We start from the raw sequence: 72,089 nt of genomic DNA, 5'->3' as shown, positions 1-72,089 counted from the left end.
ACAAATAATGAACACAGTGACTTTTTGGAAAGAAATAAAGCAGCAGATATAGCAGCAAAGAGATTCATAATGGTGTACGCGTATTTTTAGATAGATTGTGGTTTGGGGGAGTGAGGCACTATGAAACAGAGCAATGGTCCCTCAAACGCTCATTTATACAGTAACACTGTCTCTGAGATATTAAAGTTTTCCCTGTATTCACTGTCGTGCTGCTCCACTTTTGCTGTGGGTAATGAGAGTGGTGATTTTAATTCATTTCTGTCCATGATCTTGATCTAATTAAAGACTTCATCCCTGCCACCTCATTTTCATAAGCTGCTCCCTTCAATTACATCTGACAAGTGAGCAAAGACACACATTAACCTCCTGCATGAAGAGGTACTGTGCTTCCCTTATCTCTCTGCGATCTTAAAATAACAGAGAGGACAATTCAAAGGTAATTCCATGTCCTTGAATACACCGTTTTGGAAAACACATCTGTGGATGACAGAGTACAGTATTACCCATATACAATATGTTCCTGTTTTCCATTACAGATGACAAGATAGGGCCATGCAACGCCATGTTTTGCAAGGGGTTTTGGTCATATGTCTGACTGTGGCCAAAGTCAGCTGTCACTCATCCTTGTTTGTTAGTGATTTCAGAGGGGGGGAATGGACCTGATCTACAAAATTGATTGACTTTGCTGCTATTAAAAGTGACATAACATCATAGGTAGCACTGCAGGCTTGAGACAGTGACAGTCGTGTCAGTGATTACAAAATGAAAGTACAATGTGACGTGTTTATGGAGTTTGGTTGGAAATTTTCACTACAGAAGGGATAGTTTGGTATTTTGGGAAGTATGCTTATTTGCTTACTTTCTAAATTAGCTGAGAAGATTCATATCAAGGAGCCAAAGCCAGGAAATCACTGCACTATATCCTGAATTTAACTCCCCATGAAACTGCAACAAATTTCCGTTTGTGTGGGGATTAAACAAAAATGATGAGCTTCATTGGGTCATTTCTAAATTTTAGACAGAGTCAGGCTGTCTTTTTCCCCTACCTCCAGACTTTATGCTAAGCTATGCTAATTGCATCGTGGCTCCAGCTCTACACTAAACACACAGACATGAGAGTGGTATTGATTTTTACACAAGAAAGCAAATAGACAGATTTTCCCAAAGTGGAACTGTTTAATCAGTTTGTTATTATTTCACTTAAATCTCTACCCTTTGAAATACAAAAATTGAAAAGACGTATTTTCTGTTAGAGTAGTCTATAATAATTGACTGTGGTGCTGGTTATCAGCAGCACAAAGCAGAACAAAAGGGCTGCTGACTGCTGGCCGATGTTTTCTGGAGCTAATGAATGAGTTCTACTCAGTAACTGAAAAATCCTGGCCTTTCTTTTTTATGTATTTAAGTGTATCTTCCTACTCTAATTATTATGTTTTAGGAACATTAACTCAACAGCTGTGCCACTCTCTTTTAATATTGCATGTAATGTGGTGGTATAAGAATAAACTAAACTGGTCAATAACAAGAATATAAATGCAAAGTAAAATGTCCACAAGCTAAAAGGAGGATAGAGATATTCTACCAAAGTAAAATATCAGTTTGTTTTGGCAGCGTTTTCTTCACCTCCACCCTGAGAAGTTAGATAGCACTAGGGTCAGATGTCATGAGCTGCTTCCCTCTCCCAGACCTCCAGTGGGCTTGAGACGTCCAACTCCCTGCTCAAACAGATACACAAAGAAACAGTAGCCCACATCCCCCGCGCCCCACACACATTATTTATGAATGGGAGTGGTGCCTTTCCCTACCCTTTGGTAGTTTTGGAATGTGAAAGATAGATCGATTTAAGATGGGAACACAGATGGCTTTTAAGGCACAAAGCAGTACATAGCCACTCAGAGGAAAAGTGAGCTCTTGGGCAATTAGTGTCATTATGGCTGCTCATGTGCTTGGTGGGCTGGATAAACAGTGACTGTGGTGGCAAATGGTGAGGCATGGGGGTTGCATGGGTAATGATGATCAGAGCAGTTTTACAGCAGAGTAAAAACACACACACACTTAACAATTTTAAACAGCTGATGGACAGAATACAAACAGTTTCTCTTAATAAGACCAATAAGAAGGAGGGAACTAAGTGCATGAGGTGTTATAGGGATGCAAATTATGCAAATTTATCAAATAATCATTTATTTAAAATGTCAGAAAATGTCTGACTAACAGTCCAAATTGTTGTCTTCTAATTTTCAGTTGATCAACTAATCAAATAATTGACTAATCATCTCAGCAAAAGTGTTAAAAGATACTATTAGGGGGGAAATCACTACTACTAAAAATACTTGTATTAATCATTATGCAATCATTTTTTACCACTTTTTTAAACACTTTTACCAATATGAGATTAGCGAATGTTAAAAATAAAGTTCTAAAGTGATGCCCACACACAAACACACATGCACATAGCCTATTTATTCCCTGACAGCCACAGTGACACACATGTGACAACAAGGTCAGGTGCGGTTGTAAACAGAAGCGAGACAATAGTCTTGCTGAGAAATCCAACTCATAGACCTCTGGGGAAACCCACACTCTGAGTTTGTTGTCATTGTTCTGAACCTAGTTAATACTCTGTTATGCTACATGCTTACACTTGCTTGTGTGTGTGTGTGTGTGTGTGTGTGTGTGTGTGTGTGTGTGTGTGTGTGTGTGCATGTGCCTGTGTGGGACTGTGACATCTACCATTCTCTTCTCATTGCCTAAGCCACTAGTTACAGAGAAAACAAATGTCAGTTGAAGGGCGTTGTCTGTTTGGTGTCCGCACTGAGAGTTAGTCTTTCCTTCCGCTACTTGGAGCAAATCTAATTTGATTATGAGCACCAGTGAGGACAGGCATTGAGGGAGAGAGTTTATTGGATAACATGGGACCAAGGATGACAATAGAGAGATGAGAGGGAGAGAAATGGAGAGAAATAGAAATTGAGTGATTTTGTGAGAGAGAGGGGTAGAGAGACACTCAGATAGAATGAAAGAGAGCCTCTTCCCATGGGGGATGAGACTCTGGATCAGTGCCCGGTATGCCACTGCACTGTCATCTGTGAGCTGCCTTTGTACACGTATGGAGGCCAGCATATCCCATGATCCTCGGCTATTATCCTGACCCAACTCCTAGCATGTGGCCTCCTGCTCTCTCCTGCCTATTTCTTCTCTCCCCACTCCCCTTGACCTCCCTGCCCCTGCATCTTTCCCTTATCCTATTCTATCCTTCCTCTCTCCTCTACCCCATAACCCCCTATTTCTCCTCACCCTAATTTCACTCTTCCTTTCTCTATCCCTGTCTTCTTTCTCCATCCCTGTCTTCTTTCTCCTAGCCAAAGCACAGCTAGAGGCTGGGCCTCTGCCACCTCCATGAAAACAGATGACAGTGTTTTGTTTTTTTTTCTGCCCCACTGCCGCAGACCCCCCTCCAGGAGAGGTCTGTCTGCCTAGGAGGAGAGGGGGAAATGAGAAGGATTGATTAATTTAAAACGCATGCTCTCCTCTTTTTTCTCCACTGAGCCCCCCTTCATGAGGACATGCCTGCTCAATAAGAGATTGAGAGGAAGATCATGGGAGCTCATTCATCAAGCCATGTATTCCATTATAAATAATGTGTGAAATGTGCAAACAAGCCCGGGTACTTAGGGTTGTGGCCTTTGACCAGGGCCACTATTATATGTTCTGTGAAGAGTTTTTTGATGGTGGAAGGATGACGAGATCAATATGCCAAAGCCTGGCAAAACAGAGAATAACTCTTTTGTTGTTCTTTTAATGAAAACACTGTGCAATATTCTGTTTTAATTAAAAAGCAGAGGGAAGGTTTTAAATAAAAACAGTAAGGCATGTGAAATTCACTGAGAGATTATTTCCTTTTTCCATCTTAAATTAGTATTCAGTGTTGCTCCTCAAAATAACTGAGGTGACATTCACAACACCCTGGACATCGAGTACTCAGTCTGATAACAGATCTTACCAAAGATTGGGAAGAGATGCACCCTGATGCCTTGTGACCATGTGCATTAGCACTTCGAGACCACATGTCATTCTCAAGTCAGATGCTAGGCTGGGGTGAACAAGCAGTCCTTTTATCACTAACTCAGTTATTCAATTATTTCAACCTCTTCATGCATTGAAGACTGTTCAGCTTGCTTACACCACTTAGCTGTGGCAGCATCCTTTGCAGGCAACAGAGAGGTGGGACTTGCTGCCGATACTTCAGATACCATCAAGTTCAAAGTAGTTCATGAGCATAAAGTTTGGTGGCGTTTAGGTTATTTCCTTCCTCATATTTCCCTATGACAGGAAATCATTATAGAATGTTGTTGCTGCTGCAAATTGTTCTTTCTTCTCACTTACCACAATAAAGTTTTGACTTTTCTATTCACCGTGAAGAGAAACTTATTAATTGAAGGACACAAACAGCATTTATTTTATTATTTTGCCACGTGGGGGCAGTGGCACAATCTATTAACAGTACACAACACTAACATATTATCACATATAAAGTTGTTGAAATAAAAAAGGTTGTCTATTTGTCTGTTTGGGCAGGTAGCATACAATGGATTTATCTGAGCTTTTTAACTAAAAACTGGTTGATGAGGGTCAGACTGAAAGAAAACAGCCAGAAAACCAAAACAATAAGCTGAAAGACACTAACAGCTCAATAAACAGAGGGGAACTTCAGAGTTGGGTATAACTTTCTGCTATTTCATCAGTATAAACACCTTTTGCATTCCACCTAGTCATTGTTCATAATTGTTTAGTGTAGTTTTAAGCTTTAATTACAGAATTCCATAAATTTGTTACAAATGTAAGTTTAGTTTTATATTCACGTTTACCCTGTTTGAGAGTATTCTAAACTTGCAATGTTGCCGGCTCCAGATACATGTGTGGTATTTTGCCTACAGAAACCTGTCAAAATGGCTGTCTCCATTTGTGTCCCATACCTCAAGTGTGTTTGTCAGCGCATTGTGCCTACGAACAGGCTACAGTATTATAAAAATGATGTGTCTATTTTGGTCGCCTTATCAATAGACGATCTGTCTGCGTCTCAGCCCCCTGCTTCGTCTGTGAGAAGTCTTCATGACGGAGTGCAAGGACAATGGATGACTTGATTGGAGGACATATCACTTTGGATCACATGTATGGAAGAATGCAGGAACATGACCCAGCCAGAACCAATGTGGTTTGGCCCTTGTGGGTTGTGAACTGTTTGGTAACAAGCCTGGATGTAATGCTGACTTGCTACAGAGACCAAAGATTCATCAAGGTCCACCATGAGACTTTTACGGGTCATTGCAGGGGAACAGACTGAATGTTTCAGTTGTTGTCCGTAGTGCATGCAACATCTGAAACAAAAAGCCATTGACCAACATTTCTTGTTCATCTGTCGTTTCTCTTTGTGGCAGAGCCCCTTTCATGCCTTAGTAGTTCATATGTTGCGCTTGTATGTTCTCCTTCCTTATATAAAGTGTGCATTATATACAGTACCTGTTAAGGATATTTTACTCTCTTCCATCGAATTTATGCCAGACTAGGTTCCAGCCTCCTGTGACAGGGTAAACAAGATCTTAACTGCACACACTCCTTCCTTATCTCTTGGTCAGTGTTTATCAAGGAATTCTCAGTACTCATGCTGAGACGGGGGTTAACTCTTCTAAGAAATAATCCACTTAAGATTGTTGACTCTACAGCATCGTGGTAGCTCAGCAGGTGCTCGTGAGTCTGAATCTGACTCATGACTTTTGCAGCATACCTCCCTCTCCTCTGCTTTCCCTCTTTCTTCATTGTAGACAATCTAATGAAGCATGGCTGCCGTAAAAATAATCATTAAGGAAAGATTATCTCCCTCTCACCTCTCTCTCAATTTCCCTCCGTCTCTCATTGAGTTTGGAATGCACCAGTGCAATCACCCCCACTGAGAATAACACTCATGTTGGGTAATTTTGTCTTACATAAGGGAGAGTATTGCACACAACAAGACATGTAAAAACAACATCAGGCAAGGCCAGAGGGAGAGAATGCAATCCTCAGCTATTTGTAATGGAGAACAGGGGAGGGGCAGAGGGGTGGAAGATGGATGTGATTTCACATTAATTGTGTGGGTTCACAGGAGTGTGCATTCGCATGTATGTGTGTATGTGTGCGTCCACATGGGGTGGGAGGTGTTAGTGGAATTTCTGAGAGCTATGCTGATTTTACAGGCACAGCAGGGATTGTGTGCATGTTTGTGTATGTGCACATGTAAGTCAGCATGGATGCATGTGTGAGTGTGTGTAATGGGGGACATGTGATTTTGTGGCTACACGTGTGTGTGTTTAAATAAGTTGGTATTTGTGTGTGTGTGTGTTTGTGTGTGTGTGTGTGTGTGTGTGTGTGTGTGTGTGTGTGTGTGTGTGTGTGTGTGTGTGTGTGTGTGTGCGCGTGTGTGTGTGCGTGCATGTGTGTGTTGTGGGCCTCCACACTTGGCTGGGGGTAGCGAGTGGAATATTCAGAGTGTGATGTTAAATTTGCAGTAGAGCCAGAATCAGGGTGGCGAATCTTCCACAAGTCAGTTGCTGTACAATACAGAAAGGTAAATTAGCTTTATAAGCATTTGTTTTCTATTGCCTTTTTAGGCTCCATTAATGGGCATTTTTGTAACCCTGAATCAAAATGGCATGACATGTGAATGTGGTGACAGACCAACAGAGAATTATCATCCAACTCTGCAGCTTAAGTACAACACACAGTGGTGGCATCTGAGGGCCGTCAAAACACACGCAATCATTCTTGGTGAGCCCACAGATCGTCATCCTAATGCACGTCATCATGGTTGACACGTGTCAACTTGTCAAGATAGCTGTCCTATTTCGTATTCATCCCACCTCTCTCATCATTCCAGTTTTCAGCAGCAAGCAGCTGTTTTCAGCAAACAATCTCTGATAAACCAACTGCATGCTATCTGACCAGTACTAAGACAGCATACAGACAAAAACAGACTAACTGATGAACATCTGCACCCAGATACTTTTCTCAGTAGTTAGTCAAGACAAAAGCAGAACTAGATAGTAAATATTGGATTGGACTGTTTATTTGTCAGGTAGTCAGAAACACAACTTCAAATTCATACTCATTTGTCTGCTGTACATGTCGGGAGGCAACCTTTTTGCTAAAATGTTAGCTTTGTTGATACAGTGATAATACACTGCTGGGTGTTGTCCTGCAGTGTTACTGCCCCCAGCTTGCCAAAAATCTATTAATATCTCTAAAGGTCTCCATTAACCTCTGTTTACAGAAAAACCTTTTAAAATATGTGAAATAGGCTGCATAAATTAAAATTGTGTGCTTGTATACTTTACAAATGCTGAATTCTGAGATCCAACCGCCCACACACACACACACAATGTAATAATATGCAGTAGGCCTACTTATATTTGTGACATAGACAATTAGTGCCAAACAGGTGAACAATGTTATAACAACTCAACCATGGCCAAAAGATTTGCCAAATGGGAGGAACAATTTCAGGTGGACCTGGTTTCTTCTTTTTAGGGCTGTCCCCCTGATATTATTTATTCATTTATTTATTTAAATAATTAAATCAATACTATAAACGTTTAACGACCAGACGACTTTTGGTTTTAACTAATTACTACTAGTTGACTAGGAAAATGTTTATTCGTTGACATTTTGCTTTGCTTTGTTTCCTGCTTTTCTCGTTTCCTCTTGTTGTTTCCCTGTTTGCTAGTCTTGCTTCCTTCTTCTGTTAATATATGGCTACTCCATGGGTATTTTTATGGAAGCTGAAAATGCACACTGCATCAATTCTACTAGCTTGCGAGCAACTAAACTAAAGCTAAGATATGTTAGTGACATTTTGCATTGCATGTCAGAACCAGACAGGATTTCAGCAGCATTCAGAGGTCAGGTCAACTGATTTTGTAGACCTACTAGTTTTTCTTTCCGTTTAGAGAAGATTTCAACATCCCCACTTTCACTTAGAGAGCTGCAATATGCATGCAAAGCCAGCTAGGTATCATGCTGGTCATCAGCTGATTCAAAGATAAAAAAAAAAAGATTCTACTAAGAAAAACAGAACAGTTGACTTCAGAGTAAGTGTTTTCATAAACTAAAACTGTTCATCTGTTTTCTGTTATTATGTAAAGAGATTGTTTGCTGTGATATACGGTTGCTAAGCTTGGTTAGATAAGGGATTTTCATTGTTTATGAGCACATAGCCTTTGAGTCACATTAGCTTTTTCTTAGAGGCATGCTTGCTCCAGAAGCCCAGTTCAAGCCACCTGTCTGCCAGTCCTATACCCCTGCTGGGACAGTGCTAATGGCATAGAGATGAGGAGGCAAAATATAAAACACCGAACTCTGTTGGAATTCAAACTTCAAATTTTCACATATGCACCCACTTTAAAAAGGGAGGCTTCAGGTTGAAAATTAATAAGGTGGCCTTTTAAATGCCAAGTGACTGGGATTTGTCATATGTGGGTTGTAACTCAATTAAGTATAGCTTTGCGTAATATATTAACATAAAGTGATTGCCTATTTACAAAAACACTAGCTCCAATGTTTCTATGGTTAATTCTGGCACTTAAGGGTAGATTAGACAAACACAAAAATCAGTATACCCAGACTGACCCAAATAGTTTTTGACCTAGTAAACACTAAGGGTTGACACACTTTTGTACTTTGACACCTCTGTCACTGGCCTCGGAGATATTCTGTTTTTCTACCAACCATAAAAGGGCTATTGTGGACTCTAAACAGTGCTGCTTAACTGAGCCACAGGAAACATAGAGTCATTCTTGGAATTGCAATTCATAAACTAAGCCTGCCTGGTATTTTAGAAAACTGAAATCAACCCATTAAGGTTTGGCCTGTTTTAGGTAACAATTAGTGTTCTTCTACATCTACAGTTGGGTTTAACTTCGTGGCTCTGTTGCAGTGACCAGCTTTAGTTTCTTGATTTAAAAAATGCAGCCTTGTTGTTTTGAATCACCTTCAGCCATCTGAGCACAGTGTAATATTTTCTGGCCTGGCATAACCTGTCAGCACTTCCTTTAAGTCTAACTGGCTTTCTCAAGAGATGATTGCGACAAAGTTTCAGTCCTGCTCCCTAAGAAATTATGAAAGCCAATTACAATTGATCATGTATTCACTTTGGTGCTCCCCTCTCATGCTCATCTATCACTCAATTGCCCTTTCTCACCAAGCGTTTCTTCTCTCTCCAAACCAGAGGTGGATCAAAATGCCCGGCCCAGCATGCATAATCCACAACACTGACCTGAATTCCCCTCTTTTTTCCTTTGCTTCCTCTGCTTCACTGTTCCTCTGTCACTGGCGCCCCACCCCTTAATTTCCTCTCTCACTCTGTCTGTCCTCCCTCCAGCTGTCCTTCTCCTCAAAGTGAACCCAACGCATTAGGTGGTTTTGTTACTTTTTTCATGCTGTTTTGTGTGTAATCATCATATTCCCAGCTCTTCACCTGTTTATCAGGATCTCACTTTGTGAAAACACTTGTATGCAGGGTGTGTGTTTCCAAGGTTACCGCAGAGGCACTAAATAACTGTGACAGCTGTGACTGGGGACTCTAGTCAAGCAAAACGATATCGCCATAGATACAGAGTACTAGTAAACAACAGCAGTTATTCCCCATGCTCTGTAAACAAACACATTGGCATTATTAACTCAAATGCGCTAAAAACATAAGTCTGATTCCTTAAACAGGTGAAAGCTTGTGTCATGTATGTTAGCAGTGACAGTGGTTCTGGGGTATTACATAGCCTAAATAAATTGCACTATGAAAAGGTTTCTGGAACGCCAGCTAGTGGCTGCCAATGCCAGCTCTTCAGGAAAAGACCCAAAACATCTTTGCACTAACACAAACCTGTCATTATATTACATCCACTTTACTGAGAGGTTAGAGTCTGTAGAGAGTGCCTAGATTGTAATCTCCACAGTAGTGTGTCTGTGGCCATCTGTGCCGCAGTGCTAGTGTGTATGTCTAGTGGTCTGTGTGACGTCTGTTCTGTGCCCATGCGGCTGGTGCTGCATTCATCTTTCAGTCACCCAAAAGCAGATGTCACCAGGACGATGGGGAGCGGCAGATTGCCGTGGCGACCGACCGGTGGCAGGTTGAAGGTGTCTCCACCCCGCAGTGCCCAGCAGATGGAAGCTGAGGTCATTATCTGCTGCTCTGTTCATCTCCTTACCCCCCACACCCCCATGCCCTCTCGCTCTCTCTCTCTCTCTTACTGCGTCACTGTGCTGCAAAGACGTATCAGATCAGTTACTGTGTGATTGGCATTAAAAGTAAACACTGCTTTACATCATGTAAACAACTTAAACAGTTTGTTTTGCTCTCAATTAAAACTCATTATCGCGATTTCTCTGTGGGTGTGATAAATGTTTCCTTGTTTGCAGAGGCCCAGCATCACAACCCAGATACCAGTGATGGAAAGTATTCACAGAGGCACAGCAGTAGGCCTAAGTGTTCTATGCCCGGAACTGTAGAGCCACTCCATTTCCTCATAAACAGCAAAAGTAAAGAAAAAACAGCAATAAGTGGCCATTCAGAACAAATAAACCAAGTCAACAACTGCAGGCAGAAAGTAGGGCAGCCTGGAAAGAAGCACTCTGCCACAGCAGGCAACAATTCCTGGTTTATTATGCTGCCAGCATCCTTCTATAATAAGCTGTGCGGGCAGTATGGAGGACATGGGTAAATCCATGTTTACATGCTTCGTGTCATGTCCTTTCTGTGTGCCGTGCTTCAGACAGCTGTCAGTAACAGAGGGTTTCCCTGACCACTGCAGCATGGAATGGCTATCTAGCAAGCTAGGAGTGTCAGCAATTATCCCTCAAACTGCTGCAGGCTACGGTATATTGAGCAAATTTCACTTCCTGCATGCCTACTGCTACTGCTGCTCAGCAGCTCTCTACTGTTGGTTTTATCCCCTCTTACGAATATGAGACACATGCTCCAGATGTGTAATGTGGTGCATTATTGAGGCCATGGAGTATTTTGTTTGTGTTAGTGCAATGATGTTTGCAGCTCTGGCGCATGTCCAAATGTGCTGAGTTATTCTTGTTTGTTTGCTCTTTTGGTTAAAGCACCATTGTAACTATTTAACTACATATGGGCAGCTTCTCCTGTGAGTGAGTGAGTGTTTTACAGTCATGCACACATGTGGCACACAGACGTTCTGAACACTTACTGGGGCGTTGCTTTCTGGCCATAAGCTTTGTTTTATAGAGCTACTGAAATGATCAAAGGTTAAGCTCATTTAAGATGGATTTTCTTCTAGTTTATTTTCCATTTATTTTTGTGTGCAACAGTTCACCACCTGTTTGTTAAGTGCGGTCATTCATATACCTTTGGATAAGTTAAAGCTTATATACTAATATTTTTAATTCAATATATCATTATCATCATGGAAACTCATACATCGTACATTTGTTTGATGCACTCTTCTTAATTTGCAAATTCAAAATGCCAATGCTGTCTAACTTAGTCACTTTAGCTAAATATATATGTATTTACATTCATTTCAACTGCATGATTGATAATATTTTCAGATCAAAACACTTTTATATTGAGTGTAATAATAAAAATACAGACCTAAAATTGTAATTTGTTTCTTTAATCTTGCAAAAATGGAATGCCTTACCACTTCAGACAAAGATGTGAACACTGCATGAGATTTGAATGTATTCACTTCTCACACACATATATTATACGATCATATACCTACATCCTCACTGCCATTTTCCACCTCTCGGTGCATACACAGTCAGGTACAATACATACACACAATGACACATGCATATATTCATGTGCACAGTCCATTTTGTTCTCTCAAATGTAAATCAATGTTAAATTAACTTAAACACCAAACAGTAGGGTCTGCAAATTGGCTTAGACGTGAATTGCAACATCTGTTGCATTTATTTTTCTTATGTAGCACCATTTACCAGTATTGTCCTAATAAGTTAATTAACTGGTAAATAAAATATTTTAGACTAAGTCTATAGTTTATTTATTGTATAACCCAATATCACTTACAGTGTCCCAAACCGCTTTACAGTGTTTACACACTCCATAAGACTGCCCACATAGTGACTGCCCGTATCCACCATAAATAATTCTATTAGGGTGGAGACTGTTTTGTGTCCAGACGGAAGCTCAATCATTAACATAATTCCAGACTGTGAGGCACACTTCAGTCTGCAGTGAGGCTGCGTGTGTGTCCTCCCCCCCAGCAGTGCATCTCAGGGAACCGTTTTTGGCCCCTGTAGCATTTTAGTGAGTAATCGTGGGGCTTTGGAGCTCTCAGTCCTCCATTTACATGTCAAAACCTCCCCAGGCTCTGGATGTAAGGGACCCAATTTGGAATGACAAAGCTCGGCCAGAGACAGCTGATCCACAAAGGAGGCCTGGTTAAGTTCTTCCTCCCAGTCACCAGCTGCTCCACTGACCCATAGTACCTCTATTCAGCAAATATGCACAGGAGAGAGAGGGGAATGCTACCAGGCGCACTTGCATGTAGCTATAGAGTAGCAGAGAGTGGTGCTTTACTCTCATAAATCACCTGATATTTGCTAAAAAATATTGCACCATCATTTGGTCCTACTGCTTAAACACTGTAGTTATGATTCAACCCCAAAAATAAAAACAACACAGGGAACATACCTGTCCCCCGTGTAGATAAAATATTCCTTTTCCTTGTATTGACAGCCTGGTTTTAAATATTTCACACCATAAACTCTACTCAGCTTTTGAGGATGCTTGCTGAATTTCCTTTTTCCTCAAATACCAAAGTGCTCTTACTACAAAAACAGGTCACAGAAAACAAATCATTCCACGGTTGTGTCTTTGGGGTGTTGGTGACATTACTGCTTACTGATGAATTCCAGCACATGCCGACTTTTTGTTTCAACTGCTTTATTTCTTTCTTCCACTTATTTTTTTTTTTTTAAAGAAACACAGCATAGAACATCAGATGAACTGAACTGTCATTGATTTTTAACCCAGCCCTGTGTGTGCAGCATCTGTCACATGGAACGCCACTCTATTTGTGTCTGCCTCTGACACAAAGTGGCTTAGGGATTTGTCACCTCCCTCCCTGCATTGTGCACTGGAATGACAGGATACTGGCTGGAACTTGTAGGTCACACCCAGCGTGTTTTTCTTGGATTTATGCTTGACACCCAAATGGAAACACGTTGCTCTTACTCCCGTACTCCCACTTTCCACCTCATGCACCTGACCTCAAAGAGAAAAAACACAGGCCTGAGTTTGTAAGACAGTAATGACAGGAGGAGATAACTGCATGATCAGGCCCAGATGGTAAGGTATGGTCAGCTCCTGTTGATGCAAGGAAGAGATTACATAAGTAGATTTAAACCAGCGAAAAGGGGGACGTGTTTCATTAGCGTCACTGGTGCCAAATCTATATTTGGAGCATGAGCCCACAGAAACAGACGTGCAGGGATGAAAATAGCCTTTAATAGCCCAGTTTGGGAGCTTTATTCCATTCCACTCTCCTGCCACAAGGATAGTGACAGACGGAGTACACTCCGCAGAGAGCAGCTCTATTCACCCAATCACAGTACTCCCTCGGGCAGGGAAGGAAGGAGGAGAGTGTGGGAAAAAGGAGAGGGGTGGAGGAATGGGGAATGGAGATACAGAAGGACAAGATGTGGCGACAAGAATGAACTCGGAGCTGTGTGTTGTTTAAGAACCCGTTTAGGAATGATACTACAAAAGAGCTGAGCAGCTTTACTACAATTTTACAGTCAACAGTTTCACCTTTTTGTTATATATTATATATAATATTGCCTATAACCTTATTCAAAATATTTTTTTAATTCAACAGAAATTTCCATTTATCCCATGTTTATAGCTAAAAATGCAATTCTACAGTGTGTAATTGCTATATATATCTATATATATACATATATAGATATATATTTATTAGCTTGTAAAATAAAATTACTGGCTACATGTATTCTTCTCATCCCCACACGCAAGTGCAACAGCAAGTCAATAGAGCCTAGAAGTAGCCTCAGACAGAAGGATAGACATTCACAGTCAATGCTGCTGCAGATGCGAGGGGGGCTGGGAGTGAGTGTGCAGTAGAAACCCTATCTCCTCATATTGGGTGCCCATTGCCCCCAGAGAGAAAGCAAGGAACAAGAGGCCCAGCTGTCCTTAACAATGGACCTGCCCCTCACCAGCCAGGACTCAAAAGGCCTCATTCAGTCCCCTGGCTCTCTTAAGGCTGCTTCTAGGGAGACTAGCCAGGACATGCTTAGGTTCATGGCAGACATGTCTGTCTCTGTTTGTGTGTTTATGTATGTCTGCATGCATACATGTTCAAGCACGTATGTGCATTTAATTAGTCACCTGAAATAAACTAACCCTTAAAAAATGTAGTAGTGTGCATTTTGTATTTGCATCTACTTTGTTGTGTAGCGTTGTATTTTATATTCACACAGTCACAGAGCCATCACAAGGTCCATATGTATGTATTCTTAAGCATTTTATGTATTATTTTTATGTTTAATCCCTTTTATTTGCCATTTGCAGGCTACTTTGTTATTATTTGGCGTGGCCGTGTTGCAGCTGGCTGGCTAACCTTAGCTTGCTAGCTCGCTCGACCTTAGATTTCAATATTACTTCAAAAGCTTACGTGATCCATAATACTAACTTATGTATTATGACAAACAGTTGTGATTTTAGCCAACAATAGATGTAACCATACAAAGCAGACGATTGCTTTCTACTAGCTAAGAATGAGACAGGGCAGGGGCATCCAGCTATGTAGCCTAAACTGGGGTTGGCCGACTGGCTGTGGCGTGGCTTCACGGTGTGGGTCTGGCATTGGTTGCTTTGTGGTGCTGGCTGAAGTGGTGATTTTGTAAATGGCAAGCTACTTAGTTTTATGGAGTCAGTGGTCCAAATAAAATATAGGAACATTGCAGGTAGGCAGATATTCGGAAAAAGTCATGCTAGCTGTTTACCCGTTTCCAGTCTTTTTGCTAAGCTAATTTTCTCATAGCTTTTACTTAATACTATAAGTTGTAATTCAAAACCCTCGGCTGTAATACTCAGTGGATTGACATAAGAGTGTTGTCAATCTTCTCATCTAATGCTCAGCAAGAAAACAATTACGCTTATTATTTCCTGAAATGCTGAACTATTAATTTACAGCAAAGACTCTTTCAATACTTGTACGCCTACTGTAGAAATGTAGAAACACTGGTGAGACAAAATACCCTTTCTTTCACACTATCAAACAGTGTGTGACGCTATTAGGCAAAACTATCTACATCTGTGACCTCTGCATTTATCCTCACCTTGACCATTTTAATTATGCTGGAAATACTGAAGCTTTTATGGGGTTTTCTGATCAAAATCATGTTTAGATACCTCGTTATCCTTTTTTTATCATGTGGATTAAGGACACAGCAGATAAATCTGCACTGTCAGAGCCTAGCAGTTGGTCTGACCCATCCAATCCCAGAAATCTTAGGTCCGATCAAGGCCATATGTTATGATATTTCTTTTGCTATTGTCACAACTCTGTTAGGTAGGCACAGAATCATTGTGATCCTTAAGCCCAATTTAATGTTGCACAGAAGTACCTAAAAGTCAATATTTATGAGAATTACCTGACACTGTTTATATTGTTAAGCTGTGTAAACCCTACCCATATGGTACTCCAAGCATGTTGTGAAAAATGCTATTATTTACTTGAATACTTGATTATCGGCATCTGCTCTCCATATTTATTAGTCTTTCTCTCAGGATCACCCCCTTAGGCTGTCATTTTATATTGAGTACCTGTTGTTGATTGCTGATGTGCATGATGTGTCTGTGATAAGTGTGTGCATGAGCACACAGAGTTTGAGTAAATACATTCGGGAGATAGAAGTGTGGGCGAGACAAAGAGAGGACGTTGTTGTGTGTGATGGTGTTTTGTGTAGGTGACGATCCCCCGGGTATTCCCCGGGAGCGAGGTCTTTATTCCATGCAGCACAAACACAGCCAGCACTACACAGGGGAAAGCACCAGTCAGTCAGTTCTAGGGCTTAGAGCGAAGGCTTCCCCTCCCCCCATCACAACGATGATCCTCACACACACACATACATGGACATGGGCATGCATGCAAGCTGCACATATGCTCAAAGGCATATAGGAGAATGTTTCCACATACACACATGCACGGGGTTGGCCTCTTTCTCCTTCACACACTCAATTGTCCTCAGTGCCCTCCCTCTGTTTATTCATGGCGACCCCAGTGCTGATACCATCTCATTCTATCTCAATTACATCAGCCAACTCCCTATCCTCCTCAGCAAGAACTGTTTTTCTTCTTCCCTCACGCTTGCACTTGTACCCTCTGTCAGTTTCTTTTCTGTCTCCTTCAACCAGTATTTGGGGTTATATAATAATAGGCTCTATATTCATATAAATACAAAATAAAACACTATGATTGGCACCTGTGTCAATAGACTTCAGGCATTGGTTTGATGGTTTAAAACCCAAACAAAAAAACAATGTGGATGAAAGTAAAATAAGACAGGGCTGCAAAAACATGCTCCATGGGAAATGACTTGGGGGTTGCATTCAATTGCATCACCAGTCTTGGTTACTCCAAATAATACGGCGTACTGGTCACACATTATAAACTAAAAAATTTGCAACGCGTAGCATGATGTAATTTGACAAACATCAGACAAGATGCAACAATGCCTGTGAAATATGATTTATCACTTGCGCTCTTTTGTTCATGGTTATGTACTCCTGTAATTACATTTCCCCTTTTCTCAGCTTCAGAAATAATTTCTATTGCCTAAAAAATCCTAAATATTCCTTACCTCCTGGGGTATGTCATCCTCTGCAGCAGGAGGCCCATAAAGTGAAAGATTAGGGTCTCAGTATGTCATAAATCATTTTTACAGATTAGATTTTTAAGTCCCCATAGCAGTTGGGTTTGCCCTCACATTGTCTTTTTCAGTCACGTTTTTTAGTCACAGGTGTCTTGCTGTTGCACACAATATTGTCACATCACCCAAACTGTTCTATTGCTAACCCTTCTCTGTAGTATTTCATCACAGTTCCACTGTGAAGCATCAGACAAATAGTGTGATGATCCAGATTGTTCGCATGCTTGCTGCCTTTTATCACAATTCCCTTACTACCTTCCTTGCTCTCTGGTCAAGTGGTCCCATTGTATTTCACGCAGAGCACTATACTTAATCAACTGCCTTTTGAAAGTAACCTCTGAATGATCATCTTGAATGTATTATAAAATTAACTGTGATAACGATTAAAGCTGCTGAGGGCTGTGCTGTGAAGTGTATTATCCCTTTGTGCTGCTTTTCATGCACAAATGATTAGTTTGTTACTCACTGAGAAGGGTATATTGACAAATTGAACCTGATTGCACATTATAAATAGTTGCAGTTATTGTTTACAATGACACTGGTCACATTTTGTTTATTTGCTCCTTGGTCTGGTCGTTTGTTTTTTTACTCTTTCCTGAATGCGTTGGGTAATCCGCGCCTATCCGTTACAAAATATGAACACACACACGCAGGAAAATTGAAAGTCTGCCATTGAACTTCTGCAATGTAGTGGCCGTCCACTTCCTGTGATAGACAATAACAGGAAGTGGTTAACAAGGTCCCCAGCAGGCATCCCCAGTTGTGGAAATGCATGCAATTCCTTTCACAACAACATGGCTGTTTCAAAGTGAATGCGAGAGAGCACAAAGGCACAACTGCAGGACACTCCTACAAAATTTATATTGTTCACAAAAAAAGCAGGATACAAACTGTGAACAGCAGGAAAAGGTGTGGTTTCACTTTGGCTAAGCCATTCATGTGACCAACTGATGTACACACATAATAAGGCACTCGTCTTTTTTAGTTACTGTTAAATATGTGATGATAAAAGCCTATTTTAATATATCTTTGTAAATCTTCATTCATTCTTAGGATTTTATTGATATAGCTGGACAACTGGATTCATTTTGTTGTAGGATAGGGTTTAGGCCTGCAAGTATTTGTTAAATAATAGAGTTTAAATTCATTTTTTAACAGTATTTCTAACTTCACCACCCAAAAATTTTAAGGGTGTGCAACCAAATACTTGTAAATATATAAAAATATTTTCATACTATTGATTTGGATCATATTTACTTTGTGTCTGTGTTGTGCTGATATTCTTTACTTGATAGTGGCATCTAAAAAGATTAAAAAATATAATAAAAAAGGTTTTAAAATGTATAACATCTTTAACGTAGAACTGATAAACATTTTAGAAATGTATTATATAATATAGAGTTTTAAATAATATTACTTATTTCATATAGTGTCATTTCCTGCAGTTGCGCCACCTGACTTATTGGTTGCGACACTGGACTTTTGAAACTAATTAAACAGGCTTCTACTTGGGCACATGTCTTCGCTTTAAGCTTTGCTGGCAAGTCCATACATATACATTTTAAATAAAATAAAATGTTATGATAAAATAACATTTTCCTAGTTTTACATTACACACACAGGCACAATACAGTGCCTAAACATAACCATAAAATATGTTAATCATTGTTTAGTTATGAGCACATATTGCATAGCAAGAATATGATGAGGAAAACAAAGTAAATATACTGTTAATCAACATTTTGCAGATATGTTTCGTATAAGCGTTTTTACGACTTGGCAGACACATTCATTAAAAAGGTTTCCTAATTATGTTGATTAAAAAAAGTGATTCAGGCGGCATTTCATCTTTCCCTGAAAGTGTTGCAAATCAGTATTATATAAACATACTTTCTAGGATACAGAGTTGCCCTGGGGAGAAAAAATCCATTGTAGAGGAGGCAGATCATTGGCAATAGCCTCAATGATGCAATGTGGCCAAAGGACATGTTGTGTTAGAGTGGGAGCATGACTATTTTTTTCTTGATTGCTTTTTCTTTCCTACTGCTAGTTGTTTTACTCATTTCATCTCTATGTACAATCCACAGGTGAATGGGGGTGCTTAGGCATTTCCTTTCCAAAGACTGTCAAGAGGCAATCTAAGAAAAGGAGGAACTCTTCAACTGCAGCTGAAGTAGATAAGAAAACTAAAACCTTATCTGTTGCCTTACATGTGTAGTATTTGTTTTGTATGTCTTGAAAATAAATTTTCTATGACAATATCAGCTGTCATCTATGACATTTATAATTTAAACTGTGACAGATTTAATAAAGAATCATTCTCAACCACACGTGTAAGTGAACATTTAAGCTCATTAAGCTTATTTAAGCCATCTGAATCTTAAAGATGATCTTAAATGATACCCGAGCAAGTATATTATCTACCATCCTTAATAAGCATTCATGTGTGCATACCAGCAAAGTGATGATACTTCTTTCTCTCTCTCAGTCTGTAATTAATGTTCTTCAGGGGATGTGTAAATATAGTTGCTCAGTCTTTTAGCCAATTACGCAGAACAAAGACGGTGGATGTCAGCAGAATCCTCAGCGCTCTGGGAGCTCCCAGCACAACCAGGACTGACCTTCAGGCTTTCACTTCTTTGCCGCTCCTTATCAGCACACTTTGTTATTGTCGTCCAGGCTCACTGCAGTCTTCCAAGGACAGTCTGTGGTGTGAATCGTACCAGAAACAAACTTAATTTTAAGTTTTTCCAGCATAACTTTTCCAGTTTTCCTTGCCAAACAAAGTCTATGTTGTTGACATATCACATCAACCTATTTGTATGTCTTTCTGCTTCTCATGATTATGATTAATGATAGTTTGATCTTAGTATGATCTTGTTTTTTAAATATGGCAAGAACATATATGCCTTTTGCAAACTGTTATCACTCTGTTTCATTCAGTATGACTATACCGTTGCTTTTGTCACACAATATCTCATTTGAAGAAACAAAACTCAAGTGAGTTTAATCTCAGAAGACAAGAAGAAATTTCATTATATGCATAAAAAACTTGGTCTGCTGTTGAAATATAGTTGTATTTTACACCGGCCACACTGTCTAACAGGACTGTACAAGCTAGCCACCCATTACCTAAAAATGTTTTTACTCTTCCGACTGACTTCGCTGAGTGTTTGACAACGTTATATGGTTTGTTGATCTGATTGGTTGAAGTTCGTCTGTGATAGACGGTGATAGACCGACAATTCATCCAATCACCTGCCAAGTATTTGTGCCTGCCCTTTTCCAAACAGTCTCCAATGACGACTTCCTAGATAGACACTAGATACTGACAACAGTGTCAGGTTAAAGAATGCTGGGATTGTGCGCTGACTATGAAATAACAGTACCTGCTGATCCCTGTGCTACTGTCACTAGTGATTTGTGTTTCCTTTCCAAACATAAAATTAGTAGCAGTTAACTGCTTTACAAAGTCATTTCTCAAGAAGCCTAGGTGTGTGTATATACACTAAGCTCTCACAGTAACCCTATCACTGCAGCCACTAAGGTCAAGTGGCTGTGCAAGAGGAGCAAGCTACCAGCATATATCTCTGCTCAGTGCAACTCCACTGGCTCCATTGTATAGAGAGTGCCTCTTCTGCTGCTGTCAGCTCACTAGTGTGCAAAGGTAGCATCCACCACTCCACTGTCCATCTGTATCTTCAGTATTTTAAATATACATATCTTTGAGCTTACAAGAATGCAGATGCAGTGTTCATTCTATTCCTATGGTACCAATTACTTGTGTTAATTTTCGCAGCTATTTTAGTGATTATCCCTGAGAGCCAATAAGTGAGCTTCAACTACAACGGAAGCAGGAGGCAGACTAATCACTAAGTCTGTCGGACTCCATGGTAGGTGACCCACAGCATTTGTAGATAAAAAACGACTCATTCTAAGGTAACAAAGACGCAACGATTCCTACATATCGGTGATTATACACTAATGAAAACATGCCAATGAATATTATATTATATTTCTACCAATAGATTCCCCTAAATGTTACACACTGGACACTTTTTAGTTGTCCATGATAAGCCTTATTAACATTTAATCATAGGGCTGAATAGCAGCAATTTATTTCTCAACATGTGAAAATTCAAGCAGATATTTGTAATCGTTATTTTGACTTGTGAAAAAGGAATTATTGATATATATAATTAAATTAAAGATATCTGTAAATTAGTTTTGACTTGACAAAGTGTAATTTCTACATGTGTAAAAATTTTGATATATAATTTCCACAAGTGAAAACTAAATCTGAAATGTAACCCTCCTGACATATCAAAAACTATTTCCTTCTCTAATTAGCATATTATTTTTGGAAATGGAACCCACATTAGCATATTAATTTACGCTATGTCACCTTAATTTCCACATTCATTTTGGACATATATAGCTGAAGATATCTACCATGACATTTTTAAGGAGTGGAAATCCCATTTTTTAAATCAAAATTCAATTCTGACTGAACTAAATTATTAAAGGAATATCTCAGATATTATCGTTTTCACTGGATACAATTGTGTTTCTGAAATGAAATTCTGAATATTGGAAATTACATTCCTAATAGTTACTATACAATTCCATGTTGACATATCAATAGTTTATTTTTGGCCAGTAAACACTAAATTTTAGAAACTATTATTCCAATTATGATATCTGATCTAGAACAATTGTAGATATCCGCAATGAACATTACCACTGTTAAGAACTAAATTATCGATATCAACAATAGATATTACCACTAGTGAGAATTTATTCGTTGATGTATCAACGAATAATATAATAATTAGATAATAAAGCTGATGAGTTGTAATTAAGTTACAGATATCTACAGTGAACATTTCCACTATAAGAAATGAATTGTTGATATCAAGAATTAACATTTTGACTAGTGACAAATTAATTGTAGATATTTCTAATAAAAACTAGTCAAAATACATTATAGATATGTTGGCTTGGAATTCTTACTAGTCCCAAAGCAATTGTCGATATTGGCAATTTCTACTACCACTACTGATTAAATGTTAAAAGGGCTTGCCATTGAGTTAAGGTCTTCTGGTTCAAAAAAATGGTTCATAAAATGTTCACGGTGTAATTAATTTAATTTACATAATAAGGAATACCCTACCAGTCTAGCATCTGGACTTTTGTCACATGAATCCAGACCCATAATTATTAGATTTTCTCTCATACTCAACTATACAGTTACAGTGTGTAGCTATTTTTCAATTGAATAAGTAGTGTTGTTTTTTATTCTCCAACAACAGCATACCTTCTTTGTTGCATATGTGACAGTGAGGGCAAATGTTTTATTAAGAATATATTACAGATTATATCACACAAATCAGGACATGTGATGATCATGGATCAGTTCCAACAAGGGCAGGGCCTCCATAAGAAAAGGACATTGTATTGAAAAGGGAAAGGAAACGTGGACCCTCTTTACCCTTGTCACTACTTCACTCAACATTGATCCATTTCCAATTTACCTTCACTAAAGACGATCTTACCACAATGACAAAGAGTCAATGAGCACTGGAATGGCTTCAATCCACAGGACAAATAAAAAAGTGCTGTGACCTGTGATGAAAAATCAGACAAGGCAGCCGGAGGTGTGGCTCATTGCCTACAGGATGTCTGAAAATAGGTCACACGTGTGGGAGGACTGATCCTTGTGTCTGAGTTACAAAAAACAAAAGGATTCATGCTTTCCACAGTATACACAGGGAGCGTGACTTCGTCACTGCTGATGGGATAGCTTTGGGGGCAGGGAGCATTGGTGGCCTTGTTTAATTAGATTTAGTCGTGGTTGTATCCAACCTGAGGGGGGATGAATTTGCTGTGCAAACAAAGTGGACATTCATCAGTGTTGCCAATCACACCGGACGTGATTAAGTTACACACCCTGTGGCCACAGCGCTGGGGCTAGCATTACACTGGTCGCCAAGGCAAACATAAGCACGCTGCACTCACAGGCTCAAAGGTCAGAAGGTGTTGGACTCTGTTTTTACATGAATACCCAAAGAGGTCACCTTAACATCTAAGTATTACACCCAGGGTACATTATCATTTAAGTGTCATGACCACGTATATGTTAAAAGATTAAACCAGTAGGCCGATCATCTCCGTAAAAATAAAACGTTCCACAGTCCAGGAGCTGTGAAAAGTGCAGTAGTGCTGAGTCTTTAAACAACCCACGTCTTCTGCTCTAATAGCAGTTACAGAGGATACATCACATGGATTGATTTACACTGAAAGGAAACTGTCGTCATTAATTTATATTACTCAAGGAGCTTTTATTTGCAATGATTCTTTCCATAAACAACTTAAAACGTATTGCTTAACCTACAAAATATATTGACTATTCATCAAGATACTGCATTTATTTATTTATTTTTGTAAAAGTATTTTGGGGGGATTTTTATTGCCTTTATGACAGAGACAGCTGAAGATAGACAGGAAAGGGGGACAGAGAGAGGGGATGACATGCAGCAAAGGGCCGCAAGTTGGATTCGAACCCTAGGTCGCTGTAGCAAGGACTTACTGACCTAACCGGGCGCCCAAGATACTGCATCTTTAATACAATGTATCTTTAACATTTTTTTTTTTTCCCCACTTTGGATGTGATGATGTAAGCATTCGCTGAATTCCAGATGAGCAGAGTTGCATCAGTTGAGATTAATTGCTTTCAGCATGAACTGTTTGGATCCTTCGAGTGAAATCATATTTGCATCATTTGAATGGGAGGGCTGGCACTGTCTGACACTCACACCAGCCTGCAATACTCTGAGCACACCTAGTTTGACTCAAACGTTGACATTAACTGACATATAACAGCTCGATCCGTCAGATTACTGAAATTCAAAGATAATCAGGCATTTAAAACTGAAGTTGAATTGATAAAATGTGACTTGACAGGATTTTTATAATGCTACGTCTTCAAGCATTTTAAGGAGCCAACCTACCAAACCAAATACTCTTCTCCTCTTCTCTTCCAGTTGCATCAAGAGTAAACAGGAAGTGTGTGGCGTGTTAAGAGGGGGGAGGGGAAGCACAAGCAAGGAGAGCAAAAATGAGGGAGAGAGAGGAAACACAGAAAGAAAGAAAAAAGAAAGAAAGAAAGAAAGAAAGAAAGAAAAAGCAGACATGTGCAGGCTGTTGTTTATGTATCATTTTTGGTAGTTTACAGTACAAGAAAAACAACAAGATTGAGGTGGAAAGGTGGGTCACTATGCCCTCCCTATGCCCTTTCATAGGCAGCCTTTGACATTCCTGTGTATTTTAAAAATAGTGCTCGAAGAGGAAGAGAGAAACATGATGTGCAACATTTTGTCGCTGATCTGTCTGACACTTGACACTGATACAGCGGCCTCACTTTGAACAGTGTACCTAACACATCAGCCACCTTCTGATCAATAGTAGAGATAATTGAAAAGATGCATTAGCTCTGTATATTTCTACTATCAGTCTCAGTTACAGTGTCACAGACCTGCCTGGTATCTGCATGCAACTTGTTGGCTGGCGCTTAATAGATCAACAGCACACATTATGCAACAAACCTAAAGAACACAGACTGCCAACCTCTCATCACTTGGCACAGACACACCATGTAAATTTCATGACCACAGCATGTTAGCGCTGCCAATTCTTCTCTTTGAGTCGGATTCATTGGGACACCCACAAAAGCCTACAGCATTCATCTTTTATAATGCTGTTTTTGTCTCTATTTGACGGTCTCAATGAAAGATTTAGGGAGATGCTTAATCCTATGGGTCTAGTCAGGTAGACGGATGCTGCTACTGCCGCTGTTGTGGTGATGAGACCCGCAGTGGAGGGATGGAGGGAGGCAGGGTGCAGACTGACAAGCAGACAGACAACCATGGCTGCTAATATAGCAGAGAGGGAGGTGCTGATGGCCTGTTGCCAAGGTGACATGGGCCAGTCGGGTTCTGTCTCATTTGCAGATGCAAACGAGACCTCGGAGCTCCTACCAACGCTTGCTAAGCCTCCTCTGGAGACACAAAGTGAACCCCCTCCTCCCCAGAGAACAGCTCCTGCATACACCTGAGCTGAGAAGAGAGAGGATGCGCAAGTATTTATTTGCTTTTCACGTTTGCTTGTGATGTGCCTCCTTTGTGCCCCATCTGTCTTGGCTCCTTTGGGAGAGAAGGATTGCTTATAGTTTCTAAGTGTCCAACAACCCCCACATTGACATCTTTCCTCCTTTCCTATTCCATTGATTCCCTGTGTTGAATTGGCCTTTTCAGAGAGGGGGGCTGATAGCAGCGTGCGCTGTTGAATAACAGCCCTCAGCCGACGCAGCACTCCACCCCAGCGACAACAAAAAGGCAGACTCCTTTGTTTGGCTGGAGGTAAACAGCTGGGAACAGATGATGCTGGCCGGGCTGATTTACGTGGCCACAGCTACCGTGGTGACAAGGTTTTGTTGTGATAAGGACAAACAGATGAGGGGGAGAGGGAGGGAGAGGAGAAAGGCAGAGGGAGAGGCAGAGAAAGAAAGAGCAAGAGAGCATCAGAAGTCAAGTCAGATGAAAGGAAAAAAAGACAAACACAAATTTGGAAAGCAGTTTGGGCATTTGTTTGGGTTTGGGTGGGTTTGAAATCCCCTCCAGAGAGCACTCCCTGAACACACCTGAAAAAAAAAAAGTGCCTAACAATAGAAGTATAGTGTGATGTCACATAGGTTTGAGAATAGACATCCAAACCACTGCAAATTACAAGAAAAACACACCAAAGAAAAGATAAGGGCAGAGAAAACACACAAGCCCCATCCTTGTGTTGTGTTTTTCTCCTTTCAACGAACACAAATATATTTTGTCTTGAATTATAATACCCAACAACTGGTAGACAAAACAGAATTATTGCATGCTGTGTTGTGATAATTTGGAGGTACAGAATACAAAACAACAGTAATGAAACTGCCATTAACAAGTGTGGCTGATGCACACTTATGAGAAACGCCACATATGCCGCGCAGACCAAATCCTGAATGGTTAAATGGTCATGAATAATTAGGGCATTCTCTCACTGAGCAGATGTCTCTTTCTGCTGAACGCTGCTTCCTCGCAAGAATGAACGGCTGGGCAAGATAAGCCTGGTGGAGAAACAGAGTGGGGGTCTCATTGGATAGAAGAGGAGAAAGGAAGAAGATTGGATGCTGTGGCCTGTAATACAATATACCATGTGTGCACAATCACACACACACAAGCATATACAATGCAAAGTCTCAAACGCTGATCAGTGCCTCAAGCCTCCTGACCCTCCCCCCAAAACACATGAGCACACCACACTAACATTATTTACGAGCAGTCCCACTTGAAGCCCCTGAAGTCTGGAGAGACTGTGGTGGCAAGACCCCACTTGGCTACATAGTCATTGTGTCAACCCATAAATTACTCACAATACCCCTCAAATATTGATGGAGCAATTGCCATCTCACCAAAACAGAGGGGACACTTTTTCTTCAATTTATTGTTGAGCTCCGGACCCCGTTATATAAAAGATTGCACCTTTTTCTGTAACAATTGTGGTCAAGTGAAACGATATCCCAGATTACTTACTGGGTTCATTTTTTTGGGTTACATCATATTGTTAAAGATGTGTGGTTGAGGGGAGTGGTTTTATCCATATTACAGAGAGTGGATACGCTCCTCAGTAAAGAAAATAGTCCATTTGTCATGTTGTCTTAAAAACTGGGGTTAAGAAAAGAGGAGGTTGGTTTAGTCAAATGTTGTTTCCAAGGTCAACAGTCAACTTCAAAACTACATTTTTTGCTCTTTCTTATTTGTGCTTTTTTAACCAGTCACATTTTGCTGTGTTCTCTTAACAATAATCTTATGGCTGTCTAGTTTAAAAATAATTCCACTCTGCATTGGATTCAGTTATTGCTAGATTGACACAACCCACTGATACCCATGAACTTATACGTTAATCAGAGCTAGCCGTAACCAGAGTATGATCAACCTTCAGGTCACATCCATTCAGCTCTTTAGACAACAGCTGGGAAATATGCGTATTTGATTTCTTGTCCCAGAGTTAAGCGGAACGATCGATACCACTCTCATGTCTCATGTGCGACAAATATATAACTAGAAAATATATAGCTAGATCCAGTAAACAGTTAGCTTAGCTTAGCACAAAGACTAGAAGCATGGGGAAACCAGGTAAACCACAAAAAGCCTTCCAGCACCTCTGAAGCTCATCGATTTACACGTTATGATCTTCTTTACTATGTGTATATATGTAAACACAACCAGTTATGGTTTTACAAGCAGTTACTTCCTGGAATAGTTCTCTCCAGGTACAAGACCTCACCGGTGTCTTCTTGTCACAGTGACGTCAGGAAGTCACTGACCAACTAGTTCCAGCATGCATCTCCCCTTAAAATCACAACTTGTCAGCTTTTGTATGGATTAAACTCATGTGTTAATTGGTTAGCTTTAGATGTGCTGGAAGGCAGATTTTTTTTTCACCTTTGGACGGAGCCAGCTAGTTGTTTCCAGTCTATGCTAAACTAAGCTAATTGTCTCCTGGCTGTATATTTATATTTAGCTTATTTCCGCAAGAAAGCAAATAAGCCCATTTCCCATAAACACCTTTAATGGTGTTAGGGTGTTCAGCACCAACGCTGTCTATACTACATCAGAAATATTCTTATGTGTCTTCATGGGGTCAGATCACCCTATGAAGGATGGATTCTAATCACCAAGGATTCATATATCTCTCCAGCTTTGACTATACTGTGCAGTGAATAACAAATGCCATTAATAACTGTCCACACCATTCTTTTAATTAGTCTCTCCTAGTTTAACTGAACAGCAGCTCTAAAATCTGGACTCAATGGCCAGCTGCATTTTAGCAGTCATGGACCGGTGGTTTTATCATGTATAAATGCATTAACAGTATCTAAAGGTCATATCATGCCAGGCAGAATGAAATGTATTTAGTGGTCCGGCACACTGATTCAACTTGACTGTTATGAGTCTGTGGACTGTTAACTGTCAACCGCCAAAAACATGAATGTGACATCCAGCAATGGTGGTTCACATGTAGGTGTCTCGCCAGAGCTTCACTCATACACATTCACACAGAGTTATGTATTCAACCTCACACCTGTAAAAGGTCAGCTAAAGAAAACAAGTATGGCATCAATATATAGATTTGTCTCTTTGGAACAAATCGAGGCAAGGGGACTCTAACTCTGGGATTTGAAGCAGGGGAAACAATAATTGGTTGTTATTAGGCGGATTGAATTACAGAGATATACCCGATCAATGGCTAGCAAACAATTTAGCACTTGAAGCTTATTGATTTCCACAGCTTCCCATACATGCTGTAGGGACTTTGAAAGGCCTTGATGGCTCTAGGTATTTCTTTATTATGACAGGGAACAAAGAAGTCAGAAGGAGACACTGAAAAAGACTCCTCTGCTATGCTGTAAAGATTTTTTTCCTGTATTGAAGTTGTACCAGGGAAGGTGTTCTAAACTGTAAGTCGTCTACTGCCTCATTCTGCAAAACCTCTTATAGAAACTGAATCATCTGCCTGTTCTGGAGATGAAACTGTCTGACAGTGAAACAGCCTAATGTGCTAGACACTCCGGTTTGTCATAGTAGAGTTGTCGTGCCAAGATAAAGGTAAAGTGTTTTGCAGTTACAGACTTCATTTTGTTTTCCGTCAAATGCTCACTCCCTGTCATCCTCAAAGTGAGGATATAGAAACTGTCACTTTATCAGTCACATAAAGCTTGATGTCTAAAGAAGAGAATGACTTATGGGTGGCCTGTAAATCTAGATAACTGATTCTGAGTTGCCTTTGCCGTCTTATGAATTTGTTCATGACTCACATGCATCACAAGTCAAACAGTCATGTGCTCACGCCTTGATAACTGGTGGCAGGAGGGTTGTGTTTGTCTGCCTGGCTGAAGCAGAATATACTGTAAGTCCATCAACATCCATCAAATGCACAAAGGCATTTATGTTTGTGTGAGGAAGTGTGTGTCCTGATCACCACAACATCAGGAAATCCCCACAGGAGGCAGCTTGTGGCACCTCATCCCATTTCAGTGATAATGCCATCATTGTCCTTTTAGCAAGGGATGGAAATAAGCTATGCTCTTATGGTTGAATTGCTGCCATAGTCAAATAAGGGTGTCTTTGTCCACCATGGATCTCCAAACCTATTGTTGATTTTCCACATCTTATCATGTATATGTAATAATTGTGGCCTGGCAGCATGTTTATGACACATCAAGAGAGAACAGCAGCATTGCAGCAGTTGTTTTTCACAGCTCTAAACTGCAAAGCATTTCAAAAGTGTTTTTTTTAAATTGCTCTAACACATCAACAGTGTTGTTTGGTTGTGTAGGTGTTTCAGTTCCTCGTGGCAAAATGGCACATCACAACAGGGTGATCACAGTTTTTTCACAAGGAAGTGGAGTTACTAAAGCTGACTTGGGAATGGCTTCTACTTGTATTCATCCCCTTGGCAGAAATGGCAAACTGACCTCATGTCATCATTTTTGAATAAACTTCACACCTCCCAAAATGCAACTGGAGGTGTGAAGTCATTTCATCTTCTGCTCAAAATTTACGTTGAGCCAGCTGGAACAAAAAAATAAAACCGGAAAATTGTTAAGGGAACGTTTTTGCTAGCCAGTGACTGATTACTGCCCATTTTGATTCAACAAACATTTTCTTACAGTTATGTTTCCATAGTAGTGAGAGATTTTTTACCTTCAAGAATGAGCTTTAGAATAAGGAATAATCAAATTAAATCATCATTCTTTTTTGTCAAACTTTAACTGTCATGGTGGTACTGAGAGGGTTTTTTATTTTATTTTTTCAATTAATCACAATAACATACTTACGGTTTCAGTATGTTTCAACAAAAGTGCTTGTTGGTTGGTCGAATAGCATCACCCCATACTTCACCATTGTCAGAATTCGGGGACGCTGCATGCAAAAGCCCAAATTCTGACATTTGCACCCACTTCAAGCAACAATTGGCCATGACTGGTAAAGAACTATATATAGGGTATTTATATATAGTAATTTTTTTCACATGATTGTCTACCACTGGTAAACACTGACAAACCAAAAGGTGGATGCTATGAATGGGAAGAGTTGTGATACTTGATCCATTTTTGTGATCTTTTTTTATTCTGCTGCTGAATTCTTCCATTATTTATTTTTAGTCAGTTAATTAAAATCTGTTTTACTGTTTTTTTTCCCATGTGAAGACAGTTACTTTCCACTTTCACAAACAAGCACAGAATTATACCTTGTAATTTATTACAAGGCAGTTGCATTTTATCAGCAAAAGAGAATTTGACAATATAGTTCCTTTTTATTCAAAAACATCAACTCTACTTTGGAACTCAGCATATGTTGACATACAGCCTGTTGTAATTTTTGCAGTTGCAACATCAAAAATAAATAAAACAAAATATCACCAAGTTTTAAGACAGCAGAAGCTCTCCTAGTGGGTGATTATGGTTAAAGGTTATCAGTGTAAACTTGTTGGCAACATTATTCTTATACTGAAATCGGTTACAAAATTGTTAGTTAGAAAAAACTTTTAAAAAGTCTGTATCAGCACAATTATATGAAAATGTTCAGGAAAAAAAACCCTCAATTATCATTATATATTTATTAAAAAACGTAAAATGTTTTAAGCCTCCCAGCCTTCATCAGTGCACTGATACATTCATTTCAAATTTAAAAGTCCAGTGTGTAACATTTAGGAGGATCTATTGGCAAAAATTTAATCAAGTATTCATAGGTATGTTTCCATTAGTGTATACTCACCTGAAAATAAGAATTGTTGTGTTTTTGTTATCTTAAAAGAGATTTCTTTTATCTACAGAGGAGGGGGGCCCTCTTCAACTGAGTCCGCCATGTTGAACTGCCATGTTTCTAAAGCAGCCCCAAATGTGCAAACCACACACTGGCTCTAGATAGGGCCTTTCTTGTTTTGCAGCCAACGTAGTTTCTCCTACATGCTTGGTAGGCAAGCAGTATTTAGTTGGTTGCAAGTTTCACCGCAAGATGTCACAGAATACACTAGTCCTTTAAAATAGTGGCTAAACAAGTTCGTCCAGTGCCTTCTAACAAGTGATTGTACACTCGGGTTTAACTACACCATTTAGAATTGAAGTGTACTGTACTGGAGAGAATAGAAAGCTATAATAAAAGAGACCAGCCACCAAATACTATTTTGGTCATAAACCATTCCTGTGCAAACACTGCTGCAGTAACACTGCCATAATCAGAGATTACTAAGAAGGTAAATGGACTGCACTTGTATAGCGCCACTCTGACCACTGAAAGTGCTTTTACACTACATGCCACATTCACCCATTCACACATTGATGGATAACCCATCACAAACAGAAACTTCATACGCATTCATCCACCGATGCATCATCGGGAGCAATTTGGGGTTCAATATCTTGCTTAAGGACACTTAGACATGTAGCAGGAGGAGCCGGTGATAAAACCACCAACCTTCTGATAAATGGACGACCCACTCTACCTCCTGAGCTACAGTCGTCCCTGTATAACATACTTGTAATGTTTTTTTTCATAAAACAGCCTGTACTCTACTAGCCAAGGCATTGCATACAATGTGAACGTTGTCTATTGTGCAACAATTCTATTGCACTTTTTGAACAAATACAAAATGAAAGCATTATGAAATTTATTTTTCTATGAGAGTAGTTCTCTGGAGAGTTTTCAACAATGTTCACTTGTACTTGTTCTGGTCTCATGCTGTTTTCTCCCCTGACTAAACACGCTGCAGCAGGGTGGAGGTCAAGACAGAGGCAGCAGATAAGAGGGACACAGGAGAGGAGGGAGAATGGAGGAGGGAGAGGAGGGCGTACTCTCTGACCGCAGAGCACAATGTCTTATCTTGTCCTCTGTCCTCCCTGTCGTTATCTCCTGCACATGGACGTGGAGACTGTGCACAGCTGTTTGCTGCTTGCAGAAATGAAAATAAGTAGCATTTTATACAAATTGCATCAGTCATATTCAAACAGTCAGAGTTGGTTAAGAAAATCTCACATAAAGGTTAAAACTACAAGAAGTCACAGTGCCTCTAAACTTCATTTGGTTAGGCCAACAGTCAAGACACAGAATGTTTTATTTCAATGGCCAGATCCAATTGTACAGAGCAATCTTGTTTTGGCTAAAGAAAACCAGCCAAAATAGACCTAATTGTTGTGTAAAAGAAACTTTAGAATAGCAAATACCTGTAGCTTTAGTGCCAGAAAGTGGCATGGGAGCTTGATTTACCAGAGTGGCTCTCAATTGCTAACTGGACAATATTTTAACATAGTTAATTTGACTGTTGACCGTTCTCTGGTCCTTGCATAACTTGTAACCCCACATAATAATATAGTTAGCAATTGATGTGCTCATTACCTTTTTGGAAATTATGCGAGTTTACTACTGTAGGTAGTATGGTACTCAGGCAGGTATGCTAACATCAGCATCTTACATAGAGCAGATAAACCGAGTTTAACGCCTGCTTACACTTTTGTTCTTGTGTTTTTCGTTATGGAAATGTGCCTAACCTTTTAGATACAAAGTATTTCACCTTTTAGAACCCTGTGCACACTGTTTGTACATTAAGAAAACCAAAGCTTGACAGATCTGCTGTGCCTATGGTAACCTAGCTGTAAGCTATCCATCCGCTCACAACTCAACTATTTTCTAGAGCAGTTTATGACAAAACAGGGTAATACACAATTGGACAAAGCTAATATGGTTGACTCCTCTATTTTGGTCGCTGTTTTCTCAAAGGTCAGCAAGGTCATTGTTAAGATGGTTTGCAATTGGTCAACGGCACAAATTTACCAAAGTTAAAGTCTGTGCAAAAGCATAGTGCCACAAATCCACTTATCATTATTCCATTGAAATGAACTGTCCAATATTTCTGCCATGCTACTCTCTGCTTATGATTGCTAGTGTTTGTTGTATGTATAAATAGCAATTAATTCATTACTGCACTACATATATTATATTCACTGGATAATATTCATATTAGTCTAGTAAAACGCTTGAACATGCTGTTCAGGTATCTAATAAATTAGTATCTAAAAATGTTATTAGACAGTTTCTTGCAGTGGATGGATATTGTTATGGATATATTTTGGTTTTTATTCTGTTTTATCCTCTGTTCCTGATTCATGGTTTCAAACAGCAATATCCAAGGATGAGCCTAGAGTGGATCTTGGATAAGCCTCTAGCCCTTGGCTTAGGTCCCCACCCCCATCTCTCTAGTGCTTACTCTTCTTCCTCTCTCTCTCTCTCTCTCTCTCTCTCTCTCTCTCTCTCTCTCTCACTCTCTCTCTCTCTCTCTCTCTCTCTCTCTCTTTCTCTCTCTCTCTCTTTCTCCTTCTCTCTCAAATAGACATAGACACACATACAGGGACTCCAAAAGCACTACAGACACTCTGCCAATTTAATAAAGAGAGACTTTGTCATGCGTATCTCTCCCACAGCTTCCTGGCCAGTGACAACAGTGTGGGTGAGTGGAAAAACAGGAAGAGGACAGGCAGACTATAGGCAGCTCTAGTGGGCAGTGGCTTTGCCTGTGTGTCTGTGCTGAATCCTGTGTATGTGTATGTACAGCATATGTGTCAACCCGCTAAGACATGTGTACAAGGACATTGCTCAACATTTAGAAGTGATGGTGGTGTAACGCAGATAGTCTGCCCGGTCAGGAAGGAGAACTAGCTGTTTCCTTGCAGGGACGTCTTACTGTCAGCACCCACGTAGGAGCGGGATATAGCTCCACCATTAACAGACCTCATGATGGGAAGACCAATGGACAAAGGCCACAGGGGGAACTTCATCCAGGCAGTGCAGGCACAGAGCTTTTGGGGGAACTCAATAATGCATGATTTGTGTTTTCTTGGTAGTACAGCATGATTGCTCTCTTGAATGTCCCTCTGGAGGATGAATATCTCGGAAAATGTACAGATCCCTCAACTGTTATTGAATACAATCTATGCAACATTGTGCCTTTTAGAACTTGGCTGTACTTTTATCACCACCCCAGAGACTAAAAGTATTTTATTCAACCCTGTTTTTTAGCGTATGAGCAGTCCACCACTGTAATTCTGCCATATTTTTCTTATTGACCCACACTTTCCCTCCTAATTATTTTTCTGCTGTCAAAGATGTTGTAACCAACTGCTTGAATACTAACTGTGTGCCCAAACAGATTTCTGCTGTGAGTGAGTCATTTGGTAAATATAGGGAATGACAGCACTGACTTTCAATTTGGGCTCAGCTGTTTAGCAGTCTAGTTGGAACACACAAACACGTGAACATGATGACAGATGCACACACACACACACACATACACAGCTGTCAGTGGTTTGGGTGTTCAGAGAAGAATTTGAATTCTGCAGTGCATACATGTAGGAGATGAAATTGCAGTGTGCAAACATGGCATGACATGAAAACTTTGGCTTGAAAATAGGTCATATCATAGGTTGTACAGCGTTTGAACTGCCTCAAGTGTTATTGCTCCAATGTATCAGTAGATGAGACCTGCTTCAGCTTGACAGCCACAGAGGCTCCCCAGATGGTGAACAGAAAAATGAAATTATGCCCAGAACAAACCAGATTCTTATTGTCTGCAAAAGGCTGTTAGTTCCTGGTGTTTTTGTAGGGCTGAGAGAGTCAGAACTACCTTATAGCTCAGTTATATTTACACCTTGAGATTTGGATAAGTGAAAAAAGGCCATTCTTAATCCTCCTGCCTAAAAACACAGAGAAACAGACGGTAATGCCACAGGTACATGTGCAAATCATACGTGCAGGTGTGTGCTCAATCTTTGCCTGCGTGCATGTGCATAGGTGTTATGTTTGTTTGTGGAGGAGAAAAGTGTCCCTGGGTGCTTTAGCCCTGCCACAAACACGACTCCTCCTGACATCTGTGAGTCAATTAGCTGACTGAAGAGAAAACATCCCTGCCCCCTCTCTCCCACACCCTCCCTTCCCTCCATGCATCCCTTCCTCCACCAAACAACTCCAACCAGCCAGTTAGGTAGCGTAGCATAGCAGCTCCTGTCTGCCCTGGCTGGTGTGAGGCACTGGGGGAGGGGCGCGAGTCAGGGCCAGGGATGGGAGGGTAGTGGGGGTGATGAGGTTGGATGTCAAGAATGTGGCTCATGGTCTGCTCTTTTGTGTGTTTTGTGCAAGATGAATAGGCCCATGGCAGGCTGGGGTGCTCGCTTGCCTACAGTTCCCCGTTGACTTGTGTGGTAGAAAAGCCTGAAGGCCCTGGCCTGCCCCTCTTGAAAAGAGACAGACAGATAATGAAGGCTGCTGGGTGAACAACTTAAACGCCCACTACATATAGACATAACTATTTCAAAGTGTTATTTCCTCCATGGCTCATTCTTGTCTCAATATTGTGTACAGCTTCATTATCTCTCTTCTCTTCTGTCTATCTCTATCTCTCTGTCCATGCCTCCCAGAGCCCCCTATCAGGATAGTTATTGTTTGCTAAGCTGGTGTGGGGGCTGTTCTTTTTTGTGCCTGGTGCATCCCATATTCCCTTCCCCACTCGTCCCCAATGCCCTCCACGTCCTCAGGCTACTGCTATGGAAATATGCTTCAGTCACATTGCTAATTATTTAAGAGTCGTCACCTCATTAACAGTGCTGGGAGATAATGAATGATTAATAGGTCATTCTTCACATCGTCACGGTGTTCTCCCACTCTCTCCCACTCCCTCCTTCCATAGTAGCTACTTGTTTGACGGGTTGTGCAGGCTCTTGTTGTCCATTCAGACTGTGTGTCCCCCCCCCTCACTCCTGTGCTGTATGTGCATGCTCCTGGAGGTAACTGGAAACGTCATCAGTGGCTGTAAGGCAGGAAGTGCAGTGAAGAGGACATGATTAGTGTTTGTGTCGACAATGATCCCTCAGGCTAGTAAATGCTGAGGAATGGTATTGCTTGGAAATGCAGGCAGTGGGCTTGTGGTGCTGGCTCTAAATGACTGACATTGCTTGGTAATGAGCCAAGATGGGATACATGAAACCAGGGAGAACTCCAGTCCTATTTGTATAGCTTGCATTAGGTCATTGGAGTGCGTGAACACCTGCAGGCACCAATACCACTTATCATGTATTTTCTATCATGATAAGTAAGCTGGAAATTCTCAGCTGTAGTGGGGTTGTTGTTTCAATGGTTATCTGGTGCTTCAGACATCCCTTCACAGTCTCGACTCTCTCTGCTAACAGGAGCGTTCTTTTAGATATTATGACAACTCTTTTCCTTCTACCACTCAAGGCCCTTGTATGCTTTAACAAAGTCACACAACATGTCATCTGACCATGTCTAAAGGGAAAATCGCCACACTTTGAGTTAGGGGCAAAAAGCCTGCTGGGATAGGGGTAGGAGAATAGTGAATAAATAAGACAAATAGTGATAACGCAGCACAAGTTTGGACAGTATCTCCTCTGACACTCCCTGCAACTGCATGCGAGTGTCCAATAGCATTAGCATAGCGTTGTATGTCAACAAACCACATACCTATCAGCTGTGCACTGGAGATCCGACTGAAGAACAAGTGTGGTAGTAGTAAAAGCTAGGCTATTACTTGCTAGGTTTGTAAGCAGAAAACACATTTTTATTGGGAAATTTAGATATTTCTTTGCTGGAAATGACATAAAATATAGCGAACAACAAGTGCATTGTTATTGGTGATTACCAGAAACTGCTCCCTGGCGATCGCCCTCCAGCCAGCTGCCACCTTATTTAACTTTTTGTAGTTATTATTATTATAATGGAGGTATCCTGTATTCATATCACTGCATGAATCAACCATTCCTCATTCATATGCAGCACTTCCAACACCAAAAGTCCAAAACAGTGCAGTGAAGTTGTTCAAAACAGCGGGCCAGTTTGGAAATTCTAATAGAAAACAATTCAATTAAACAGTTTTTGTCGCTGGCGGTCACCTCGCATGCAGTAAGGTAATCATGAGCCCCTTTTATTGATTGTTGTTTTGTTATTCTGCCTCACCATTCTGTATAAAATGTACTAACACGGAATTGTTGTTTCACCGTTAAGCCCTCAGTGGTGGTAGAAACCGACATGCAAACTTTTCCACACAAACAAACTGTGAGCCCTTTTTTCCCAACTTCATTCTCGGAGCCATATAGAGATCAGGACTTCTAGGCCTTATCGAGTGGCATGAAATGAGTGTGTAAAAGCAGGCCAATCAAGTGTATCTCTAGAGTGCCAAAGTTCATTTAACTTCTCATGGTACAATCACAGAAGTTGTTGGAAAGCCGCTTTAATGTGGTACGGTGTGCCCACCCCCCACCCCACCAAATCACTACTTTCACTTAAGCCTTACCCCCACTTGTGGCCTCATGTCTGTGAGTGGCAGTTACCAGGTTTCTCCCCCTCCCTCACTTCCAAAGTCCCTCACCCACTTCTCCACCAGAGTATGTTTGAGTCAGACCCTCCCCCGTTAGCCTTGACTCAGGCTTATTGCCCTCTCTCTCTCAGCTGCTCGGCTGAACAGTGACGGTTGATTGGTGGTTGAGACGGAGAAGGAAGCCTTGGGAGTATTTATAGAGACTCTCTCATTTACCAGAACAATAACAACCCTCCCCCACAGCGAGAGAGAGGCAAACTGACTTTTAGTTTCACATCTCAGGGGAAATCTACATACTAGGATACACTCTGTCCTGTTGAATAAGGTGACTGTCCATTCATGTTGATGGCTTGTAGCAATGATAACAGAATAGGTTTAAAGTTAGCAAAACTGACTCATAGTTTATACAGTTCATAGTTCATTCATGTATTGAATTACAATATAGAGCAAAAACGTTTGTGATGTCTTTAAAAGTGTATTAACATCACCATTTACATTTTATGTTTCAAGTGTTTAGGTGATTATGTTAGTCTGGCTGACTCCGGTGAGTGCCACAAGTGAAAAGTCTTAAAGTCATAGATCACCACAATTAGAAGTAGCAGAAGTAGATACTTTAAACTATTTATATTTCCATTACAGGCTGAAACCTGTGTGTACATGGTCCAAAAACATTGTATATTAATTCCTATGTATTCAAACCCATATGGTGAGTATTTGTTTTATTTGAGAAGTATATAAGGAATGGTTATACAAGCAATCCGATGATACATGTGAAACAAACTTATTGTAAGGATGTGGCAGCATTTCCTGAGTACTCAGTGATATGGTTGCCATGTGTCTATGCCAGCCATAAGGCTCTGTTCATTGCTAACATTGCCAGTCATTACTGGCAGAGGCAGTGCTGGGAGGATTAGTCAGGTAGGTAGGGTTGAGTCAGTTGGACTTAGATCAGTGGCTATTACTTGATGGTGACAGGGATTAAAGATTGCTTGGGTGATTGGTTCAGTGGTAGGTGATCACTGTAGTGTAAAGGGTAGCTGCCTGTAAGTTTGTCCATCTACTCACCTAGTTCTGTAGACACAGAATGAGTTATTCATCTCAGCCTACAGGACATAGAAAGTGGTATTACTGTGCAGATTGAGTGTGCTCTGACACTAAAATGGGTTCAAACTTATCAACACTATCATAAATAAACAGGGTTTAGAATAAAGCATTACAAGAAGTTCTAAAAATGTACATTTATATTACTGCTTGTATGTTTCAGGTAGAGATACTGTACAGAAGGGTATATCTAACAGAGACACACCAAACAGCATTGGTATGTGGCCTGACTGCAAGATTGAATATCTTGTTCCACCATTTTCTTGTTCTTCACTTTTGGGTGTTACATTTCCATTAGTTCCTCCTCTACCAGCTTGCAGAAGCTGTTAGTCAATGTATCTTCCAGCAGGCAATTCCGATGATTGGAACACCAGTCTTACACTCCACTACACTCCAGTGGGTTCCTTAGCTCTAAGGGGGCTCTCCCCACACCAGCAGATCCTGTTGAGGGGCACTGAACATTGACCTCTACATGTCTACAGACTGTCTGTCTTCGAGGACTTGTAAGCGTCAGCTAGATGTTTTGTAGTCTTTATGGTCGATAATATAATAGCTGGAAGTTCCCTTAGACATTGGGAATTACATATAGAGTGCCTATGATGATGCACCAACTGTTGCAACCAAGTTCAGCTCAAGTCAAAAGTCAAGTCAAATTTAATTTATATAGGTCAAAATCACAAGTCATAATTTCTCTCAGTGGGGTTTATAATCTGTACAACATTCAACACCCACTGTCCTTAGACCCTCGTTTCAGGGAAAAATGGAAGAAACCTCTGGAAATGCAGAGTTATACATAGTATTCTGGCAAAGCAATTAAGCTACATTGTTGTCTGCTATCACAACATTTTTATAGGGGGTATAGCTCATCACAAGCTAAAAAAGTGGATACATACTGGCAGAGAACACACACATGAGAAGCTAAACTACTAATTCTTCAGATCCTGTTTGAGGGTGAAACTTGTGTGAAAGCAAACCATCCTGCAACAGCAGCATTTTTTGGCATGTTTTACATTGTGGTGGAGGGGTGCGTCCAGGCTTGGAATGGAAGCACTTCCAGCCTATTGCTCCTATAAACACAGTCTCATGAACTCTCTCACTCTTTATCTCTGAAATAAAAACACACATGCACACAGGCACATAAGCATAGAGATCAATAAAGGGCTCAAGGCAAGGTGTGTGAACACCCCCCCCCCCAACAAAGACAGCAATATGGATAAATCTGTGACACATGCACAATATACAGAAAAAAATACATTTTAGGGGATAAAACTGCAGTGTATTCTCCATTTAATTACAATAACATAAGCCCATTCAATGAATATACAATTACAAAATGCATATCTTCCACCACAATCATGGCTGATTGGGATTTCATGCAAATATCTTGGGTTTTAAACAGATGCAGTAATGTGATTGGTGAGCTCCAGAAGGTTTGGACACATTGCCTGCACTCTCTAATGCAAATGACACCATTAAGAGCTTTTGGCCCTGGGATAAAAATAAAGACTGTTTTGATGCATTTTAAAATGCTTGTTCCTCATATTGTCCCAGACTGCTGTAACCTTGCACAGAACACATGCTCACCTAAAAGAGCACTCATCACAGCACAACAGAAACTCATGTTGATTGTGTGTTTTGTTTGGACTGACTGGCTGGGTGAGTTTCTCAGATAGTACCCACACCTGGGAGTGGCTTATTAACACTAGCTTAAAGTGGCCGGACAATGTCAAACAATGACAAACGCCTGCCAGGGGTTGCCCATTTACAGATAAATTCCCTGGACAATAGATTGGCTTGCTCTCTCAAAGTGGTTCCATTCATTTGCAATTGCAGGCAAGAGGTCGTTGTCCTGAAGTGGGCAATCGAGAGACGTGTGCATCTGCAGAGTGGAGGTACACACAAATACAGAAACATACACACATGCCTGCATCCATATTCCGCACACGTAAATGAGGCGAACACACATGCATGCACAGCGGTAGTTACACTGCTGCAGCCAGTGTGGCCTAGAATAGCACACAGGCTACATTCCTCTGCCCTCCCTCCACTGCCTCACAGAGGCGAACACACAGCAGACTGGTGGGTCACATGGACCAACAGTGTTCTCGGTGATCTTGGAGATGTTCATGCACATACCAGGCTAACACCATTGCAGCACATACACACAGGCCAAATAGATAAGAAGGTGCAGACAAGTTGGGAACACAAATTTCAACACCGATGTTATGCTGTCTGGCACACACTGGCAAAAACAAGGAGTCATGCTGACTCATTCAAACATAGAAACAAAAACAAAAAAAATCAATAATACACTCTCTATCTATCTAATTAATAAAACTTAATGCCTCCCTTTTATTTTAATATTTATTTATATCATAATTCCACCACAACAGCAGCAGTTACTTGTGAAGACAAACAAGATGTCCAAATATTCTTTCAAACAGTGGGGAGGAGGGTATTTAAATTGGCTACTGTGTCAAAGCTCTCCAACAGCCCTTTTTTTTCTTCTCTACGCCCATGCACAATTATATTAAGTAGGGCCAATAGGAACAAAGAAGAGGCAGGACCGAGGCTCCACCTCTCCCCGACTGCCTTCCTCTGAGCTTTTTAGATGTACATAATCCCTGAGTTGACCCAGAAAATAGGCAGTCGTTTCAAGATCTGATGCGGCAGTCTTTGTGCACACCGTCCCCGCTTGAGCATGAAGCGTAACCCTGTGGAATATATACTCTAATTCAAAGGAGCTTTGCCTTGCAGAGGGAGGACTGTTTGAAAAAGACGGAGCCGAAGCAAAGTCGCGCAACTTTGTGAAAACGTAGCGGATACGGGTAAGTGATTTTTTATCGGATGTATTTGTTGGAGAAATTGGGGTTTTGGTCTTGTGGTGGTCTGAGGGGCTGCTGCTCCATTGTTTGCACTCCCATGTTTCAAACTCGGAAGATTAACAGAACGGATAATATTATGGCTACAGCGTACAATATTATTGGATACAAACGTTTAAACAAATCGAGACAAAGTCGTCGGAGAGAAGCGATGCCTTTGTTGGATTTTCTGCCTTCTTAGAAAATGTGGTGATTCAGCTGTTGGGGAGATGTTGCATGATGTCAGTGTTCTTTGTTGCAACCTTACGTGCGTAAAATGTAACAAGGTTTTTTCCCTCTGCTTCAGCTGACATGCAACATAGATGAGATTTAACCAATGCATTACGCTGTGCACGCGTTTTTTCCTCGTATTTTGTCGATCCCGTCGTGCATGAATTATCTAGCTGAAAAATGTAGTACCCAAACAATGTATGTTAACCTGTAATTTCAACCTGGGCGTTCATTCATTGGCACAAAGAGGGGAGGTTTGAAGAAGACTAAACAAAACGAGTAAGGTGGTCGCCGATAAGCAAAACAACCTTGCAGATATTTTTCTTTCCCGGAAGCGATCTTCGGTGGTTTTAAGTTGAGAAGGGATTGTGACATTATGGGGGAAATATGGGGGGCATCTTTGTTTCATCTCAATGAAGGTGAAGCGTGTGGTCACTATACATGAAGGTAACTGGCTGAGTATGACATTGGTTTGGACCGCAGCAATGCCAAATGTCTTGCACTGCACACTAACACAATTGTTGGTGCCTTAACTAGTTTGATACTGGTTCAGATGGATAGCTGTATATGTCCATGCCATGTCAGTCTTGTGCTGCTGCTCCTCCCCTTAAATGTTTTTACTGCTTCCAAACATCTTGTTGCCCCCTGTATTGTCCTAACCGTGTCTTCTTTCTGCTCGTAGACAGGAGGCATGGCAGACCATCTGATGATGCCCATGAATCACAGCTCAGCGGGCGCCAGTCTCCACGGTTACAGGATGGGCATGAATGGCGGCCTGCAGGCAGGTCACCAGCAGCATGCCAACCAGCAGGGCATGAGGGCGCTGCCCAATGGCCAGATGATGCACTATGCAGGTGCCCAGGCCAACATGGAGACTGCCATGAGGCAGCGGCAAGGCATGGTGGGTGGACCCATGAATGGACAACTGAATGGGGCCCAGATGGGTCACCACCAGATGACCTCTGGTAACATGATGTATAATGGTCAGCCCCAGCAGCAACAACATCACCCCCAGCAGCATCACATGCACCCACAGCAGCACCAGCAACAAGCCCAGCACCCACAGCAACAGCAACAGCAACAGCAGTTCATGAATGGAGGGTTAACGTCCCAGCAGCTCATGGCCAGCATGCAGCTGCAGAAACTCAACACCCAGTACCATGGACATCCACTGGGGCCTATGGGTGGGAACCACATGGGGCCCACGACCCAGTACCGCATGAACCCAGCCCAGCTGGCTAACATGCAGCACATGGCCGGGCCGGCCCTGGCCCTGAACGGCATGGACGCGGATATGATTGACGAGGAGGTCCTGACCTCGCTGGTCATGGAGCTGGGCTTGGACCGGGTCCAGGAGCTGCCAGAACTCTTCCTGGGCCAGAATGAGTTTGACTTCATCTCGGACTTTGTCAGCAAACAGCAGCCCAGCACTGTTAGTTGCTGAGAGGACATGATTTGCAAAGGGGCACAAATGGAGACAGAAGAGTGAGAATTGTCCAGGATGGATGACGGGTGCTCGCCTCTTCACTTTTTATTTTGTGAGCACCTCCCTGTACAACGAAGCCAAGTTGCGGGGCAGGGTGCACAGAAGAGAACTCTGGATACCCACAGGGAACACACAGTGCTGAGTCTCAGATGTGCTAGTGGCCAGGGGGTGACTGGCTTTATGGCCTGGTTCCACCGCTCCCATTTCCTGGACATGAATGTAATAAAGAAATGCTGAAATTCTTAAAGCCACTCTGAACAATGCTATAACACTGTGTAGCCTCCAAGCCTGGACTTAATGACAGTTTACCAGTAAAAAGGTGTATTTATTTATTCCTATCTGAGAAAACTGATATAAAGAACAAACCACCTTCTCCATTTTGGGAACCAAGTGGTTTTAATGATTTTTTTTCCTGAGAGTATGATGGGGGAGAAAATTAAATTTAAGTTCTCTGCTCATGAATTTTTTCCCATTCTATTTGGCCTAGTATTAAAAATAAGCTCAGATGACAAGGTCATCTAAAAAGAGCCTGGATTTTCTATCACAAAAGTCAGACAGAAGTACAATGTTATCTCATTTGAATGGAAGTCTCATCCAGATCTTAAAAATGGTTCACTTTTGGTAAAGTGCTGCCTTTTTAGATGTGATGTTCTCGAAAATCTACTGCTTGTACTGTATGAAGCTGTATAACTCCAACATGTCCACACTGTTGTGTTCTATTGGAGATGTAGAACCGCCTTAATCGCGCAGATTCTTATTTATTGGTTGTTTATATTGTCCCCTTTTTTGTGGTCAAGATGGGGGGGGTGGTCTTTGTGAAAAGGGGTTTTGAGGATCAATAAAGATGGCCTGGATAGAAGTGTGGCCTGCTTTTCCATTCATTGCACAGTTCTTCCCCCGGGCAGTGGAGGGCTAGCTAAGTGCTTAAGTTAACCTGTGGGTGAAGGGGAAACCTCAGCTTCATTCAAGCCTGGAATGGAAACATTTAAACAGATACAATATTTATATTTAGATAGATATATTCTCAATTCTAATCTCCAGGGTTTTCAGTATCTTTTCTTTTATTTGGCCTTTTCATTGCTTAAAAGGCATGATGGGGAGCATGATTGACATGTGGTGATAATTACACGTTCTTTGCTGGTTAGCAAGAGGAACCGTACTATATGTCAGTGTACATCTGATATGACACCTCAGGTAGTGAGACTATTCAACATTTCCCCCTGGTTATCTAATTAAATGCCATGCACTGACATTATAGGTGGCAAATGTTTGCAGTAACTGCAAAATATTCCATCAAAGGTTGGTGGCTTTACAAAAAGCAGCATCTGGTAACTGGTTTCCCTGCAGCACCCCAAACATTTGTTTCTTTCTTCTGTGTGTAAAGAGTAATGTGAGTGTGAGTGTGTGTCTCTGTGTGTGTGTGGTTGGGGGAGGTGAAATGACCAAAGAATGCTTACCTTGATGGGGGTTTAACTGACTTAAAGCTTGTAAGCCCTGACTCAAAGACAGTGCTGCATTTCCTAGCTCTCCCAGTGGATGGTCAGAGAAACTGTTGACTCTAAACAATAACTTTGAACAAATTACTTATGCAAATTCAAAACAACCCCTCTCCAGTCTAAGCCACAGCCAGTTGTAGGAGTAAAACAATTTTCCTCATATAATTGCATTCATTATGAAATGAGGGTAAAGAGATTCTCTGCGGTGGCTGAGTTTGTTGGATTGTTTTGTGCCTCCGGGCAATGAAAATGCTTGATTGAGGTCATGTTGGGAATGGCATCACCACATTTAGCTTTTCACATTGTCAACAAAGGCATCTTTAGCGGTATCGTGAGTAACAAGGGGAAAATGAGAGCACTGTTGTTGTTGTGCACAACCAGGAATAGTGTTTGCTGATTGCTCAATATTTGAGTCAACTATGCTCCTAAAGCAGCATCATCTATTTTCATTAGTCCAGTGGAATCATGGATGATCCAAACTAAAATATCCTGGCCAGAATGCGGGCTTGTTTCAAGTAACAAAGACTCGCTTACGGGTGCGTGTGTGTGTGTGTGTGTGTGTGTGTGGATTTTCTTGGCTTGACACTGTCAAGAGAACGGCTCATAAGTAGGCCAACCGCATTGGCACAGTGCTTAGTAACGGTTGCAGGTCCCTTACTCAGTGCCAATCTGGTGAGATGGTCTTCTGGTGTGTGGCACATGGGGCACGTTGGCACACTGTCAGAACTCTGTCTCCTCATATATCTCATAATTGTATGCTGCACTGTGAGCTCCTTGTTCAGCCCCAATTAAATACAGAGGTTTTGGTTCTTGATTGTGACTCTATAGGCCAAACAGCCCTGTTTGCTCTCCCAATCCCTTGTTATGACTGCCGTCTGCCTCACAGAGGCTAGTCTAGACGCAGGCTAAGCAGGGTGGGACACCCTGAGAAGTTTACAGTTACTTCTGTTTTTCTTACTCGTTTTCAGCCCACCCACAGCAAACTGCTCAACACAATACTGTGTCTTCCTGTGGCAGCTCGCTGCTCTCTCAATATAAGTCAGAGACCACATTCTGATAGAGAGGCAGACAGACAAAGTGAAAGAGAGAAGAAATAAGGAGGGGTGAGAGAAAATGTAGGGATGTCTCCAGTTTAGAATAAGATATGAGGTGGAGGGATTTTTTTATTTTCTTTTTTTTAGTTCCTGGGGATTTCTTACCTGGGTTTTCCCAACTCACTTGTATGATTCCATAAACACTCCCCACAACACCATGTGGGGTGTGCTAAATGCAAATCCAGATTACACTCCTCTCTTCGGCTTCATATCTGTATATCTGTATGTCTATGCATTGCGTATTATCTAGTCCTGTCTCTCCAGGCCTTGGTCCAGCTGGTGCCAAGCCTGAGCTCATGGTAATCTCAGGACCTAGTGCCAATGATGGATAGGTGGTCATTTGCTGTTGTCACGCATGGCCAGGTCTTCACATGCACACACACAGCATCAGCACACAACCTGATCAAACAGGCTAACAGGGATACCTCAATATCTGTGTGAAGCCAGGGGAAGATAAAGGATTTCTGTCTCATCTGTGGTCATTATGATCCTTACACCCACAGTATGTTGGTAGATTGTGGTTGGATCCATTATCGGTGTAAATGAGAAAATCCCATTTGTAAAACAACATCCAGAAAATGTTACTTCATAGAGATATACTGGAGATTTGTAATGTCGAAACAGTATGACTAAACGGAATCCTTACTAATAATAATTACCTTTCATTGGAGTGCTTATTTTAAGATTTAAAAAGAAGTAGTCAAGGCAAGATTCCCCCAGTGTGAATATAACTGTAAAGCAAAGTGTGAAATATATAATGAAAGTGAGAACTAAACTTGAGTTTCCCAGATGACTGGATGGGTTATTTATTGACAACAAGGGGCATGTTTTTTATCTCTGTGTGTGAATATTGTGTTAAGAGGGCACGTGTTTAAACTTGTCAGTGTTAACAAGAAAGTTTGCAGGATTTTTGCATGTTTTGTGTTAACCTTGGGTGTGTGTCTGTGTGTGTCTGTGTGTGTCTGTGTGTGTGTGTGCTGGCAGGAGGTAAATAAACAGCAGATCCCTCAGGGCAGGGTTCATTCAGTGGACATGTTACACAAGCCGAACTTCCTGATTTTCTAGCTGATCAGTCACCTTGTATCTCCACTTGATGTGTATTCTTATTGGATGCTGCTCTTCCCTCCCTGTCATAAAAAAAAGCAAACATATCACAGATATTTAAATGCAACAGGCCTTTTCAGATGTTGCTCTGTTGGATTCTGCTCCCGGCCTTTTTAGGAAAGCTCAGCGTCTTCTAAAACTCTTCCTCTTTCCAACACGAAGGAAAAAGCAATATAATCACATCACACTTTCTTTCCCGGAGCCACATAGTTTAGCTGTGTCTCAGTACTTGTTTTGTTTTCCATATGAACCCAGCTGAGGAGGCTTTTAAATGCAGTCATGTACCTTGTGAATGCAGCCTCCAGAGGTAAGTGGCTGATTTTGGCATGTCGGGGCAGGTGACACATAGGTTGCCTAGTGACTGGCAACTCCTCCGCCGACCCCCCTCCCCAAATCTGGGGTTGAATGGTTTGCCAGCTCTTTGAAGTAGAAGGAGGGGGTGTAAATAATTTATTTTCCTGCACAGAGCTGACACTTCTCCGTCGAGCCAGCTCAAACACATTGAGGTGTCCCAACAATGTCTAAAGGTGGTAAATATTTAAGGGTTGTGTGATTTACACAGTTGAGCCAAACTGAGCAGAGCTGTGGTTTCGCAGTAGTGGCAGAAAGTTAACCTTGGTGTCAGCACATATACAGTAGAGCTGAGCTGGTTACAAACAAATGTTTTAAATTGTTTAAAAAGTCCTTTATTTGTTAGCCTTTTAACTGCACGGACTACCAGATGGAAAAATGGTTTTATAATGTGTTTCAAACTAATTCCAGCATTGAAATTAATTTAAAGTAGCTGTCAAACTATTGTTTTGCAGTCTGATGTGTCAAAACCAGCCAAGCAGACTACAAGGAAATACTAACATTTCACAGCAATACTTGTGCAATGTAACACAATAAAAACAGTGTCAGCAATGTGTTACATGAACCATCCTGTTTCAGTTATTACATCTCACTATACAATATAATGTAAAGGTGAATCTGGTAGCCTTAGACCCAGACGAATCTGTGAGCAATTGCAAATTGGTCTGGCAATGCAAGGCTATGAATCCGGCAGTCTCAACAAAGATTAAACATAACAAGCATCACAAAAGCCAGTATTTTACAAAGCTTTTTCAGAAGGTCATATTGATGTGTCCCCTTTATTTCACTTGTTTAATGTGAGTGGGGAAATGATTTTGGCTCGCCTAGGGGAGTTACAGGTTCTTAGGTTAGAATAGAGGGAAACAGTATTAGCACAGGCTATGATCTGTACACAGTGTCTTTGTAAGCAGGGCTTTAAGCCTGCGTGCTAATCTGGTGACAGTGGCATGCACATGCTACCAAAGACAGAGTAACAGGCTATAGGCTGGGGGTGGAATTAATACAAGAGAGCAGTTCTTGTCAGGCTTTACAAGTATTATCCTGCTGGTGAAATCTCCATATACTGTAATATCAATGTATATGAATGAATCTTAGGGAAAATCGCGTGCACATCATTTGTTGTACCGGGCTGTTTGTGTGTGATTCACGCACAAAACACTGGTTTAAAAAATTATGTATGATTCCTCTGAGGTGTGATGACATTTTTTTCCCATACCTTATTATTAGGTTATATAAACCCTCAGAAGTTTTGTTCTACGACTGATCAATAACAGACAAATCTTATAGTACAGAATGTAGCGTGTTGATGTATACTCACATTTCTTCAAGCATTTTGATGATACACGTAATGCATTATAAGCGAAAAGTTTGCACAATCTGGAAACATCTCACAAAGATCAACATAACAAAGAAATTCAAATACATTCTTTTATAAGTGAGGCCTCAGGGCTTTCACAGGCACACTAGGATCTGAGGCCAACAGGACCTTAACCCCTACTGAGAGCACCACAACTCACAGCCCAAAGGCATGCTGGGAATTCTAGTATCAGCTAGAAAGAAGGTGGTGGACTGAGCACCTTATTTCTTTATTGTTTCTCTCTAACTGTGCCCACACTTCTGCAGAGTGCAACGTGCCAGGCTGGTTCTGCAGAAAATATTGCATTTCTATGCCATAACACCTGAAGCACAGAACAGAGAAACTCGTTTTTTTTTCTCACCGTTGTGACTGATTTGCAAGCCCGCAAAACTTCCTTTTATACATACTGAAACTGTCTCACTGCTGTACATGGTGTACAACTGCTGTGGCAAAGACAGTGGATGACTCAGGAGCACTGTACAGCATTGTTGGTAAATATCAGGGGCAGAATTTCCCCAATGTACCTAAATTCCACTATATGTCATAACAGTAAAGATAAGCTATCTTGCTTGTATGTTTTCAGAGAACCAGTGATGTTGACTATTCAACTTTATACTTTAATGCCTCTGCCTGCTGCCCTATCAGCGAAACAAGAATGGCACCTAATAAAAACCCCACTGTGGTGTTAGAGCTAAAGTAAAAACTCGCTTCACAATCTTCACAAACACAATATGCAGCACAAGGAGCTGTTATTTCTATAAATAGCACTGGCTTCATGCATAGCACTTTGGCTACTATTACACATCAACAAGCACAGGCATCAGCCACGAGCTCTGAGCTTGTCACATGTGCCTGAGCATAACACACAAACACAGCACAGATTGTGTGTGCATGTGTCATATGCTCACACACAGAGACATGCATTCATACTCATCCATGTCAGTTAGAATCAGTGGGTTTGGTCACCGTTTTCAACCCTAAGTGATATGTTTTCCTGTTTTCACTAGGAGGATGTGGTTAGGTTTTATTTCTTGTGCTGAGCTGCTTCAGTAGACACAAGTAATTTTTTCACCCACAAGCCTAATAGCCCACTCACTGTACTGTCAGAAACAATGACAGCAATATTTACCAGAAACAGCATGAACAATAGGTTCACATAATCATAGAAGAGTCTTTAAATAATGGAAAATAAATAACTACACAGTAATACAGGAGAAATGCTGACAAATGAGCAACAAAAGAATGACAAACCATATGAAGTCATCTTTACATGGTATAAAAATATCCGTGAGATTATCATGCTGACTCTACCAGATGGAGATATGGCCACCCATGGCCAAGCGTGTCAGAGTCCCAAGGAGAAACAGCAAGGAGACACACTGCAAAAAGGTAGACTGGGCTGGGCTGCCCTCTGTTGGTGAACTATGGAAAATGTAAAAATTAAACCAACAACATGAATTACAATGTAATTAATCTATATGCATGTGCTTTTAAACACAATTGTCAACTTTAACTCAGTATACTTAATATATATAGCTTTTACAGCCTCAAAATGTCAGACTTGTCAAACTGGACATTTGTATCTTATGAGTCTGTTTGAAAAGGTCAGGTAAATTAAAGGCACAAAATATTGTCTTAACTCAATAAATGATTAAACAAAGCAAGCTATTTAGCAACAGAGTGTAAGAACAGGTGCAAACAATATGTGATTAGGGCTTTAAAGGTCGACATCGCACAACAAAAAGCACAGAAAAAATAAACCAAGAGAAGTTGAATTATTATATATTTATTGAACAATGTTAAGTATGATAGGGCTCTCCATGTAGGAACTATAATAATATAGTATAAAAAATTAAAAAAGTACAAATAACAAAGACAAGACAAGGCATTGTAAACAACATCCAGGATAAGAGAAAAGAAACAGATTTCCTCATGGCAGTATTTTCAGAATAAAGTGTTCTTTTTTTATTTTCTTCATAAAATGTTTTTCTCCCCATAACTAATATTGTTGTAGTTGCAAAATTGTGCCTCAAACAGAGACATTATTCAGAGGCATTCCCAACTATTGGGATGAATGTAGTGTTTTCTTTCTTTTCTTTCTTTTAGCATGTCCCACACAAACCATTGAAAAAGGCAAAAATACAAGTCCATATATCCATGAAGTACAAAATATGAAATGTTCAGAATAAATGTAACATAATAAAAGCAGGCCAAAAAAGCCTTTTACAGTTAAAATGGCCACATATGACTCTTCAAGTTATACTGAAATGCAAAACAGATGACGGACAAGTGGGTAATCCTACGTATCCCATGCTGCCTTAGGGCTGGATTGTGCTACACAAAATAAACATTCCTCATTGGATGAGGTCAGGACAGGGGTATATAATACCAGATATGTTCTGATGGAAGCTGCTACATGTAAATGGTCAGAATATGTCCAATATGCAGTGCATGATATACTGATCCTAGAACAGGGAGGCGGGGTTGGAGTTTAGTCCTTTGGAAGGCTACGACTGGTCGGCTGACCTTAAGCCCGTTTGAGCTTGTCGATGTGGAAGGTGAGTTTGAGGGCAGGGCCGAGCTTCAAGCCCATGTATTTCATCATCATGTCGCTACGCAGCAAGAGGAGTGCTTTGCCGTCAATCTCCTGTAGCAGAGGGAAGGAGGGGAAATTGAATTAACAGTTTTTTAGCAAAGCTGTCCAACAAATTTTGTACTAAACAAAAATTGATGTCTAGTACAATCTGAAAAATGTATACACATCAGTTATTTGAAGCGTCTTCACCATTATGAAAAAATACATACATGTTTTCTGAAAAGGTCAGCATGTGGGGCCAGCACGGGATCGATATCTCTGATATACTGCATGACATCCTCCACCGTCCACAGGTTGGGGTCCTGACCACCCGGCCTCGGGTTCTCTCGGAAACTGCCTGAGCCTGAAAGTTCAAGGCACAAGCTCAAATCCATGGGGACATTCACTCAGTGCGTATACTGTTACGTTCTTCAATTTTTTGCAACGATCCTCTAACTGGCCAAGCACTATGATAGACTTTAGCTTGCAATACCAAAATACAATTCAGAAAAATATTTCCTTATCTGCCCATGTCTGCATTTGTCTGGGTGGAACCTAAAATGTATAACCAAACAGAGAGTATATGCCGACAAACATGTATAAACAGAACAGTCCACTGTTTATGGACTTTATCTGCCCTCCTTTACCCCTATGTTATTCCAACTGTCTGGGACCAGCTTTGACAGCTTTTAAATGTATCAAAATTATTCATCTTGTAAAGATACAACTCTTGCAGCAAACAGAATGTCTTTATGTCTGTTATTCAGCGACTATAAAATGTGATACAAGTATTTAAATGTATCCTCATTAGCCTTAAAAGCTGTTTTGGTTAAAGCCTAAAGTGCTAAAGTACTATGTTGGCCAACTAAATATGTGAAATTGCACAATCCATGGAGATTTCTTTGTAATGTAAACAAAGAGTTATAATTTGTGTTTAAAAATATTTTAAACCGCCATACAGTGTTTTGGTGTCTGATAAGCCTTCAAAGTTGAGTTCTTGAATTGTATTTCATTGTCAACTCGCCTGCAGAAATGCAGTCCCATGCATCCTGTTTGAATATTGCCCACTTAGACATTTGAATCGCTACACCGAAGCACTGAAATGTTGAGCAAATGTAGAGAGCAACAATGTTTCCTATATCAGCGTCTCTTCCTACCTGTAGAGTTGTTATGATGCAGCAGCTTGGAGGGAGACCTCAGGCCAGAAGTTTGTACCGAAGAGTTTGGAGAGAGAGGGCTCTTCTTTAAGTGCTCTGATACGGCAACACTGTTCTCCATGAAGGATTCGCCTTGAAGATGCAAACACAGGATTCACCAGTGAAATAAAGTAGAGACACAGATGAACCAAAATAATGAAAGGGGGCACCAGCCAATCCAACATGATATATATAAATATATAGTTGTTAAAATGCAGCACAAAAGGAATTCGACTGACTGATTTATCTCCACACTCACACACTTTGAGACATGTTTCAGATAAGTGTTAACAAACATGCGAGAAGTAACAAGAAAAAATAAGTTTAGGTGAAAGTGTGTGAAGCTGTTTTGACGAAAAGTAAAGTAAATTGGATTATTTGTCAATTACCTCTCGTACACTCAGTAAGACTTTCAAATCAGGTCTATTGGTCGTAAAGAAAGTAAAAAAATCTTGAATAAAATTCCAAGAAACCCACAATTGCTGGCTATGGAACATGTTGTCAATGTAATGTCATCTAATAATATAATATTTATTTCACTTTTAACACTTCAAAAACAAAGTTACAAAGTGCTTTACATAGTTGAACCAGGATTAAAACATTTCAGTGCAGAGGCAAATAAATCTAGCAAATTAAATAATACAGAAATAAAATAAAGTTAAAGCCCAAAACAATAAAGATAAATTCTAATAATAACACAGACAAGACATGTTGGTAAACAAAACAGTGTGCCAGGATTAATGAAACACCTTTTTGAGTATGTTTTGAGAAGTGTTTCGAAAGATGTCACTAATATGTTGCAATGAACTCATGCTGCGTGTACCGTCCCCATTCCTATTTGTGCAACTTTGGACCCTTGCAGCCTCTCACACTCAAGCGGGTGACGTCAGCTAAGTCTGTGAGATTTCAGTGATTAGGCTTTAGGGTAGCGACGGGACCATGAACCATTTCACCGTAATATTGCCTGTAACCCTGAGAACATAAAACTGTGATTTGACTGTGTTCTGGCCTTCTGTAAAAGTGGAAGGGCCTTTTAAGGGGGATATTACCCGTTTACATAAATACTTCAAGTATTCCATTAACTTAATTAAAATTTGAGGACATTGAAAGATGATTAAATGATTAACCTCCTGACCCAGAACTTAATAGCACTCACTCCTGAGCCAAGAGCTCCTTCTGTTTTACTACCTTCTTTTATATAATTTAATGGACAACTCAGAGCAGATGATTTTTAGAATGAAAAGTCTTATATAAAAGGTGGTGCAGCATTAGAGTTGAGAGCCACTGATTACATAAGCAAATATTCTACACGTGAGTGCAAGGCTTGTTTAATCAGTGAAATCCTATGATTTAAGCGCATTTCCAATTTGTTTTCCTCACACACAAATATAGAACAAAGAAAAATACTATGCAATGGCATTTTATATAACAGAAATGAGGAGAAGAAAACCTCAAATATACACTGATCCAGCAAAGCACAAAGTGGGTATGATAACATTTGGGCACCATTAGCTGCCATATTATCCTCTAATATATAGGAGAAATAAGTCACACTGTCACACACTTGTGTTTTTCTCTCTGCTCTGTCTAAATAGGATTTTTAAAAAATAATTTATGGAGGTGGGGAATTAGGCCCAGGGTAGATAAAAGTAGTAAAAGTAACATACCATCAGTGGAGTGCCGGGAGATTTTGGCCAGTTTCTGAGGCAGTGGACTGTTGTAGTCCAGGAGGAACCGCTTGTTGCCCCTGCCCGGGCCCGTCGTCAGGCTGTCGCCAAAAGTTCTCCTCTCTAAAACCAGCACATACGGAGGAAACAGTTGATACAGACTGACATTCAGAGGGGACTGAGGTACAGATAGGTGGTGCAGACTGCATATCATTTGGTTACATTCTTATTTTGCTCACAGAGGCTAAATAGTGAAATAAACAAAAACAAATTTACTGGAAATATAAAACCTTTTAAATTATGTGTTGTTGTATTCTTGTTCCCAAGAAATCTAAACTTGGAATTTGAAGTTTCCCACATTAAAACAAGTGATCTGTCTTTTGTACCGCAGTGTAAAACATACAGATACTCCTGCACCTCCCTTGAGTATTAATAGGATTTATTAATAAGGAGGTTACTGCCAACATCTCGAGATGAGTAAGGCAGACCGTTTTTATCTCCTACAAAAAAGCTTACAAATATAACACACAATGAAAAGACCGATATCTTGTGCCCTGAAGGTTGCTTCATTAAGACTAACAGAATCTATATAAAATGTGTCATGTAGCACTGTTTTATTCTTACATTCTTGTCAAATTCAATAATATGTAAACATACAATCTAACTGCTCTCTGGAAAATGTGTCTACTGTTGCTTTCCAGCGTAATAAATATGCCTCAAAGCCGATATCCCACCCCATATTCACTAAATATTCACAATGAAGATGTGCATGTGAATACCCAGTGAGAGAACAGCAGCACTGACCTGCAGTGTATGTGTGACTGTCGTAGTGCAGGCCTCCTCTGGCTACAGGCTGGCTGCCAAACAGAGGATCGCAGTGAAGGTTGTGGCAGAGTTTTTCTAGGAAGCGGAGAACGTAGGTGACACTGCTGACTGTGGGCAGGGTCAGGGTGTGCTGCTGCTGGTCAAAGTAGGCTACACAGGACAAACAGGGGCAACAGACAGAAGATAAAATTCTGTTCAGTGAAAATGTAGTCTTTTGTTTGAAATGCAAAAAAATGAGTCAAAGCAACATGTTCACTGATGTGAGTGAGCTTTCTAAAAAGATTTTTAGATCCCACATATTATGTAATATATACCATATCAGAATTTACATATAACAAGGCTGATCCTTTGACAACAGCCCTACATTCTGGTCTAATAGAAAATAACTGAACAAAGATGTGATATCGCCACCAAAAACGGATGAACAATACAGCAAAGTCCTCTTAATGTGCTGTTTCATAAAACCTTTCCACAGGAAGAGGAGAGTGATAGAGAGAAAAGTCCCACCTGAAATTACTTCGCCTCCTTGTCCAGACTTGAGACAGGAGAAGACTGTGCCCTGGTTGTGGGCGGAGTCCACACAAGCCTGAACGCACTGCTGAAGCACAGAAGAGGCCCGGCCTGGTCCAAAGTGGTCTGGGAGCTGCTGGATACGCCTCAGGTCCAAATGAGGTCCCACCTTGCCATACTTGTTTAGGTAAACACAAACTACGGGGGCAAAACAACAACCAGAGGAATCAATATTGAAGGTTATATGACTTATTTGATCCTAAACCTTTTAAAGCACTATTTGTCAGATTGTGTTGCCAACAAAAGGCAGTGGCAGTGAGTGTATGGTAGTATGAGCATGACAAAATTAACCATAGTCTTACACATGCACTGAGCATCCCAGAAAAGTATATTCAGCAGTGATAGTGTGCTGTATGTCCAGGTCTGTGGATGTTGTGTACCTGTTGGAGCCTGTAGTGCAGAGTTGGGGATTGTGGCATTGTCCAGAGGCACAGTGCTGGTGTCGGGCTCTGGGGTACTGCTGGTGGGAGACGTGGGGACTGGATTAGGTACCACGCGTGGTTTTCTCTGGATACAAACACACACATTGGATCATTTTACAACATTTCAATCTCTACTGGTTCATTGCATCAATACAGTTTACATATAGTTCATACTAGGGCTGCACAATATGGCAAAAACATCATACTGCGAGTATTTTGACAGATATTGCGATATGATTTTGCATCACAAATTTAATTTTCACTTAAAAAACGATTGTTACATTCTTTGGAATCTATACCAAGCAAAGATGTTTTTGTAAAAATCAATATTTATCAGCCAGGGTATCTCTTCAATACCACAGCACGTCATTCTAATGTTTTGTCACATTTTACCTTCTGCGATTTGTATAATGCACTACTGGCATATTGAAATTTTGATTATATTTCGATTGATAGTAATTAGTTATTACTTTCATATTCAAACTCATACAACAAGTGCCTTTCTGTAAATGTAACATGGTTTAAAATCAGTAAAAACAAAACAAAGGTTAAAAGGAAAATTGACTACTACATAAATCTCTCTTTAGTACATTATTGGGACCTGATGAGTGCAGCTACGGACTTTGCCAGCATACAAACATTAGTTGTGGACAACCACTGTGTTTTGGAACTGTTGATGTCTTTGACATGGAAACCAGCTCAATCTGCCTCAATAAAAAACATCAACAAACAGCAAGGCATTTACTTATAAATGTTAACCCAAGACAGCTAACATATTGAAAGATATTCCCGTATGTATTCTTTTAAGGGGGAATCCTGTATTACTGGTAAGATAGACAGAAACAACAGAGATGAGAGCAAGATGTGGCGGAGCAGGGATAAACATAACATTGTTATCAACAGAAACAATTGTTATTTTTCTTTCATTTTTGCCATGGACAACAAAACTTGTCTATGTAAAGAAGGCTGGCATTGGACAGCACATACTGTTGCTAAAAATGCTAGTTAGTGAGGTATTACGTGGTATAGAAATTATACCCATTAAGTTACCTCCTCATGGAGCCAAATGCTTGGTTCAGTGATGCCTGTGTGAATGTGTAAGTTCTGGACAGCTACCTTGCTGCCCGGCTTGGGCCCCCTTTTCTTTGGGATCTTGATAGGTTCTGCCTGAGTCTGGGCCTGCTGCAGAGCTATCCTTTGTGCCCAGTTGGCAGGTAGTCTGCCCCTGGTTCGCCCTGGGCCAGTCACTGGCCGCCCTGGGCCAGCCATGGCATCTTCCAGCCAGCCAGCTCTCTTTGCCCAGCCCAACTGTAAACAAAGAACAAAGAGAAAAGAGTCAAGTGGGGCAAACTCTTCATGCTGTGATATTCTACAATGACAATGCTCCCCCAGGTCAAGGTCAAACATGTTTACATGCATCCAAGGCTTGTGAAACCACTTCAGCACTGTTGCTTATCAGATGTGAGCAGAAATATCACAAAAACACTAATTTTGAGAAGTCACGATTCACACAACAAATTGTATTTTACCTCCAATAGTATTTAGCAATGTAAAATCAGTAGTTTGGTTTTGAGACCCTGTTTTGACATATTTGCATATTTGAGATTTCTGCTGCCACCACAACATAAATGGAGGTGAAAGGAATTCTGTCTGTGGTACACACAGCAGTGAAATATTCCACGGCAATTAAACTTCACTGTGGACAGACGTAGTCCTTGTAGAATCGAAGAAACAGTCTAGCTTTCACCCCCAGTGTATGAGGGAGGCAGAAATCTTAAGACAGATATTGCAAAACCTGGGAAAATAAAATCAAAAGTATATGCACACAATTAGATGTAAATTTTTTTTTTGGAATTTGGGTGAATTGACCCTGCAATCAAAGGAGACTATCTGATGGTATCTAAAAACTTCATGTCTACCTTACTGCCAGGCTTGGGCCCTCGTTTCTTGGGAACCTTGACGGGCTCCAAGCCTTTGCCTGGCTGGATGCTCGGTGGTCCCAACGCTGAGCCCTTCTGATTCCAGGGCCCCGTCACCTTGGTTTTCCTGCGGCCTGGCTTGCGTCCTCTCTGACCTGGAGGTCTGCCCACCGTGGGGGTGGGGTGCATGGCTGGGGTCTCCACACTCCCGTCTGTCAATGCCCCAAGGCTCTTAGGCAACACTACTGTATGGTCAAAGATGGGCAGACACAAAAGAAAAGGGGGGTTGAGTAAAAAAGCTGTGGCATAACAGCGAAAAAGGAACTAATTAAGGATTATAGCTCGAGGCTCCACATTTGATCAATGTTATAATGTTAAAACAGTCAGAGTAGTTATTTACTGATAAACTGAGACTACATTATCTGGTTATGTGATGTCAATGACAGGAGAAAAATATATTGAGTTTATTCAAAATTAACTTCCACACACACATAACTTGCTAATAACACTAACACACAGCAGAATGACAAACACACCCAAGAAGCCTTTAAGTTGTTAGCAACTGTTTTACTATAGCTGCAACCAACTTTTCTCATTCCAAGTGGCCCATCAGGTATTACCAGCACTCACCTATGCTCTAAATACCTTTCTCAAATACTGAACAGCAAGTGATGTATCACTTACTTTTCAAAATATGTAGCATCAAACTTCTTAAAAATGTAAAATCCTTCAGTATGTTCAACTCCTTCAGAATTAAATCAAGACTGTTCATAACACCTGAGCTCTAGCTTCTCACAGCAGCACAACAGCAAAGAAGGTCAAACATCCTCAGCAGTGAAATATTTCTCCTCACTTGAACTTCCTTCCTCAGTTATAAGCCTGAGGACAACACACTACATCTCTCAGACTGTAGTGTGCTTAACAGTGAGAGAAGGAAAAGGGGTGAGAGGTTACATCAAGAAGTGCATGCTTCGATTTGCTTCATAAGACTGCTCATTCAATGAGTTTTAACCGTTCAGTGAACTCAAAGGGTTTAGTTGGCTTTCTTCACAGAAATAAGGTCACAGAACTGACTCACTGTACTAAGATTTCTCTAAATGGTAGTCAGATTAAGGGAGGGGCAAATAATAGAACAATTAATCATGATTAATTAACATCCATACACTGTGGTAATCATGGTACTTTCTCTCGCAGGATTAAAGGTTGGTTCATCCACATTGCAAAAAAACCCCACATTTTCCACTAAGCCCTAATTGTATCTACTCATGCATTAAGTTTGAGGTATTTTGCCCAGGTTTTGAGAACATGTCGTCCCAGATATAGTTCATTACCACGCATAATCCACACAAAACCTGAGCAAATAAAACCTAACCTTCTGCACGACCAGATAACAATCAAAGTAAGCAAGAAAATATGTAGAATTATCACGTGTATATGGTGGACCAACATTATATTAATACAGTAGTATATTGTGTAATGTATATTGTGTAATCAGACAAACAGGCATTACCTGTGATCCAAAACAACCAACAAAAGATGAAGATGAAGCAGAGGAAAAACAAGGACTGAAAGATATCAGGCAAGAGGTGAAGGAGCTGTTTTGAAAGAAAGCACAGGTAATTAAAGATGATTTTCTTTGGTTCTACCGTCAAGTTCCTGCTGGCTAGAATAAAAAATAAGAAATGTGTGAACACCTTAAAAGCCAGAGGAATAAAACCTAATAAAAAAAGTAAGCTGCTGACAGCTGTGAGACAGTCTTAAAATGTATCTCTCACACTCCCACCCATGAACACGCACCCTACACTTCTTGATGGGAAGCATTTCAGAAATCCCACGAACCACATGGTAAAATCATTTAGAGCAGGGCATATAATAAATAAATAATAACAACCAAATAGGACATTTACTTTCTATAAGCCAACACAGCTGGCAAAACGTCAAAAATGTGTTCATGAAAAAACAACCACACAGAAGAACAAACCACAGTATAGCCCAGATATCAAGCTTCACATGCACCTGCAAGCCCACACACACACACACGCAAACACACACACACACACACACACTGCACAAACTAAAATGCACTGGAATTTATCCTGGATCAACCCGGGACAGATTTACGCGAGCAGCGGCAACATTCAATAACACAGGTCTTGGCCCGTGGGGCTGTACTTATTAGACACACTTTCACACCAATCAATGCAAAGCTTAGTCTGCAGGCTACTACTACTTTTCATAGGGGAGCCACTGTGAAGCTAAGAAGAAGAGAAAAAAAAAAACAAGACACCTGATTGATCCTACACAGATTGGACGGAACCTAGATAATATGTTTAAAAGGTTTAGAGAGCTTGAGGTTACATGTTCATTGATCACTGGCAGTGCTTGTAAACACAGCCAAACAAACGCGCAACAAGCAAATCCTTCTTTTTTCCCCCTCTCTCCCCTGAGTGCACTGAGTTCATTGAGTTCACAAAGCTACCACTGCCAGCTTCATATTACAGGAAGATAACTTCTCCAGTGCTTTTAATCTATCACTCCGACTGTATTTCTGTAACTTCATTCATCTTTACTTACCTCTCTTGGCCAAACAAAAGTCAAAAGTGTGTGGTTGTCTGCACAGCTGTCCTCAGATTCACCCTCTCCTCCTGCCCTGTCCTCCTCTACCACTCTTCCTTTGCGTTGCTCCTCCTTTTCTTTCTTTTTCCTCCCTTCTCTTTTTCTCTCCTCCCACCATCTGCTGACAATGTAAACAGTCCACCTTCCACAGCATATGTCTGTCTTTTCTCAGCGTTTCTATACCATCTCTTAACTCAATTCTCTCCGAGGTGTCTAATCAAACCGTTAGCCAGGGTGCCAGCGAGAGGCCTGTGGAGGGGTACCCAGGCTCGTTTCAACCACGTCATGGTCCAACTCTGCCAACTGGGTGACAGCCAGGCCTTCATAAAACACTAGCAAGCTACAAAGACATGTCCTGCCTCCCCATTTCCCTCCTTCCTGTTGCACTCCTTCACATACTGTGGATTCTAACAGATGAGTGCAATTGACCCTGCGGCTGATAACCCTTGTATCCACTACTTCCTTTTATGTTTCTTGTCTAACAAGTTGCTTACTCCAGTTCCCAGCTCTGTGTCTGGCTCTTGTTTCTTGTGTTGTGAAAGTTAACATGGCTACAACTTCTGAAATGCTCCAGCTTTAATAGACAAATCTCTGGTGACAAGAAAACCTGTCTGCTAAATGGAAAAACAAAGACGCAAATGCTGGCAAAAACCACAGGCATGCCTATTTTAACATTTGACAAGCTGGACTGGATGTTACTGGATCTTGGATATCAAACACAGTTCAAATGAAAATGTTATCTGGAAGGGGATTCAACAGCGGCGCCAGGAATTAAAAATAGCAAACGCATGTTGATGATTTGATCAACTGTTGCTAATGATGCCTTCAGGCTGATGATGTACTTATCGCGCTGCAAACTGTGATACACCACAAACACAATGAAAACGAACAGTAAAACTCCAGTAAAATATCAATCTAATATCTAATCACTATTGTGGCAAACAAGATATGCAATGTTTTACCACAAAAGTGCTTGTTATGCACTGGATTTGCTGTGCAAATGTATCTCAGATTCTAACAGTATGTGAAAATACAGTGGATGGACAAAATAAACGCAACATCTTTACAAATGAGTCCCACACAGGAATAAATAGTACCCTTGTTTCCACTCCCTTTGTTTCAACTTCCTCATGGATGTGTTCATTCAAGTCTTTGTATATAACGGGTACAGGCAGGAATCCTTAAATTAAATTGATACCTTTTACCACCCTTTCCATACATTTTAAGACCTCATTGCCCCTTCAAGTTCTAACCTGTTACACCAGCCGCACACTAACTTTTCACTGACTGTAAGACAGCACGATTTAACAGTCTGAGTTTGTGATAACTCCTTTGACCATCAATGCAACAAAAGAACGATAGGTGGAGTGGGAACAAAGAGTCACTAAACCAATGCAAGTTTATTTATTTTTTTAGAAGGAGTAATATCTGTAATAGATGAGAGCTAGAACCACCATCTTGTTCCCTACAACACAAACACACACTTGAGCTAGAGGTGGGTAGGAACGGTTGTGTAGCAAAGAAATGCACGCTAGATAAGACACCTGATGTCTGTGTCCCATAGTGGTTTTATGGCTAGTACTTTGCATGTGGGACCAGACAGCAGTGATCCCCATCGAGCCTACATTCGTCGCTTTCCAACACACAGAGCTCTCACCTAACATTATCAAGCAGCCGTCAGTCGGTGGGTCAATGAGTGAGCCAACAGTTATCCATTGCACTTGCAGGATTCCACACAATGATAAAATTCACAAACTTTAGCATACAACCTCTTTGAACAAATATACACACTGAAAAAAACCTACAAAATGTAATACCTTGGAAAATGGCGTTTAAGACTTTAATACTTTCTAATTGTCACCAAAGACAGACACCCTAATATAACCTAATTATTACAATTTGGGTACAATATGCTAAATATGAAATCTTATATAGTAATATAATGTAATGTGTGTCCCCACCCCTGTATACTATAGTCATAAACCTAATTTTAACAACCTGGTGTTGTTGAAGGCCCTGCAGTGCACTGCACACCCATACAGGCGCTTTCAGTTAACCTCACTGATTGGACCTCTGCTCAGGTTAAAGTTGGTTCGAGCTATGATGGGAATTTTGTGAGGTCGTCCATCTCAACATACCAATAAGAATGATAAAAGTATAAGTTGTAAGTGGAGAGAAAGAGGGAACACGTCAATAAAGCACATTTTGAACACACTTTTCCACTGTCCTGAAAAGACATCCGATCAGGTGAGTAAGTGAAAACACCTGTGCAGGCGGACCATGAGTGTGTAGCCTTTAAAGTGTCAGTTCATTCAAACTGCAAAAAAATAAAATAAACAGATTTGGTCATTTCCTCATTTACTCTAGTGTTCACCAGCCACAGAGACAGATGTGGTTTAACATGCTGAGGCTTTGAAATATCCTCTAGAGGTTCCACCTCCTCAACAATACAGTGGAGGGGAATATAATTTGATTGTGGTGCTCATGGTGTTATTCCAGAAACAACTGCAAACACTTTCTACAGAAGAATTGAAATGAAAACTGTAGACTGTTATATTATACAGATTAACAGGGTCAATTTTTAAAGGCTGTAACAAAATTTACCTCCATTGTACAGCAGTGGAGGCAGAAATCTCAGAGACCCTAAGCACAAAACTGGGACAAATTAAACCCAAAAACGCCAATAACGGTCACATTATGCTTGAACAGATCTAGTTCAATGATCAAGGAAGTGTATTTGTCATTACGTTGTAACATTGTACAACAAAATTAAAATATGACGTGCTCAGAGCATGGGAAGACAAAAGTGTTGTTCTGAACAGCCACAATCAAAGACGGGTGAACAGCTGGCCATCATAAAGAGGGGGGGAGACGCAATATTGTTTAAATACATGGATAATAACGCACATTTTTCTGTCTCCTGGAAGGCACTGATCTGTTGCACTCTGTTGTGATTGTGTAAAGAAAGAGCTTGAGAGAACCATGGCTCCTTTCTCACAGCTGACATGAAGTGAGCATTATGAACGTTTCAGAAATGGTCGGACAACACCCCCTCTCAATTCCAACATCAAATAGTTGAGTGGGTGGGGGGTTTCCAAAGCTATTTGACCATCTGACAAGCAGTTATGAAGTAGCATACTGGCAGCCTAAAAATAAGTGCAATTATATATTTTTTGTAATCTGGATGAACAGACACATTTAAAAAAACGACAAACATGTGATAGGCTTTTTCATAAAATCTCCCGCCTACTGTTAAGGTCCAGACCTTTGGTGCCAGGCGGCTGAAGGTTGTCTCCAGTGAGGGTGCACCAGCCAACAGGGAAGATGTCACGCGAGTCATAGCGGCAGTAGTAGTCAAAGGCCCCCCGCCAGCCATCAAAGGTGACCAGCACCTCTACACCGCGCAGCGCTCCCACTGTGGCCGGGCAGATAAAGTGGGGATTTTTACGGTCCACCGCCTCGAGCTTCATGCCTACCTGGAAGGAGTTCTGCTCCGGGGCAGGAGGCTCCTGCTGGGGAACATGGGGTCAAAGAAAAGGGGGTCAGGGTTGAGGTTGGGACAGTAAAATCTGGTGAATTTTTGCTATGGGTGAATACTGTCAGACCAAAAGATCCAGGTGAACTCTGCTATAAATGAGTAAGTATAATTATATAATAATCATGCTTGTTTCTCCCTGATATAAGACAACAACTAGAGTGCGTTGAGCTCGTAAGCCTCGTACAGGTACCTTGTGAAAGATGCGAGAGGGTGCCATCTCAGCTCCATTTAGTGTTTTCAGAAGGAACATGGGCCAGGAGGACGCATTGAGACGGAAACCTGAAGAAGAGGTGATGAACATGGTGACGTTGATGCAGACAAATTATGAAAAAACAGCACTGATTAATCTACAACTATTAATAGTTATTAATTAACCTATTAATAACTGATTTATATTTTCAGTAATTTTCCTTTTGATACAAGCTTATTAAATGTGAATGTTTGCTGCTTTTCTCTGAGCTATATCTGAGTTTTAAACTTTTGGTCAAACAAAACAACACATCTGAAGACGTCACCTTGGCTCTGAGAAATTACGATGAGCATTTTCATCATTTTCTTTTTTACATTTCGTACACCAAACAATTAAGAAAATTATTAAATTTAAGATATGACCATCAACACTTTGTGATAAAAGGCTAAATAAGCAGATAACAGGGTGTTCTTCTTCTGTCTTTTCCCCCAAAGTATTCAATACAAAAATGTCCTGAGTAGGAGGCTTTCTAAGCAGTGTCAGGAAGTTTATTTAATTTATAGACATTAACATGACACATTGATATCCTGCGCTATCAGTCACTGACACCTAGTGGACAAAATTTTACAAAAAAAAAAAACAAAGAAAAGAAAAGGAGAAAATATAATGTGAAGAAAACGTATAAAATAAAAGTAATGTGATTTGTGCTTCTTTACCAAGAGGCGGCTGCAGCATGCCTCCATTTTTCTCACAGTTGCCGATCGGCTGGATCTCTGACGAGTCCACCAGGCGCCAGAAGTCGTTCTTGTTGTCAGACCCGTCCAAGCGCAGCCGCAGCCGTGAGCCTGTCAGGCCCACCACCGTGGCTATGCAGGTTGACGTGGTGTTTCGCGGGTCCTGGGCCTCCAGCTTCATCCCTGCCTTGAACTCGTTAAGTGGAGGTGTGAGGCTCTGGATGGTGACGATAGACATAGAAGTGCTTGACAAATTAGACAAGTTGGAGATTGGCAGCATAATGACAGCAGTGGAGACAGAGTTAAAGTTCAAATAATCAAATTAGCAATCTTCCTCACCTGTCTGAAGCAAGACGAGGGTGCAGCAATGGCACCCGTCTCTTTCAGGTATTTCTCCCAGCTGAAATGCCCTGTAGAAGAACAAGAGGAGCACAAAAAGACCCATATCATATTACAGTAATGTTAAGATGTGTTTTTCTAGTCATGGTTTTAACTGGCACTATACAAAATAAAAAATTAACTGAATTCATTTTATGTTGCATTTTACATGCTTTGTAAGCCCCAAAACAACAAAGAGACATGAGGCTTAAAATCTGTTATCAACATTTGTAGCAAACTTTGTCTTGATGATTAATGAACCAATGCTGAGGCAAATCCTTGGGCACTGTTTCCTGTTGGAATTGCCTAAAACTTACTTCATACATCACTGGCTGCTGTGGGTTATTTACCTTGGTACTGTGAGGGCACCCGGGAGGGCCGTCCACTCCGGGCATGCTTGATCCTTCTGGCATCTTTCCACTCTATCGCTATAGGGGCCAAGAAAGACAGACTAAGCTCTCAACTACAGGTAATTTTCGCATCAGTCAGTACCCTGCAATACCTGCTACCCTCACTGATCCAAACATTGTCTGGGATTACAGGGCTATTACAAGATAATAAATGAGTATGCCTGCACAGAAAAGGGATTGGTTAGAATGAACTTAGATTCAAATGTGGCATTCCTCTAGCTTTTTCTGCAAGCTACTATGAATACATCTTGGAAAGAATTCTGACATAATGCATTCTTACCTTTCTGCGGTACAGGTTTCCTCATGCTCCAGCAATACTGACCAAGCTCACAACACAACAGTGGCTTCCACTCTAAAGACATAAAGAAAATCCACAAAACGTAGTTATGTTTCAGCTGTGTGAACCAAACGCAACTATCTGAAATAAGATGAACTTGACTGGTTTGCCGTTGCTGCAACAATATATCAGGTTAAATCATGCACAATACAGCTAAAATATTTATATTTGATGGAAAAAGTTAGTATTAATATACGTTTAAACGATGAACTGAGCGAGTTAAAAAAAAGAAGAATAAGTGTGGATTTCTAAAACCTGCCTAACAATGTTTTGTATGGTAACAGGTAAAGGGGGTATTTTGAGAGAATGGAAATCCATCTCTTCTCTTTGTTTAAAGACATGGCTCAATTATATGGTTTCTTTATCTTAAGGAGATGAGGTACTCTGCATCTGAAACGCACTGTACATGTGTTAGGATTTAGACTAACTTAATTATATGTGAGAGCAAAATGACTTGTAACTCAGTAGTGTGTGTCGATTCATGTACCCCTCAAGAACTACAAATTTCACTTCCGGATTTTTTTTTTATGCCCGCCTCCAAGGACAGTCGTATCGAGGGAGGCAAATGAGCGGGGAGCTCTGGTGCGACCAGCATGGAGGGAAGATAAACATTGTTCATTTGTATACACTACTTACGTTGCAAAGCTGGTTGAAAACTTTCCATTTATTGTACAATTTATCTCAACTACCTTCTAAATCATTACTCACGGTACATACACATAGACTGTGAGAATGTACGGACAATATGGACATTACCATCATGGCAGCTATGGACAATGTAAACACAGCATATTTGGACATGCATTTACAATTATTTGCTACCTTTTTATATTTTAATTAAACTGTATGTCAGTGTGTACTTGTCTCGTTTATGTTTTTGTATATATTTGTTCTAAAAGTTCAAAACAAATTTCACAAAAAAGGGGGCAAAATAGAGGAAAACTTTATATTAAGGGTTAAACATGAGGGTAATAAACCGTTTTAATTAACTCAAATAACTGATCCTACCAATAAAAACCCGGGAGTTTTCAGATGGACATGTGCCACATGTGAACTGTACTGTTTCAAAGGGAAACCAGAGAGCTGCCCTTGTTATCTTTGTAGCTCACTGGCTGTCTCTCCAGGCAGGGGGTCATCACAGGAGGTAACCAGAGGCAAGTTCAACAAAGAGAACCAAAATCATGCCAACAATGCACTACATATGGATATAATTTGATTTGTTACACTTTAAAGATTAATTTCAAAGCGCAAAATACACGACATTTATTTGCTGTATATATAACTGCATATACAGGCAGTAATTTATATCAACAGAGGGGACAAAATATTAGAAACAACACACAAGCATTTTGATTAAGTATTGCCTTTCACTATACCGAATGTTTACAAAATCCCTCCTCATCAATCAGTGGACAGTCAGGGTTTAGACAAGGGCCACAAGTTTGGAGGCTCACTAAGTCCTGTAACCCAAACCCTGACACAACATGCAGGTCAACAGGTCAAACTGATAGAAACAACTGCTTCAATTGACTTTCTCCTGTCAAACACAGACCACAGTCCAATGAGGCATGTATTTACACACAAAATAAATCCAAATAATCCCCAATTTAGATTACATCCAGAGTTTATAACATGGCAAAATAACATGCCCTAAAAACTCTCATGTGAGGAATAACATGCGAGGTAATAATAAAGGGGCACACAGTCAAAGTTACAGCGACACTTGTTTACCATCTGCCAAGAGAAAACACACCAGCTTTATTATGAGGACTGTTACAAATTAACTAACATTAGCGTACGACTAAAAGCGCAATGACAGAGGACCCCTGTGTGCATATAAACATACCTACCTTAAAACTTCATAACCGTTTAGCAGCGTCTCTCCTCTCCGGATGGATTTCCTTTTCAATAGAAGTGCGCCTTTTTCCTCCGCCAAGGGGGATGGCGTCCAAATTAAAGCGGCCCGCTCCCTGTTTTTTTTTTTTTTTTTCCTTCCCCCAGTCTAGGAAAAGTGACAGGAGGACAGGCATTAAGAGAGCTCAGCAGGTACCACCTTCCTCCTGTTGCAACCCCCCCACCACCACCAGTGAGTGTTGAAAACTCCGCGTCCAGCTACAGGACCACTTGTCTCACATCTGCACGGGACGCTGTTCCCATTTATAACCCAAAATATCACGTCTCACGCTGTTGAGCTTCATTCAAAACACAAAGCCAACACATGGGACCCCCCCTTTTTTTTTTTTTTTTCCTTCCCTCCTTCCCTCCCTCCCTCCCACCGCCCGCCCTCTCCTCTGCTATATTTGCATGCGCGCTAGATGCTCATTTACGTGACAGCATCGCTAATTATGTTACCCAGGAGTGACCACTACGTTGACGGTAGCCTCTAGGGTGTAAATCAAACCCCCCCCCCCTCCAACAAAAAAAAATAAATAATAGTGAATGGAAATCACACATGCGTGCAGCCAGTGCAGCCGCGCAGACACCATCACCACATTCAGCATGCTATGCTACGCACGGATACACAAGAGACATGCCCACTGCCTAGGATGCTAGCTTTAGCATGCTAGGTTGCGCGCTAGCTCGTTGACCTGATTATAAATATTAGCATTAGCACAACGGGAGCATAGCAGCACACTGAGGCCAGCCAGTGGGTAATGTGGGCTCAACGCTGAAGTCAAGATTATATATATATAAAAAAAAGGAGACGTTGCTCGGTGTATCCGAGGATGTTTACCTTGCTTTGTAACGTGTGTGTTTGTTTCTGGTGTGGATTTTAGCGCTTGTCCGCCATTTTTTTCTCTCTACACGATGAGGAAGGGGGTTTTACCAACATTTCTTGTTGGGCAGTCAGTCAGACAGACCGGCAAGCTGGAGGCTGGAAAAGGGACAAAACAACGACACCTGGCGGCCAAACGGTGGTATTTCAAGCATAAGGGGAAAAAAACAATATTAATGTAGAAAAAAAAAAAAAAGCCCCGGGGTAAACAAAAAATCTATCTGACATCCCAATTATCTTTTACTTTGCAATACCAAAACATCTACTGTGCTTACATAATATGTAATACACAGTGCAATTTGTGCAATAGCATGTAACTACATAATATTCCTGTATAAGCAGGCTGTATGCTGTACTTCTAACAGCCTGCATACACAAGTTGCCAGTTTATTGGTACAATTTAGAATAATGCAGTCTAATACAACAGCCCTGCCATAAAGTATACCTTCATGAAGGTTATAACGTTGGAGAGGTGTTGATTCAATTTTGTGGTCATTTTGGAGGTTGCAATTTGGCAAAATTAAGGTAACTTATTACATTATAGCCCTGCTGAGGTGTAATTTCTTGCCACTAATCTGCTGACACATACACCGATACCAAGATATTTGCAGTAAACTAATACCCACATACAAATATTGATATTGATACATTTATTCCAACATGTTATGAACCCTCTTCCACTTATTACAACCTTGTATGCACAGTTTACAGTGGCAGTTTTTGTATGTAGAGTTGTTCTATCTGTTGTTTATATAAAGAGTATGCATCTCAACTTGTCTGCACATACCGTAGTAGCTATATGTTTATGTTTCCTTATCTTTGTTCAAAGTCTTTGTCATTGTTTATGTCTGAGAGAGTAAATACAGTGAGAGCTACTGGAAACTGGAATCAGATTGCTTGTATGCTTAACTCTATGTGGCAAATAAAGCTAATATTTATTCTAATAGCGTCAGTGGATCTTGATGAGTAAAGGGGATTTTTAATATCCTTTTGTAACCAAAAAGATCTTGACATTAGGAGATGTTCATAAACAAGTCTATATAAAGAATGATACATCAATTCAGATTTAAAACAATTTATGGCAATCAGTTTTGTTTTTTAATGATTCTTTTAAATGTGCATGTCTTTAAACATAGTTACACCAAAAAACACATACTGTGATTTCATTTCAATTATGTATATCTTATCCAACAAACAGTTTCCAGAAGTCCAACATGCATAGCTGAGACTGCTGAACAGCTCATAAGAATGCTGCAGAAACTGAGTTTTCAGTTCTTATGGAGCTCTTTGATTTGAAATAAAGTTTCATTAATAGTAAGCAGTCATTTTATCACACGTTAATAACCATGATCATTAATTTATCGCAAGAATATTAAAGATGAATAAAAATTGAATTTTAGTAAACGATGTTATTGCAGCATTACTGCCGAACAGAGTGCTGCTCTAGTTTCATTTAAACTGTGCTCTAGTTTTGGGTGTTTGACTAAAAATCTGGGGTATTTGCCTTGAGCATAACATGAATAAAATTTGATTATCAGAGCACACATAGCTTAACTTATTAACCATATTTGTTCCAGTTAGGATGATCATAACATTCTGAACAGAATTATTGCAACACCAAAATGTACTAGATACATTTAATATTTCAAACATAATCCACGCTCCCAGTGAAATCTGAGCAAAAATATAATTTACAGTATACTTGCAGTAGAGTAATAAACCTGGCACAGTACAATATCTCTACAATATTCTAGATAAATTGTGTAGGTGTGAAAATTAGAAATAGGGGCCATTTGGTACTGCCATGCCAATTAGGTCTGGGTAGCAAGTCTAACTATGTGATTTGGAGAAACCCAGCAGTTCAATTGTGTGTAATGGTCACCTGGCAGCACTGCTAATGCCCATTTCAGCCTACGCTGGGCAGGCCATGGCCCAGTGGCCCCCTGCACCCCAGGCAATTATGTTTGGTTTCACACGGTGAAAAGGGTTAATTGGCAGCGCCCACGCGCCTGATTGGACCTGTTTCACGCCTGTCGGCCTTCATCGCATCAAAGAAAGCCCCAGTCCACCAGGCACCATTATTAGAACACACACACACACACACTCCCCTCGTGGATACACATTGTCCACAGACTCTGGTCTTAAATCTAATGTTCTTATGATTGTACGTATGTGGAGGAATAAACACAAATGCACATAACCTACATACACAGTATTAACAAACACACGCACGCGAAACAAAAATACACACACATTCCCAGACCGAAACACATTCATACAGAAATATTGTACCGTACTTAAATATTTATCATCTTCATGTAGAAACATAAATGTGTTTTTACTTGCATGCACACAGACGTTATGCAAATCACTTTATGGATGATCCTAACTGATATCACTAGGGGTCAGTGTTGTTTAATACAAAACAGGACCAGATCATTCTGCCACTTTCCTCTCCCCACACTCATTTCATCATGATGATTTTGTGCTTTTGTCTGATCACAGCACAGTAACACTGGTCATTTTTGCCGCTCACTATCTTCTTTAAACTCTCAAACTTTTATTCTAATGATCACTGCGTTTTATTTCCTTTCAATCAAGATTTTTCCCCGTTTATTATGTAAAATAAAATTCTTTGGTTTTGTTTCCTTTTCAGACAGTTCTGTTTCAGATGTATTTCAGGACTAATCATATTCTAGTTTCTGCCTGAGTTACTGTAATTATAGGCAAACCAAGTGTCGTGTGGTGAAGTCATGCCTACCGTATATTGTGTGCCTGTCTGTTTGTCAGGGTCTCCATGTGGTTCTAGTTTTTTTTATTAATAAGGCTTCAACCACTGAGCTACCAGCACTCTATGAAAGTCCATCAGCCATTATACAAGCGAGTTCGACAGGCAAATAACAACACTGACAATATGTCCCATCCAACTGTCTGCTGTAGTAAAAATCATGCCTTCCCCAAGGTTCAACAATTTGGACACACAAAACACGATGTTTTCATGAAAGAAAAACTCATGAGACAAGTGAGTGAAAGTTTTTGGGTACATACTTTTTGATAAAGTATTTACTAAAAGTATCTTCATTGATGCAGTAAAATCACTATAAACATAAAGAACAGCACAGAACAGGACACAAGGAGAGATATACAATATGTGACTGTAACCAGATGATAAAGCCAGGCTTTTGATAAAGATATTACAGACAAGATGAGCATTATAAGTTGGTTCTCATTTTTCATAATATTTTGAGGATTGAAAGACATTGAAAATGCCTTGCAAAAACCTGATTCCACACACTCAAAACACATGCAAATCATTTAAAGAAAATTGCACCATTTGATTTGCAGATGCAAAAGCCTTTGATCGCTGTCATCAGAAGAAATTTCAGAGGTAATTTCCTCTTAT

At 40.6% G+C, this 72,089-nt stretch overlaps 2 protein-coding genes and 1 long non-coding RNA gene across 8 annotated transcripts; 1 reads left to right on the top strand and 2 right to left on the bottom strand.

The window, feature by feature from the left end:
* Positions 1-12,950: 12,950 nt before the first annotated feature.
* LOC127367005 (uncharacterized) lies at positions 12,951-17,029 on the bottom strand. Its single transcript, XR_007885423.1, has 2 exons — positions 16,909-17,029; positions 12,951-13,288 (listed from the first exon to the last, which is right to left on the bottom strand). It is a non-coding gene; the product is annotated as an uncharacterized LOC127367005 (long non-coding RNA).
* A 24,135-nt stretch (positions 17,030-41,164) lies between these two features.
* cited4b (Cbp/p300-interacting transactivator, with Glu/Asp-rich carboxy-terminal domain, 4b) lies at positions 41,165-43,990 on the top strand. The gene is made up of 2 exons (XM_051406830.1): positions 41,165-41,381; positions 42,328-43,990. Exon 2 carries the CDS (start codon positions 42,337-42,339, stop codon positions 43,087-43,089), a length of 753 nt encoding a protein of 250 aa, XP_051262790.1. The 5' UTR covers positions 41,165-41,381; positions 42,328-42,336; the 3' UTR covers positions 43,090-43,990.
* A 6,313-nt stretch (positions 43,991-50,303) lies between these two features.
* On the bottom strand, positions 50,304-68,745 carry LOC127367137 (polycomb protein SCMH1). Of its 6 annotated transcripts, none has more exons than XM_051406711.1 (17): positions 68,645-68,745; positions 67,761-67,912; positions 65,854-65,925; positions 65,514-65,591; positions 65,125-65,195; positions 64,768-65,002; positions 64,052-64,140; positions 63,574-63,835; positions 57,708-57,952; positions 56,839-57,096; positions 55,747-55,873; positions 55,304-55,504; positions 54,776-54,946; positions 53,972-54,094; positions 52,266-52,397; positions 51,339-51,472; positions 50,304-51,180 (listed from the first exon to the last, which is right to left on the bottom strand). In XM_051406711.1, exons 3-17 carry the CDS (start codon positions 65,876-65,878, stop codon positions 51,061-51,063), a joined length of 2,271 nt encoding a protein of 756 aa, XP_051262671.1. In that variant the 5' UTR covers positions 65,879-65,925; positions 67,761-67,912; positions 68,645-68,745; the 3' UTR covers positions 50,304-51,060. The 6 variants fall into 6 exon arrangements, with proteins under 6 accessions (XP_051262671.1, XP_051262672.1, XP_051262673.1 ...); XM_051406712.1 differs by having other exon boundaries at positions 63,574-63,832; XM_051406713.1 differs by having other exon boundaries at positions 63,589-63,835; positions 68,645-68,744.
* Between the last annotated feature and the right edge of the window lie 3,344 nt (positions 68,746-72,089).

Source organism: Dicentrarchus labrax, unplaced genomic scaffold (assembly GCF_905237075.1).
Source record: "Dicentrarchus labrax unplaced genomic scaffold, dlabrax2021, whole genome shotgun sequence".
Classification (NCBI taxonomy): Eukaryota; Metazoa; Chordata; class Actinopteri; family Moronidae; genus Dicentrarchus; species Dicentrarchus labrax.
Note: the sequence above shows the minus strand (reverse complement) of the source record. Positions and strands in the feature narration are given on the sequence as shown.

What these genes read in the sequence shown, in the direction of transcription:
- cited4b (XM_051406830.1), top strand. Translation starts at nt 42,337, where the DNA reads ATGGCAGACCATCTGATGATGCCCATGAATCACAGCTCAGCGGGCGCC.
- LOC127367137 (XM_051406711.1), bottom strand. Translation starts at nt 65,878, where the DNA reads ATGAGGAAACCTGTACCGCAGAAAG. An exon ending in CAAAGGTCTGGACCTTAACA is followed by an intron (nt 57,953 to 63,573) that starts GTAGGCGGGAGA and finishes TTGACCATACAG; the next exon opens with TAGTGTTGCCTAAGAGCCTT. An exon ending in CTGACCTTTTCAGAAAACAT is followed by an intron (nt 51,181 to 51,338) that starts GTATGTATTTTT and finishes CCTCTGCTACAG; the next exon opens with GAGATTGACGGCAAAGCACT.